Source organism: Mus caroli, unplaced genomic scaffold (genome assembly GCF_978045245.1).
Source record: "Mus caroli unplaced genomic scaffold, Mus_caroli_1 scaffold_7, whole genome shotgun sequence".
NCBI classification, from domain to species: domain Eukaryota; kingdom Metazoa; phylum Chordata; class Mammalia; order Rodentia; family Muridae; genus Mus; species Mus caroli.
Genome location: NW_028227262.1, coordinates 15,333,547 through 15,405,014, shown reverse-complemented (window position 1 = coordinate 15,405,014; position 71,468 = coordinate 15,333,547). Strand labels below are relative to the sequence as shown.

Here is a 71,468-nt window from a genome sequence, read left to right as displayed (position 1 = left end):
AAAATACTAAAGTGACAGTGATTGACATCAACCAGTTCGTGCTGGCTTTATGGTAGGTGGATCCATCTTCAAGAGCATCACCTAGGATGGCAATAAGGAAACTCCAGGCAAAATACACCGGTGCTGTAGACTGAAATGCTGCTAGATATTATATAACGTAACAGCAATCACTCTCCACATCCTGAAAACACCCTCACGGCTGTGATTTTTTATCAGTTCGGGGTGTCCAAATGAACAAAAGCTCTCAAAACTGCTGCCAGCTACTGACACCCCAAAAGGGAATCCCAGAAGCTCACAGCCTTTGTTGGAGACCCAGCCTCACCTTTGCATGGCTCTAGGCTGTTGTGGAGACAGTGAGGGGTACTTATGTGAACGGGTGGCTGTTACCAGGGAAGGGGGTTGCTGTGGGGCTTGGGGTGGTGAGTTCTAAGACAAAAACAACAGTGACATGTCATGATGTGAACTGATATGTTCTCAGTTGTGCTGTGTGTGGCAGGAGGAGTTCTCACAGTGAGTGAAAGGCCAAGACGAAATGGCCCAAGAACAAAAGAGGAGGCAGAAAAGGCCCATTCTGGAATACATGGTGTCAGTTCAGGGAGGTGGCTTAGTGTACCTGGCCACTGTCTGACTGTTTAATTCACACTAACTTAGGTGAATGGAAAGCAAGTCTAATCTACTGATAAAAAGAGTGCTTCTTTTATATACAAACTAAGTTTGTTCACCTCCGTCAAGCATTCCTTCATATTTTTATCCAAGACTAGCTCAAAAGACAATTATCTCTCCATCCAGAACTGGATGGTGTTCAGGCACTCACACAGAAAAAGCTGAGACATACTACATGTCTGCTGGAATGAAAACCATCATCACAATGTATTTTAAAGTTACTTCTTGCATGTCCATGAAACGTTTTTCGTTGTTCAGTGATTTGTCTTCTTCCTTCTTCTTCGGGAATGTCGAATCAAGGCAGGCTCTTGGGAAGTCAAGGAAAGGGTTTGTAAATTAGTATAAGCCTAGCACATGGGAAGCTGAGGCTGGCGTATCATCATGTACTCGAGGCCAGTCTGGGCTACATAGTTTCAGATCAGCAAAAAGAAAAATTAGGGTCAGGAGAGATGGCTCGGTGGTTAAGAAGCACTGCCTGCTTTTCAAACGAGCCAGGATCCATTCCTCAGAGTCTACGTGGCAGCTAACAACGGTCTCTAACCCCAGTCCCAGGAGATCCGACTCCCTCCAAGGGTACATAGTACAGAGACATACAAGTAGGCAACATACCCATACCCATTAACTTAAAATAAACAAAGGTTTTGATGTAAGCCCAATCACAGAGCTTTAGCCCCTGAATCATCTAGCCTCAGAATGTAAGCAGACTTCAACTAGAGGTAAAACACATCTTTAAACAATGGTCCTTGGGCTAGGGTTGTAGCTAGCTCACATGCTCTCCTGGAGAACTTGGACCCATGGCCTAGGGCAATGTGAGGAGTTAAACTGTCATCAGAGATGGAACAAGCTTGTGAAGAGACTGTCGTTGTCCACTAGGAAGTGTTGTCTTCACTGTTCATCTGCATGTGCCAGTTCCGTAAGCAATTACACACAGAGCCCTGAGCTCGTTGGAACCTGGTTTCTAGTTTATTTCCTTCTGATCAATGTCCTTTACTAACATTAATGCCCCTTGATGCTGGAGAGTGGCCATGCAGAATAGTGACATAAACTCCATCTCAGGTCAGAGCACCTGAACCCAAACTCCACATGTCCTCTCAGTTGCTATATGGCCTTAAGGAATTGACCTGATGCCCCTGCCTCAGTTTGCCCCAAATGTAACTAAGGATGCGTGTAATGAAAGTGCCTGTCTGGGAAGGCTGGCTGTGGTTAATGACTCGTTACAAAGGAAGTCTTGGCACATCATATTCTGTGGCTGAAATGCTTCACTACAACACCAAAGATGCTCCTACAAAGATGAGTTTCTATTATTTGCTGTCTTGTTTTCCTTCGAGCATCCTGATACCATGGTAACCACCTCCTGTTTCAGACCAGAAGTGAGAGGAGCAGGCAGCTAAGGGGCCTGCCTTGAGTTCCTCATACTCCAGGTTGTCTGAGCCTGACCAGCCAATGTCCATTGCACTTCCTGCTGTGGGCTCAAGTTCTTAACATTAAGGAGTTCCACAGCCCTCAGAGCTGTTAGTTTGTGGCAATGGTCTTGGCCCAAGGAAAATATTGGCTCGATTCAGGTTCACTGAGAATATTTTGATTGTTTCATTCCAGTTCAACAGCTGTAGGAAATGTGTAGGTTTTGAGTTATTTAAAATTACTTTGTGGCTCTTTGATTTTTGTTTTATCTTTTTTTAAAGGCTGCCTTGGCTCCCCTCTTATATACAAAAAGCCTGTTATTTGGGTCCAATGTTAGGACCAGGAAATGAGAATTACTGCTGAGAAAAGCCCTGAGCAAAAGAGAGTCGTGTGAGAAAGCACTGGAAGAATGGTCATTTGGGAAGCTAGAAGGTCAGGCTGTGAGACCCCACTGATTTGCCTTTCTAAAGGGAAAAGGTGCAGGAGCATTCCCTTCCAGTCTGGGGTGAGGATCCCCAAGGGACAGCCTGAGGAACAGCAGCCACCCTGGTTCGGTAAAACCATACCACTTTCTCAGAGCTTGCTCACTAGCGCTCTCTCTCTCTCTCTCTCTCTCTCTCTCTCTCTCTCTCTCTCTCTCTCTGTGTGTGTGTGTGTGTGTGTGTGTGTGTGTGTGTGTGTGTGTGTGTGTGTGGTAATGTGGTGTGTGTGTACATATGATGATGTGGGGGGGGGTCATGTATATGTACATACATGAGACACAGCACAGTCATGTGAAGGCCAGAGGTCAACTTCCAGTATCGCTCTTGAAGATAACACCAAGACACTCACTCTCTCTCTCTCTCTCTCTCTCTCTCTTTCTCTCTCTCTCTCTCTCTCTCTCCTGAGACTTTCTGATTAGGCTAGGTTAATAAATTAGGCCAATAAATTCCAGGAACCTCTGTCTTCCCGGCACTGGGTTTACAACCACATGCTCCCAGGTTCTATGTGGTTCTGAGGATTGAACTCAGCCTTCATGCTTGCATGGCAAGCATTCTGTTGACTGAGCTGTCTACCCAGAACTGAGCTAGGATTTCATGTAGAATTAGCTTCCTCAAAGCACACTGAAAGGATTCAGTGAAGAAAATGTGTTGCACTAGCTCTTCGCTGCCTGCTTGTCCCTCTCAATCATCCACGCCGTCCTTTTGGTACCAAATCTCTGCTGTTCTAATGCTATCAACTCAGGCCTGAGCACATCATTCAGTGCTGTTGCTGAGATAGCTTGGACCTTTGGTTTCTAAGCAACTACGTGGCTATTTTAGTACCTTGAGACACATCTGACCGTTGGAACCATTTCCAAAGTAAGGTAGGTGATACTCCAACATCACCTGGGAAGTCAGAATACCCTTTCTGAAGGAGACTCACCCCCACAAGCAGAAAGTCACAAGTTCTCCCCCCAGCTTCTTCCTCCTAGTGAAAATCTGGGCCTGCCATTTGCATTCCTGCAGAGCCAGGGAGTCAAACCAGCATGCAAATCCACCAAAGAATTGGAAATCTGCTTTGAACAATTCAGCTCGGAGCTCCTCCTAGTCAGTTCCCTGACAGCCTCAAATTCTGGTTCCCTGTCTGAAGGCAACCTAAGTGAACACAGGACACTCCAGAGATGCTGTATCCTCTGGCCAAAGATTTTCTGATTTTCTCCCTTCTTTCCTTCCTTCCTTCCTTCCTTCCTTCCTTCCTTCCTTCCTTCCTTCCTTCCTTCCTTCCTCCCTCCCTCCCTCCCTCTCTTTCCTCCTCCTCCTCCCCCTCTTCCTCCTCCACCTCCTCCTCCTCCTATTCCTCCTCCTCCTATTCCTCCTCCTCCTCCTCCTCCTCCTCCTCCTCCTCCTCCTCCTTCTTCTTCTTCTTCTTCTTCTTTTTGAAAATGTATTTCGGAATAGAGACTGAAAGAATGACCATCCAGAAACTGCCCCTTCTGGGGACCATCCCATAAACAATCACCAAACCCAGACACTATTGCAGATGCCACCAAGAGCCTACTGACAGGAGCCTGATATAGCTGTCCTCTGAGAGGCTCTGCCAGTGCCTGACTAATACAGAAGTGGATGCTTACAGTCATCCATTAGATGGAGCACAGGGTCCCCAATGAAGGAGCTAGAGAAAGTACCCAAGGAGATGAAGTGGTTTGAAGCCCCCTAGGAAGAACAAGAATATGAACTAACCAGTAACCCCAGAGCTCCCTAGGACTAAACCACCAATCAAATAAAACACACGGAGGGACTCATGGCTCTAGCTGCCTATGTAGTCAGTCATCAATGGGAGGAGAGGCCATTGGTCCTGTGAAGGTTCTATGCCCCAGTGTAGGGGAATGCCTGGGCCAGGATGCAGGAGTGGGTGGGGTGGAGAGGATAGGGGATTTTCAGAGGGGAAACTAGGAAAGATTTGAAATGTAAATAAAGAAACTAGGAAACATTTGAAATGTAAATAAAGAAAATATCTAATTTTAAAAAAAGGAAAAGAAAAGAAAATGCATTTGTATTGGGGAGGGGTGCACACACGTGTGCCACGCATGTGTGTCAGAGGTCAGAGGGCAACCCTCACCTTCCCCGTGATCTGCAGGTAGTTTTCTGTTTGTGACTGTGTGCTTCAGGCTGGCTCCAGCATCAGCAGAGTCACCTGCTTCTGCTTTCCATTTCACCATAGAAGCAATGGAGCGGCACTTTCCATGGGATTGGGGCACAGACACTCACATTTGCAAGGCCAGTCACTTAGGCGCTAAGTCTTCTATCCAGACCAAGATTTTCCATTTTAATGGAAAATTTAAGTTGACACGTAATGAATTTTAAACAATTGAATAAATCTCCCTTGTTAGTAGATATTTCTCACTCTGTTCTCCCGGTTGACCACTCCAGTCATCTTTAAATATTGCCTTGGTGCCAGCAGTGACATGGCACCTGGCCATGCACAAAAGAAATCTGTCATCAGTGATCACAGAGCCTTTCCTATGGAGGGGGAGGAACTCAGACTGAAACTCCACAGAACTGGCAGAGGAGGTGACTACTGAGACTTTTGAGGGGAGCATCCTGGCTGAGACAATTAACTGTTTGCCATGAAAAATGCCTTCTTTGGTTCTACACTTGCCTACAAAGTTTTCTTCCACTTTGGAGACGCAGAGCAGCTTTATCCAGCAATTTAGCCGGAATTTCACCCATATAAAATAATTATAGAGAGTCATGTGGCAGCTGCTCCTCAAGTCCCTTCCACACTTTATAATTTAGGGTGCCAGCCTTGGGATAGGCTCAGGCTTGCCAAAGCCCTTCCCCGTTTCTACTTCATATCCCATGGATGACCTGGTTCTAGGGCGACTTCTTAGACAATAGCTCAGTTTGACTACTACCTGCAAAAGTCTCAGGCCAGTCTACTCCAATGATTTTGTAGCATGGCTGTCCTTTGTTTCCTGAAGGAGATCTAGATGTCCCTGGTAGTGCCTAACTCCTGAGATGGAACAGTAAAGCTTTGCAAGAAATCAGGATTGGGATCATGCAGTAGCTTACACTGTCAACTCGACAGGACCTTGGAGATAAGTCTCTGGGGATACGTGTGAGAGATTTTCTGCATTCGGTTACTTGAGATTGGGAAGACCCACCTTCAGTATGGACAGTGCCATTCTGTGGGCTTGTGTCCAAACAGGAGAAGTGATCTGAGCTCAGGCAGTCATCCATCTCTGCCTCCTAACTGTGATTTCAGTAGATGTGGCTCCCCCCAAGCAGCTGCTGCTGCTGCTCTCTTCACCATGATGGACCACATCTGGGCCAAAATGAACCCTCCCTTCCTTTCAGGTGCTTCTTATCAAAGAAACAGAAGTGACTCGCACAGATCGTCTGGAGAAGACACTGGTTTCAGAACCTCAGGGAATCATAGCTGAAGATAGCCAATGGCTCCTCCACTTCCAAGCATATGCCTTGGTAGAATCACTGACATTCTGTGTGGCAATGCCTTCTCACAGTTTGGGTTGCTTTGCAAAGAAGAAGGGCTCTATATAAAGCCCCTGGCACCCAGAAGGCACACAAAGGATAGGCCTTTGTTACCTGTCTGGGTGGGTCATTTCGTTCTCCTAGAAATGGGTGGATATCTGGATAAATGGTTATGTGCCTCAAACTCTCATTTTCCACTCAATGAATCTTGCACAGCTTCTCTGGTTGTCTTCCCTCCTCACTGCCCAAGAAAAAGTAAGCAAATAAACAATACCCGCATGGTGACTCTTCTATCTTTTGCCAAATAGCTGACCTCTTTCCCAGGTGATAATGTACGTGATGAAGCTATACATTTTTAAATCACCAGTTTAAAAAAAAAATAAAAATTTTAACCAACCCCTACAGAATGCTTTCTCACACTGTACCTGTAAATCCTAACAATCCTATGGAAATATGTTCTTTCTCACTTTACAAATGACGGGAAAAAAAGAAAAAAAAACACTAGAAACTCAACGGAGGGTAAATGACCCACTCAGGGTCATGCATGAAGAGTGCAGGAGCTCAGAAACCAAGCTCTTCCAACTCTCTCTCTTCGTGTTCTGTCTTAATAATTGGGAAAGAACATTCTTCAGACTACTGACAGCCTTTGCTATGATGCCTCTCTCTCTAGGAGGGGTTGGGGCTCTTGAGCAGTGAATTCAAGGCAAGTCTGCATAGCGGCCAAGCCTCTGGATTCTGAGTAACAAGTAGAAGTGTAGAGTGTCTCCTAAAAAGGGACAGGGAGCCAGGACAGTGCAGAATGTCATGGAATATAAATATCAAAGAAAGGAGACACATCTGGTGAGCATAAGTTTACCAATAGGAAAGGAGCCTATTGGGTCATCTCTGCTGATCTTACGTCTCTTTTTTTACTACATAGACTTCGTAAAGAACACTGTAACTCAGTTAAGATCTTGCCCACAAACAAGAGGACCAGAGCTCAGATTCCTAGAGCCCACATAAAGGCCAGGTGAGTGTGACTGCCTGCCTGTAATTCCATCCCCAGAAGGTAAAGATAGGGGCTCCCCAGCCTAAAATGACTACTGAGAGTAGTCATATCAGTCATCCTTCCCTTCGACAGAGAAACTCTTGCCTCAAAGAGTACAGTGGGAAAATGATTAAGAAAGTTTTCTGATATCAAGCTTGGGCCTCCACACACATTTATACACGTGTGCTGACACACCTATGAACAGAAACACAACTCTGAAGTTTCCGTCTCTCTGAGAGTAACTGAGACAGGCATCAGACCATTCAAGTCTAGAAACCACGGGTATTTGTGTGAAGGACAGAGGAGGTGCAGCCAGATGTGGGTCAAGAATATGTTTGGATGTGTGGAAATAGAAAACAAGTGAGTAGAATCAAAACCAGAGTGTCAGAGGATTACAAAAGGGATGGTGGTGGTGGTGGTGGTGGTGATGATGATGATGTGTGTGTGTGTGTGTGCGCGCGCACGCACGCACGCGCGCACGCGCGCGCGTACTCACATGTGTTTGAGTACATGCATACATCCAAAGGTACAATAATTACAGAATACAGAATGATATAATCAGAACAACTCAGTTTGTTTCATGTAAAACAGAGCTCTTAGGCATTGAGTAACTAATCTAAAGTCACATACTATTCAGTGGCATTGTGTTGTGGAGAGCCCTGGTGTTGCTTGTATTTTGATGCTAATTCCGATGTACCCAATGCTCATTGGCTTTGCTAAAAGAGACAAGAAAGTGTCAAGGAATCAGAAGGAAAGAATTTAAAAAAAAAATCCAAAGCCATAATCAGCCATGTAAATAAATATACACTTTAAATAAATATACTTTATACAGGGTAATATATATATATATATATATATATATATATATATGTATAGATATTTAAAGAGAGGTTGGCTGAGTGTGCTGGTGTATTATCCCAGCAAGTAGGAGGTGAAGGCAAGGGAAATCAAGAGTTCAAGGTCTTCTTTGGCTATATAGTATAACAAGTTCAAGACCAGCCTAGGCTATATATGACCTTACGGTGGGGGGGGGAGGGGGGGTGGAGGAGGAAGAGGAGGAGGAGGGGGAGAAATTATCCTGGAAGCACAAATTCAAACATGAAAATTATGGCACATAAGAAACAAGTTGGTGATAAGGAAAACGGGTGGTGAAAGTGGAATGTTTGCCAAACAAAAAGATTGTTTCTATGGACTGCTTAATTCAAGAGAGTTATAATGAAGTACATGGCACAGATATTTGATAGCATTTGAAGAAATACAGAGAAGCAGTTTGTACAGGATGGCAAAGATTTTGGATGCTCACTGAAATTTAAATTAATCCAGGGGATAAGAAACGCATCTTCTTAAGAAAGAGCTCACTAAGTGCCCTCCTACAGACTGCTGGCGATTTATACACACTCACGCTTCTGCGACTAAAGGGGTTACACATCAGGCCTATATACCAGCAAGATTGTGTTGACAGGACCCTGATATAGCTGTCTCTTGTGAGGCTATGCCAGTGCCTGGCAAATACAGAAGTGGATGTTCACAGTCAGCTATTGGATGAAACACAGGGCCCCCAATGGAGGAGCTAGAGAAAGTACCCAAGGAGCTGAAGGCATCTGCAACCCTATAGGAGGAAAAACAATATGAACTAACCAGTACCCCTAGAGCCCATGTCTCTAGCTGCATATGTAGCAGAAGATTGCCTAGTCAGCCATCATTGGGAAGAACGGCCCTGTGGTCTTGCAAACTTTATATGCCCCAGTACAGGGGAACACCAAGGCCAAGAAGCAGGAGTAGGTAGGCTGGGGAGCAGGGCAGGGGGATGGTATAGGGGACTTTCAGGATAGCATTTGAAATGTAAATCAAGAAAATATCTAATAAAAAATTGTTTAAAGAAGAGACAACCAACTATTGATTTAACAAATATTTGTAAAGTTCTAAGCATGTGCCAAATGTTGTGTGAATAATGGAAACATAGCCTTTGACCTCACACTGATAAATATGTCAAGTCACTACCCTAGTTATAAACAGTGATACAAGCATATCCAACATTTTGACATTGGGGCACGAGAATATTATCTATCAAGCTTACGTTTGTGATCTACTCAATTGAGTTTCTCAAAAACATTTAACTAAGTTTACAATTTCACATGATCATATTCATAGTTATCTTTAGCTGGCTGCAGCTTCTGGGCCTCGGGTTGAATTTGCCTGAGAGTGCATAAGTCAATTTTTATTGCTATGATAAGTCCCTAAGATAATCAATTTATAAAGAGAGAAGGTTCCCAGGCTCCGAGGCTATCATGTGCTATATAGGAAATCTTCCCCCCCCCCCTCTCTCTCTCAATCTCTCTCTCACACACACACACATACACACACATACATGAGCACACACATACACTATAACACACACTGTCAACGTCTGAAGATATAAAGCAGTGTTGGGGTGTTTGCCAGCATGTGCAAGACACTGACTTCAATACCCTGAACTGCATAGAGAGAAGGTGGTATTTGCCTTACAGTTTGGGAGTTTTCAGACCATGACTGATTAGCCCTATAGGTTCTGGACCAGTGGTGGCAATACCTCCTACCCAAGCAATGAGCTCTCACTGTATCTCTTGCAGGCACATTCCCAATAACCTATTACCTCCCACTAAGTCGTATCTCTTGAAGGTTCTACCATATCCCAATAGCACCAGGGGTTGAGGGCCAAACTTTTATCCCTTTTAGGGCCACATCCACTTATAGCCATTATGATGTTAAGACAGAGAACGAGTGAGAGAAGCATCTTGACTGTCAGAAGATGGTCAGAGCAGCCTTCTAAAGCAGGGGTCCTTAAGAAGAGCTTGTTAATAGAAGAGATTCAGGACGTCACAGACTCTAAACACAAAGACATTTTATGGAGAAAAGGCTTGGGACTGTCTAAAACCTGGCCCAGAGAGAGGGAAACAAGGATTCAATCTTCAGAGAACATAAAATCTAATCTTATATAAAATTGTCCAGAAAATAGAAAATGAAATAACTTTTCTAACACATTTACAAGGTTAATATGACCTCAATAACAAAACCACAGGAGGGAGACTTCCAAGATGGGAATGTGGGAAGAGATCTCATTCATTAAACATATACAACTCTTCCCTACAAATAAGTAAGTAAGAATATTTATGTAGGCTCTGAGAGACGGGGTATATCCCAAAGCATCTTTGAGTACCAGGCAAACAATTCATTGTTTGTATTTGAAGGAGATGCAGACAAGCTTACAGTCATGGAAGAGACAGGTTCAGATTTGAAGCTTCAGGAGAGAACTGGTGGTATGCAAATTCATAACTAGGTCAGTTTTGCTTTGAAACTCCATCTGCTCATTACCCTGCCCCAGCAGTTCATCATCTCACCCTGATGCTCCCTACAATTCTTCCCTTGGAGAAAAAGATCTGATTATCTATTAGCTGTGAGCCTTCTATACAAACAAGTGATGCTTCCTAACTCCTTTAGCCCCTAAGGTGGAAAAAAATGCATAGTAGATGTCTATTAAAGAAGGCATTGGAGGTTAACCAAGATCTCGGCCCTTTTTTTATCTGTTTATAGAATAACAAGTTTTGCTTAGGTTCCAGGTCTTTCAGAAGTATGGAGCCAGAGGTGGGAAATTGTGCTCCCATTGTAAAATCTCAATGAGTCAAATAGCATATCATAAACCAACAAGATTTGGTTGTACTTTGAAAGGCAAGTATCAATCAAAGATTTGGTTTAATTTATTCTGAAATAAAGTTGGAATGTCCTTTGATCAGTCTTTTTAGTGCCCTGTAAATAATTTCTTCCTTTTACAAATTTTACACCATAGCCAACGAAGCCAAAATATCTCATTAAGTCTTGGACCTGCTCTTAATGACTCAATAAATATTTATTAGACTGAATGAACCAATATAAACAGATTTCTCTTGAGATCATCTCTTTAAGGTCATTCCCTGGCCTACATAGGTGAAATATCATTAAGTCTTTCTATGTAATCCACATCTGGCCTTTGCCACAGTTAGAGTACTGTTCACTCCCTCCAAAGCCCACATGGAGGCTAAATTCCTTCATGAGGTAGTGTTAGGAGGTGGAGCCTTGGGCTATGTTTGGATCACAGAGGTAGAGAGAGCCCTTAAGTCTAGATTAATCCTCTCCTGTGGCTATAAGTTCTCATTCTTGGGTGACTTGATTTGTTGACTCTAGTAGGCCATCCTAAATCAAAGCCATCCCTGGTGCCCGTCTGCTGTGTGTACGCTCTGGACTTCTGCTCCTTCCCTGCTGTCTTTGAATACAACACAAAGCCCTTGAAAGATGTTGCCACTAACTCTTGACTTTTTCAGCCTCCAAAACCATAAACTAAACAAACCTCATTTCTTTATGAAGTACCCAGCCTTGGGTTTTCTGTTATAGCAACAGAAAATGCATTAAGAGAACACCTAACATTTGAAAAGTTGGTGTTTAAAAATTCAGAGTTGAATGGGTGAAATTCAAAATTAGAACCACATGTTTCCACTCAAAAAGTTCAGTTTTCTGTGTATGGATGGCGATGCTTATAATCTCAGCACTCAGGAGGCTGAGGCAGGAAAACCGTGAGTTTGATGCTAGCCTGCGTTACGTTGCAAGATTCTGTTTTTGTTTTTGTTTTTTTTAAGTTGTGCTTATCTATTTCAGTTTTTAAAAGTGTACTGACACTTTGAAAGCTCTCCACACCTGCTCCTCTATTCTTAGTGCCATGATGGGATAATGACTAGGGACTGGAGTGGGGTATGCTGTGTGGGTGAGGCATTGTACCTGGAAGTCCTTTGCCAAAATGTGTATGTACCACTTCTGCAGGAAGCAGCCAGGACTTTCCTACAGTGCTTCCTGGTGTCCTGGACACTCCATGGAAATGCATTGTCTTAGGGCTGGTTGTCTTAAGACAGCCTGACCAAAGCAACTCTTAGAAAAGAAAACATTTAACTGGGGCTGCCTTACAGTTCCAGAGGTTTAATCCATTATCATCATAGCAGGAAGCATTGCAGCCTTCAGACAGACATGGTGCTGGAGAACCTGAGAGGTCTACATCGTGATCCGAAGGCAGCAAAGAGGAAACTGCCTTCCTCAGACAACTAAGAGGAGGCTCTCATTTCACACTGGGTGGAGCCTGAGCATACGAACCCTCAAAGCCCACCCTGACAGTGGCACACTTCCTCCAACAAGACCACACCTCCTCCAAGAAGGCCACATATCCAAAAAGCAACACTCCCTGTGGGCCAAGCATTCAAACACACGAGTCTATGGGGGCCAAACCTATTCAAACTACTACAACAGAAGACATTTTTTAATCTCACATACAGAAACTACATTTCCAACTATATTTAGTCCCCAAATTGTTGCCGATAAAGATTAACTCAATGGCTACTTACTTTGAGGACTATCTTGTCTCCCTAGGGTGATTAACTGGGTTCTGACCAGTTGCTTTCCATTCTCCTCATTTTCTTAAGTCTGCAAAGGCTGCACTGTGGATGATTTGATGTCATTTTGCTTGACTGCTCTGAGAGCTGAGAAATGCCCTCAAAGAAGAGGGATCATGAGCACACCATTCACTAGGGAAGGGAGATGGCTTGGTGGATTAAGCAAGTTTGCTGCAGAAGTGTAAGAACCTTGTGCAGCCCACCAGTGCCATTTTAAACCCAGGCATGGCTGAACACCCCTGTAATCCCAGTGCTAAAGAGGCAGAGATAAGTAGATTCAAGGAGCTTGCTGAGAGACTCTATCTCAGAACTCAGGTAGACAAAAAAAGAGGACACACACACACCAGTAAACACACCTGTGTACACACGTCTACACCTCTACCACCACCACCACCAACAACAACAACAGAATTATGTATTTACAATGGCCAGCATGTGGAATTTATTAATCTGTCTGTCACAAGGTGGTAAATATAAAGAGTTTATGATACATGTACATAATGGAATAGGAAAGAACATTTTCATTTGATTAAAACTTGAGAGAGAAGGTTTACTAGTGTTATAGTTGCTTCACTTCATAATATGAAAGGAGAATGAAATTCCAGTATCGGGGAATGGGCTGCAGGACATAATACTAAGAAAAGAAAGATAGACTTGGAGCGTTAGGTGCTGCATGTACACTGATTTCAGAGTAGAGGGTAGACCAGGAGGAGTGCTGGGGAGGGATGATGGAGAGAGGTTAGCAGCAGGTACCAAAGGACAGTGAGATACAATGAATACATTTGAATATTCTATGGTACACTAGGATGGATATAGTGTATAGTAGGTAGTGATTTATTTTGCTATTTTATTTGAAACTAAAAGCATTTGAAAGTTCCTTCCAAAATGCTAAGAGACAATGTTAATTACCCTGATTTAATCAATACACATTATAAACTTAGATCAAATTACCACACCATATCCTATCAATAGGTAATATTTTTACATTCATTAAAACATGTAAACATCTATATTTATTTTTGTATTATGTGTGTATGTATGTATGCATGTATGCATGTATATCATGTGTGTTCAGTGCCTGAGGAGGTCAGAAGAGGGTATTAGATGCTCCCTGCAACTGCAGTACACATGGCTACAGACTGCCAGGTGCATGCTGGGAATCAAACCCTGTCCTTGCCCTCTGCAAGAACAGCCAACCCTCTTACTCTCTGAGCCATCTCTCCAGCTCCAATTGAAGATTTTAAAAACTAAAAAAACAAAGACAGTTCATGGGTTCCAGGTTGCTGATTTTTTTTTTAAATCTCCAAAATTGCCATTCTTATACTGTCTTAGGAATATGTTTTATAATTCAAAGTTGTGCTCAATGAAGAAATAACTCATTTTTGTGTATATCAGTGATAGCTTGGGTTTATAAAATTTTGGAAAGCTAAAGTACTGTACTGTCCTGGGGAACTTGGAAGAGGGAGGTTAGTGATCTTATTTGTGGAATAGTTTTAGTTTCGCATGCAAAACCTAATGAAAGATGCTAAGATTTCCTATATTGACACTCACCTCCCAGATATCTCTAGTACGAATAGCCCCATTGTCAGTGTCTTCTGCCCCAGAGGCTCATGGGTAAACCTGCATTAACACAACACTACTTCCAACGTCCACAGTTTAGAGTCCATATTGACAATGCACAGTGTCACATATTCACCAATACCACAGGAGGGTTTCGCTGCCCTAAAATTCTTTTTTTTCTCTTTTTTTTTATTACGTATTTTCCTCAATTACATTTCCAATGCTATCCCAAAAGTCCCCCATACCTTCCCCCCCACTTCCCTACCCACCCATTCCCATTTTTTTGGCCCTGGCGTTCCCCTGTACTGGGGCATATAAAATTTGCGTGTCCAATGGGCCTCTCTTTCCAGTGATGGCCGACTAGGCCATCTTTTGATATGTAAGCAGCTAGAGTCAAGAGCTCCGGGGTACTGATTAGTTCATAATGTTGTTGCACCTACTCACTGCCCTAAAATTCTTTAAATTTCACCTGCTCACCCTTCTCTTCCGCCATCCCTGGTGGCCACTGATCTTATCGTCACCACAGTTTGCCTTTTCCAGAGTGTCAGAGTTAGAATCACAGCACCCAGCCTTTTTGCGCTGATACTCACTAGCATCTGGTGAGGTTTCTTCTTACGTCTTTTCCTGGCTTAACACCTTGTTTCTCTTTAGACCATGTAGCATGTTGGTATCCAGACATCCCACGGTTTGCTCAACTGCAGGCTATCTTGGTTGCCCCCAAGTTTCTGTGAGTCTACACAAAGCTGCTGTGCACTTCTGTGAGCAAGCTTTTGTATTGCTGTTTTCCTTTCTTTGGGGTAAATACTAAGGAGTTATAACTAAGGGTCACATGCTTAGGGCATGTTTAGATATTTTGTGGGAGCAGCACGCCATTTTCCAAAATGACTGTACCACTTAGTAGTTGTACAAGCCAAGAAGGAACAAGCCTCTGGCTCCCAATGTCACCAACTTTGGATGCTTCATTTCTGACTTGGTTCTGATACTGTTTTGATGTGCATTTCTCTTGATAGCATGTGGCATTGCGCACCATTGTGCCTGTTAATTGTCTGTCTTCTCTGATGAAATGTCCAAGCCACTGCTTGTTTATGGTCACGTTTTTGTTTCCTTACTGTCGAGTTTTATAAGCTCCTGAATGTCTTGGATAACAGTTCTTTTTTTTTTTTTGTTTTTTGTTTTTGTTTTTGTTTTTTCGAGACAGGGTTTCTCTGTGTAGCCCTGGCTGTCCTGGAACTCACTTTGTAGACCAGGCTGGCCTCGAACTCAGAAATCCGCCTGCCTCTGCCTCCCAAGTGCTGGGATTAAAGGCGCGCGCCACCACGCCCGGCTCGGATAACAGTTCTTATCTGCTGCATCCTTTGCAAACACTTTCTGCCATCGGAGATTTTGTCTTACTATTTTTATAATGCCATTTATAGAATGGAAGGATTTTATTTTAGTGAGGTCCAGGTCACCCATTCTTCCTCCATGGCTTGTAGCTTTGGTTTAAACTCCCAGGTCATCTGGACTCCCCCTTGTCTTACGAGTGTGTCATAGTGTAAGTCTATCGTTCAATTGGCTTAATTTTTGTTAATGGTGAAAGTCTGTGATGACGCATTTTTTGTTTGGGTTTGGATTTGCATGTGAACATCCCAGTTGCTCCAGAGTTAATGTGTGTGTGTGTGTGTGTGTGTGTGTGTGTGTGTGTGTGTGTGTGTGTGTGTCTTTGTATACTGACCCAAGAGCTGCCACCTGTGAGAGGCAGGGCCAGTTCTCCTGCTCTCATGACCCCAGAGCCAGGTCTCCTGCTACAGGCGGGGATGGGGGAGGGGGAGTATCTTTTCCTCATCTATGCCACTACACAGACAACAGATGATAGGGCCAGCTCTCCCATGCACGTATCCTGGAGCTCATCAGAAACTCCCACAATGTTCAGCCTGCTTTCTTGAAGCTGTCAAGGGACTGGGTACAGCTCTCCTGCTCCAATGCCTCTAGGGCCAGCTCTTCCATGATGCTCAGATGAGGGATGGAGTCAGCATGTCCAGGCTAGCAGGCCAGGCCAGAAAATAGACCCCCCACTGCTGCACTGTCAAGGCCCCCAGTTGGCAGCACAAACCAGAACCCCACCATGGTCTTAGGTGGCATCACCAGCTGCTCACTTCAGGCTGCTCTTCACTCCTCTAAGTCTCCAGCTCTGCCCCTCTTCATTGTGCCCACATTCATTCTCTCTCTCTCCCTCTCTCCCTCTCTCTCTCCCTCTCTCTCCCTCTCTCTTTCTCTCTCTTCCCCCCACTTCTCCACCACTTACTTGTCCTCTTGGTGATCAGAGATTCTGAGTGTGTGGGCTCATCTCAGGGGTGGTCTCAGGAGTGCTATGCCACACTTGTGCATTATGGTGCTAGGCAGGGGTCATTTGGATCATAGGCTGCCTCCATAAGCAACAGTCTGTGGCAACAGACTAGTGGTCATCTCAGGCTAGTCCCTGTCCAGGCCCTATGGCACTGTTCTAGTGATTGTTACAGGCTTGCTCCTCACCCAGCCTACCCAAAGCCCCTTTTAAGGGTCCTCTGACTCGAGCTCACTCCCAGGGCCTGAAGTCCCAGGCAGAGTTCTAGTCTCTGGTTTGCTCCCCATCCTAGGAGCCCATCCGGGTCTGCCTGGCATCGGACTGGTGGTCATCTCGGGTTTACTTTTTTCAGGAAGTGTTAGGCTACTAATCATTCAGACATTCATAAGTCGGAATACTGAACACAGACATAGCCTCCTCCTCCCCCCTCCTCCTCTTCCTCCTCCTCCTCTTCCTCCCTCCTCTTCTTCCTCTTCCTCTTTCTCCTCCTCCTTCTCTCTGCCTTCTACCGATGCATGCATGACACAGCAGCCACACCTGGAACACTTCTAGGGCAGGTATATTTTGATTTTTTGATGACTTAAACTTTGTCCCCACTGAAGATAACTCCAGGTTACCCATCCTTTGGCGATTGATTCTATCCTACAACCTCGTCTCTCCCTCACGCATCTTCAGCCCCTTCACACCCTTCTCCTTCACAGATACCACCATTAATAAAACGAGAAGCAACTGAGGTCTCCAAAGGAGCCTTCTACAATCAGTTTTAAGGCCCATGATTATAGGGGTTCCTGGATGGTGAGAGAATTCAGTATCTCCCCTGTATTTCTCAGGCGTAGAGACGCAGGACTCACACTTGTGGCCTATGCACCACAGAAGCTCTGATCCTTTCACCAGGAAGTGAGGAACTCTCCTGAGGTAACTGAACAGCAACCACAGTAACAACCCAGCAAAACCACCCGTGTTGCTCACTGCCTGTCGTCCATTTCTGGGGAGTTTTCCTCTTCCTTTCTGCCTCTCTCTCTCTCTTTGCCATCACAACAGAAGCAGCTGGAACTCTTTTTTTTTGGGGGGGGGGGGGAGGTTCAAGACAGGGTTTCCCTGTATAGCCCTGGCTGTCCTGGAACTCACTTTGTAGACCAGGCTGGCCTCGAACTCAGAAATCTGCCTGCCTCTGCCTCCCGAGTGCTGAGATTAAAGGCGTGCGCCACCATGCCCGGCCAGCTGGAACTCTTAAGGCTATCTAACAGTGGTGGTAGTTCATGTCTTTAGTACCAGCACTCAGGAGACAGAGGCAGGCAGATCTCTGTGAGTTCTACAGAGCAAGTTCCAGGACAGTCAAAGCTACACAGAGAAACTCTGTCTTGAAAAACAAACAAACAAACAAACAAAAACAAAAACAACAAATAAGATAACAGATGTCACTACCAACACCCTCAAAGATAGAAATATATCACTGATACCTTCTCAAGCCTCAAAGTTACCTCAGTCACCCAAAGTTCACTTTTTCAATACGTGCCAGCATCTAAGGACATGGGAAGGACAGTAGCTTGGGAAAATTACACAGTTCGGGGATTGAATTGATCTAACGAAAGTTGATAAGACTTGTTTGCTTTGGGGTCATTGGTCTTCAGCCAAGCCTAGATCTGTGGGTCTGGTTTCTGGCTTTATCACTTTTCACCCTTCCCTAGGAATGAGCACTGGAGCGACAGCTGAATCCACAAAGCAGGTATTGTCAAGTGTGGCATAAAAGAGTGTGGGGTTCACTTACTCTCACACAGGGGGGAAATCCAAGCTGACTCAAGTGAAAAGGCAAGAGGAATCCTAGCCAATGTCACCTCACCAGGAGAGAGGGAGTTCAGAGAAGATCCAAATTTGTCCATCATGTGGTGTCTGGGGAATGTTAGAACAGGTCTCTCGTTGTTCCAACTGCTGCATTGAACAGCTTCAGCCCTGAGCTTTCTTTGGACTGACAGCAACAGTCCAGAGCCGCTGGGAGAGGTAATTAGACCACACTGTAGCATCCTTCAAACTCCATGGAGAGTGGCGCTACTGGAGGCTGGAGGATCCTTACTGTACTCCTTATCCCTAAACCCTCTGGGGATCCCTCCCTGACATCTGTGTCAGCTGTGCATGGACATTCAATTATTTCTCATTTCCCAACAAGTCCAGTGTAAGCTCCCTTCAGGAAGTAGAAATTGGCATTAAAAAATATTTTTTAAAAGAAAAAGCATGCCATCTTCCCAAGTCCTAGAGCACAGTCTGGAGTAGGGGCAGGTCAATCCAGATTCAGGCGCTTTGTTACTAAGGTATCGACAGCACACAGCTGACCAACTGTGCAGACCTGAAGCCATCTGCTGACCTTGGGCTTCAGTGCCTGCATTAATCTTTCCCAAAGCACTATTCACCTTCTGCCTCCCATCATCTATGTTCTTTTCCTTTGTGAACTTAGACCAGGAGGTTTGTTTTGGTTTGCTTTGGTTGTCCCCTATGAGTGCCCCAACGCCCAGTCTAAAATGAAGTTCTGCAGAGGTCTCCATGAATTGGACCTTGAAGTTGTCAACAAAAACAAGTGAATGAAAGTGCAACTCATGACACCAATTCTCTTCCAGGAAGATGTGTGCAGAACTGGCACCTGGATAACGATGGGGTCATTTCAGAAAACACCAGCTACATCTAAACAAAAAACTAATTCCCAGCTAGGCAGTGGTGGCTCATGCCTTTAATCCCAGCACTCAGGAGGCATAGGCAGATGGATTTCTGAGTTGGAAGCCAGCCTAGTCTACAAAGCAAATTTCAGGACAGCCAGGGCTACACAGAGAAAGCCTGTCTCAGAGTCGAGTGGAAGGGGAGAGAGCTAACACCAACTGATAATACTCAAGAGAGTGCTCAGAGTTGAGTGTTTTCTGTGAGATGCCCACCCACTGCCACCCAGCAAGGTGAGTGCCATTACGATGAGTAACTATGTAGTGGAGAGATGGGAGAGAAAGAGAAGCAGCCTGATGTGAATAGCCTGTGCTGCCACCTGAGGTCATGGTGATACTCTGTCCTATGCTGCCACAGACAGCCATGTTTGGGTCCATACTCCTGCAGCAGTAGGGGTCCGTGTCAATGCCCATGGCCCATGTTACCACCAAAGGCTGTGGTATGAGCTGTTGCCTGGGGTCGTATTGATGTCTGAGGGCACTGTAGATCTGAGCCCACCCCCTCAAGGGCTATAGCACTCAGGAGAGCTGGCACCAGTCCTCTCCTAGGCATTCATTGTGGAAGAGCTGGCCCTCTGGCTGAGAGCAGGAGAGCAGAGCTGGTCCCTCAGGGCTATAGCACTCAGGAGAGCTGGCCCCACTCCTCTCCTAGGCATTCATTGTGGAAGAGCTGGCCCTCAGGCTGAGAGCAGGAGAGCTGGTCCCTCCCCTCACCACCTGCAGCACTTGGGAGAGAAGGCCCTGCCCCTCACATGGGCAGGGCTAGAGAGCTGATCCTGGTGGCATGGGGGAGGGAGAACACGCCCTGTCTTTTGTGGGCTGCTGAAGACACCCTGGCCCCTTCTGGGAAAGTGGAAAAGCTAGCCCTGGTGGTGTGGGCACAGGAGAGCTGGCAGGCTGACCAACTCTGCTGCCACGCAGGCCCAGATCCAGAGCTTTAAGTTGGCCCACCCAATATCTACATCATCTGTAAATTGTTTGAGCATGTGCAAGGGCCAGTCCTGCAGAACCAAAGCTGCAGGAAATCCCCATGGCATAGAACAACAACCGGATATCCAGGAGGTATCTCTCTGGGGCTACAGGATGGGTAGTGTAGCAGAAGGCAGAGGCCTCTAACCAGACCACTGCAATGAACATTTGCAAGTAAAGATATGTGGACAAAAGGGTCCACCATGATTCACCAGCAACTTCTGTGTGGAGAATTGGTCGGATTTTTTTCTAGAGAGGGTAAGGGCATTGCCAGGGTAAAGAGCAGATAGAGGGAGACAGCGAGATGAGTGGGACTGGGGTGCATGATGGGAAATTCACATGTGCATGTGCACACACACACACACACACACACACACACACACACAGTAGAAGAAATTTTTTAAAGATGTTTGCTGTTCTTCCAGAGGACCTGAGTATGAGTCTTAGAGCTCACATGGGGGGAGGGGGGTTGTCCACTGTCACCTGTCATGCTAAAAAATACCCTCTTCTGGATTCTGGGGCACCTGAACTTAACACATGCACAGATACATTCATGTGCACACAATTAAAAATAAAACTTAAAGAAATTAACATTCAAAAGTAAAGGCCTTTGCATAGAAACAATATCTGCTTAGACTTTCTAATGGCTGGAAGGATCACACTTAGATAGTAACAAAGAGAAAATACACGTGAGGAAAAAGGACATCAAAATTCTGAAACACTGCGGAAGGACAATCCTCCTTCCCCCAAAATAAATCTTAAACAGATGAAAATGGCACGTGTTCCCAAAACGGAAGATTTCACATCACTAGATGTTATAGCTCCTAAACTGATCTAGCATATCATTATCATACGTATAAACAGAAGTTTCTTAATTCAATCAGATAATTTGCAAGTTGGATGGAAAAATAAAGACAAAAGTAATGCAAGAGAGCCAGGCAGTGTCCTGCACACAGGAGGCTAAGAAAGGTCATGGGTTTGAAGCCAGGCTAAGCTACACGGGCATTCTGATGAAAAAATAATAATGAAAATGGTCTATTTTTATGAAATTAACCAGCTCTAGTTTGCTATTTCATAAATAGGTCAAAAGAATAGACTAGAAAATCAAAAAATGCATTCAAATCTGAATTTTATACAAGATAGAAGGGGAATTTAAAATCAGTAAGAAAAGGCTGGATTGCTTAGTAGATGCTGTTAAACTGCATTTTTATCATAGGAAAGAGCCGGCTTGATACTCTGACAATAAAATAAAAATATAAAATGGAGCCAGTGAAATCGTTCCATAGGTGAAGGCACGTGCCACCAAGCCTTATAGCCTAAGTTTGATCCCAGGACCCACAAGGTGGGGGAGAACTGACTCCTGAAGGTTGTCTTCTGACCTTCACACATGCACGCACACACATGCACATACACTCACATACTCACATGCATGCACACACATGCACATACACTCACATACTCACATGCATGCACACACATGCACATACACTCACATACTCACATGCGTACACACAAAATAAATAACATTTAGTAAAAATTTTAAAATAAAATATTTTGGTCAAAGATTTAAATATGGAAGTATAACCCATAGAAACACTAGAGGAAAAGATGGGGAAAGTTGTGGGATCCATAAAGGAGACACCCCGTTCTCGTCTGTCAGGCTGTGGGCGCACAGCCTCTTTTGTGTTACCCATTATACTGATCTTTCTACTTAATGAAATTCTCTTCAGGGTAGCAAGAAGCCTAATCCCAGAAGATGGGTCATGGTGGCAATCTTGGTCATTTTCCCACCATCCTTTGCAGCCAGGCTGTCTATGTCTTTGGTTTGGACCACTAAAACATTAGTGGATATCTGTTGGATCTTTTCCCTCCCTTTTCTTTCCCCATAAAAATGAGCGCTCACACACACACACACACACACACACATACACACGCGCACAAGCGAGCGAGCAAGCATCACCTCTCACATCCCTTGAAAGGCTAGAAATCATCCCAGGATGAGAAGAAAAAGTCAAAGAACTGAATTAAGCCCTGAATCAGCTCTGAAATGTCAGAACAAAGGAACCAGAGCTAGTGCCTCCATCCCTGTCTTCTCAATATGACACGGAAAGCAAATCCTGCTAACCCTAAGCTGCAGTGTTTAAACTTCGGGTTTTCTCACAGTTGTGTGACATTTGCAATTATACCTGGCATTCAAAGTATCACGAACTTAGAAAACTTAAAGAAAGAGAACAAAAATTGAACAGCACCAAATTTAAATTACGTTTATTTTAATTAATTTATTTATTTGAGAAGAAAGAAAGAGGAATGAACGAAGGAAGGGAGGAAGGAAGAAAAAAGAAAGACTAAGATGTTTTTATTTCATGTAAAAGCTAAGGTTTATTATCTTCACTCCAGGAATAAATAAATAGATAAATAAATAAGCAAGCAAGTCACAGTAGGAAAATTGTCAAAGAACAGAAAGTATTTATCAAAGAAGTAATGGCAAGGACTTGATCAGGGCAAGGACTCTAGCATCATAAACCCACCCTCAAGCACCAAGCCATACACTTCTCCAGCCCCCGAGCTCTTGATCTCACTTATTACAAAGGAACAGGTAAAACCTCAGTGATATACAATCAGTGTCAATTTGTTTGAGTTTTAAAGCAATGTTTGACTAGCATTAGGCATTGCTATCAGGAGGAAAAACCTAAAATAACTTCCATGGAGAGCAACTTGCCAATGTCACCAAAATTACAAATGCCGCGAGAGCAGCCACAACACGCTTACAAAATTAAAGAACTGAAAATCAGATGAACGTCCATGAATGAAGAGCTAGGGTTTTTTCCTGTAATAAAATCAATCCTCTGCAGTTATCAAAAGAATAAATATATTGCAAGTGCACAGCTGTAGGATGATCTTCAAGTTACATGTTCTCATTTTTAGAATAGCGTGCCAATATATTGAATGTCGTGAGTCTTCGACCTATAAGGCACCCTCCAATGGAGACTGCAGGGCTGTCTGCTGAGGAACACTGTCCTCTGTTTTCTATGAGCAACTTATTCTGGGTAAGGATACATTGTTGAATGAACAAAAACTAAAAACACAGCAATCTGCTCCCTATGAAACCAAGTGTATCAAATATGTATCATTAAATATGTGACTGTGTGTTCACCAGTAATCCTTGATAGAATTCACAAGGAGTAACAGTGCTTGTCTCTGAGAAAGGGGGCTCCAGCTACCTATAACTACATAAAGGACCACTCCAAATAGGGGCTGAGACTGTGGCTCCATGGTTAAGGGCTCTTGCTGTTCTTGTTGAAGATCAGAGTTCTTTTCTCATTATCCAGTGAAGCACGGCTGTCAGTTCTCCAGCTCCAGTGGAGCAAACGCCCTCTCCTGGTTGCCACAGACACCTGCATGCATGTGCACATGACCACTCACAGACACTCACATTTTTTAATCTAAAAAAGAAAAACAAAACAAAATAAAACCAAAGCTTAGTGGTGTGATAGCCACATCCATCCATTTCTTATGCACACAGGTTCTGTAGGTCAGGGTTTTGAAGATGCAACAGTCCTGGCTTCTTCCTGGATGTTAGTGTCTGGAGCCCCAGCAATGAGGAGGTGAGGGGCAGTGTGTGACTCAGCTGTCTGGAGCCTGGAAAAATGGAAAGGTTTCTTCATTCTAGTGTCTGCCCCTGGGCCTTGATGATTCAGCTGGCATTTGGTGTGCGTTGGAGTGACCCCTGGGCTTCTCAGAGCATGGTGGGTTCAGATTATCAGACCACTTATGTGGCAACTCGGAACCCCAAGAAGGCAGTGTTCCAACGAGGCAAGGCCTTCTTCTGTGTGTAGCTGCAGAAATCACACTCCACTTCTGCTCTTCCATTCTAGTAGTCCCAAGCCTGCCTAGACTCGGAGAGCAGGCAAACAAAACTATGTGTCATCTATTCAATGCCAGGGCTTAACTCCAGGGAGTAGAATTTTCCTCTTTTTATTTATCTTTACTTCCTAATGTACCCAAATAAGCCAAGTGCTCCCTGATACAAAAAGTGTTTTCCACAAATCGTGGGTATCTCTTGGGATTCTCTTCTATACATTACAGTAAAACCATGTTTCTCATGCGACCTTGTAAATTTGCAGCAGTTCGAATTTACAAATACATCTGTACATATCTCATGTTCCCTCCCCATCTGTAATAACACATACTCAAGGAGCATGATGAGTCTACATGTCTGCACAAATGAAGGTACACCCCTATACATTTAAAGCTATTCACATCAAAGTCGGGTTCTGCAGACACAGAGAATTGTTGCTTCGGTTTGCTGTCTGGATGTTTTCCAGCTGTGTGGCATAGCACTGTGGGACCAACATCTGGGCCATTGTCTTCTGTTTAAAAGCAAGCCTAAGACAGACAGCAGCTGGCCTGCCTTTGTCCTAATGTCTGGCTGCCATACCTTTAGTGGAAGTTTCTATTCTCTCTCCCTCTCCCTCTCCTCCTCTGCTTCCTCCTCCTTCTCTTCTTCCTCTTCTTCATCCTCCTCCTCCTCCCACTCCCCAATCAACAATGGGTATCTTCTGCCACTCTCTGCTTTTATCTTTTGAAGACAAGGTCTCTCACTGAACACAGAGCACACCATATTGGTTATAATGGCTGGCCAGGAAGCCCTTGGGATCTGCCTGTCTCTCTGGGGTTGCAGACACACTGCCACATCTTATTTTTATATAATTGCTGAGATCCAAATTCAGGTCTTCCTGCTTGTGCAGCAGGTAAGTCACACTGAGCTATTTCCCCAGAGCCCACTCCTTCAATCTCTTCCATTCCTTGCTCTCTCGCCATGTCACACTCACCCTGATTTAAAGTGTGTGTGTGTGGGGGGGGGCAGAAGCAGTGTGGGGGATGGGCAAAGCTGGGGAGGGCATATGGGAAGGCCAGACTAGCAAAACAAGTTGGCAGGGCTCTTCTGCCTTTCCCTAGACACCATCTTTCTATTGTGTAAAAACCTGCATAAGGTGAAACTGGCCATCTCAGACACTTCACTGCTCCCGACCCTGTGACTTTAAGGTCACTCCCATTGTTGTAGAACCACTGACACCATCCATGTATAGAACGCTCCTCATTTTCTCAAATCAAAACTCTGTGCCCATTGAACACCAATCTTCTGCCATTCCAACCTGGTCCTTCTGGCCCATGACCAATACGGTTCCAGTTTCAGATCTCAAGGCTGGTATGGTTGGGTATTTCATACAATGGAATCGCCTAGTGTCTGTCCTTTTGTGAACGAGCTTTCACATTGTTCGATATCTTCAAGGCCATGTGCCAAGATTCTCATCCACAGGAAGGATAAATATCCTATTTTATGTCCAGGACACATTGTCTTAATGTTCTTTTCCATTAATGCATGCTCGGATCTCAGCTACTAGATTTTTCCTAAGTGGAGCAAGTCTTTTCCTTCTCTTCATCTCAAACAAAAGGCCATAACCCTTCCCTGAACCAGACAAGAGACTTAGGGGTTGATCTTCAGCAAAATAGGAACTTCTAGCCTCAGCTCTGAGAACCAGGCATAGTGAGGGGGTAAGAACAGGATTTAAAATTGAAAATGGGGCAATTCATAGAAAATCTGTACACATTGCAGTAGAAAGCTCCATTCCCTTGCTGCACACATTTCCATGTTCAACTTTTTACATGGGTTCTAGGAATTGAATTTGGGTCCTCTTGCGCACATAGCAGCATTTTAGCAACTGAGACATCACCCCAGTGCCCCAGCTCAATTCATCTATCCTCGCCACTATCTCTGCCACCAACCCCAAACCTGCCACTGCCATCTCTTCCTGAATATGCACAAATTCCTGTTGTCCTCCATCCCTACCTGTTCCTCCAATTCATTCTCCTCAATGGAAAGAAGGGTGATCTTCTTAAAACCCCCCCCATAATTCTTTTCATTCTCCTCAGACTGAAACACAGACTACCCGATCTGACCCCATCCATCCTCACCAGATCTGACCCTCGCTCCCTCCTTGTCCTAGTTTGGTTTCTGTGACAAACACCACAGCCAAAAGTGGCTGGGGGAGGGAAGTGCTTATTTCATCTGCATTTGCTAATCACAGCCAATCTCCGCAGGAGGTCAGAGCAGAAACTCAATCTGGAGAAGAAGCAGGAACCAAGGAGGAATGCTGCTTAATGAATTGCTCCCCATGTTTTGCTCAACTGGAATTTTCACACCACCCAGGGTAGCACTGCCCCTGGCAGGCTGGCCCCTCCCACATCATTACTCAAATGATTGTCCACAGGCCAGTCTGATGGAGGCGTTTTCTCAATTGAGGTTCCCTCATTCCAGATACGTCTAAGTTTGTGTTGTAGTCCCCAAAACTAACCAGCACACTCCTCCTCCAGACCTGGCCCCTGCCTTCTCCTGGGCCAGTTCTTGCCTGTTTCGCTCTCCTCCTTCTTCATGAAGCCCCAGCCTCATTACTTTTCTTTTTTTCTATTCCAAAATAAAAAGACAAACTCTCCGTTGCTTTAGACTCTACCCGTGATTATCCACACACATGGAAAGGTTTCTATCCTGCTTTCAATCCAACTGGCCTCTCCCTGCCTCCAGGTCTCAGCACAGATACCACCTCCCCAGGAATACTTTCTGCCAACCCAGCAGAACCAAGCCCCTCTTGTCCTTTAAATCATGGTTCCCTTATGAGGTTGGCCATTGTATACATTGCTTGATCTTGTTGCTTTTATTTTGCCACAAACACAAGAAACTAACACCACTGTTGCTCCAATCTGGCTCCATACCTGTTTGAGTGAATTCCATCCTAAAGGGAATATGAAAATATTGTCTGCATCTTTCTGGGCCGTTTTCCAGCTTGTTCTCTGGAGTGAGCACAACAGAGTTGGTTGAGGATTAGAGATGTATGGCAACAGTGGCTCCCTAATGTGGGACATGGCAGCACTGTGGGATGCTGAGACCTCTCCCTGATGGGCAGATACAACAGCTCCATAGGCTCATATTGCAGGGAGGAGAGAATAGAAACACACACACACACACACACACACTGATTCTGGGGGGGAGGGTATTGCTCAAAACTTATGGCCCCAAATATTCCTCAGGTAATAAGTAGAAGTCCTATCTTGATGGGCTCTGCCAAGTAGAATTCAAGTGACATTCATTTGAATCAAATTATTTTATGTGTACTTACCTAATTTTAAATTATGTTTATATGTATGTGGTGGGCACATAGGCACGAAGAATTGGGCATTAGCTGTCCTAGAGCTAGAGTTACAAGGTTCTGGGGACTGAACTCAAGTCCTCTGTCTGCTACAGCAGTAAGTGCTCTTAACTCCAAGCCATCTCACCAGCCCCTGAATCAAATTATTAATAGTGTGGTTGTTGTTTCATAGTTATGGTAACCAGAAAAACCATAGTAATGCAAGGGGCAGGAAGTCAGATGGTAAGAAGTAGCTGCTGGTATCCTCCCTGTCTCAGTTTGGGTTTTACTGCTGTGAGCAGACACCATGACCAAGGCAACTAGTATAAGGACAACATTTAATTGGGGCTGGCTTACAGGTTCAAAGGTTCAGTCCATTATCATCAAGGCAGGAGGAGCGTGGCAGCATCCAGGCAGGCATGGTGCAGGCAGAGTTGAGAGTTCTACATCTTCATCTGAAGACTGCTAGCAGAATACTGGCTTCCAGGTAGCTAGGATGAGGGTCTTAAAGCCCACACCCACAATGACACACCTACGCCAACAGGGACACACCTTCTAACCTTGCCACTCCCTGGGCCAAGCATATACAAACCATCGCACTCACTGTATTCCCTCATACACTGTAGTCATACCTGCTCTACAGTCCTCAGCACGAGTGTCTGTGGTCAGTTAGATGAATCTGGTAATGAAGCAAGTCATCTACATTCTCACCTTAAAGTCTGCCATCTTCGTTTCCCATCCTGCCCAGTGTCAGGGTGCCTTATCGCCAGCACTATTGGATTCATCTTTGAGAAGAGTGGTTCTCACTAAAGAGATGACGAGGTCTGAAACCTCACTCTCAGGGCAGAGTAGGAGCTTAGATCCTGTTTGAGAAGCGGTGACCAATGATCCCTCTGAGATTCAAGACATAGATGACCTGCCTCTTGCCACGGGATGCGTGGCCCAAGATGAGTGGATACTGGTCAGCCGTGAAACTCTAATTAACCTGGTCTCACCCACTAGGCTACTAAATCTGTACACTATCATATTTGAAGAATAAAGCCCAGAAGAAAGAGAAAACACTATGTTGTATATGAGTGAAAACCAAGAAGGGTGAAGGGTAATCTCAGTTGTCATCCATTTGTTTGTTCAGCAGATTTCACTTATCACCCACCATGCTTACAATGCTTCAAGTGGGGGGATGAATTTGTACAATAAGCCCTGGATTCAAAGAGGAATGAAAACAGCTTTTAAGATAAGTACAGCACAGCTGGTGACTACTGCTGTCGGGGACAGAGATGCAAAATTGTATAGGAACCTAGAGGAGTGGCTTGTTCTATGGGGGCAGCTGAAATGGCGGCGTTGTGAAGGAGCTGATGTTAGAACTAAATTCTGGAGTATAAGTAGCAGTTTTCTGGTAGAGAAGGGTAAGGCAATTCTAAGACGCAGAATGGCCTTCTTTCTGATGGCTTAAGGGCACATTTTGGAGAGAATCGAACAGGAAGTTTAGTTACTCTTCTATTGCTGTGAGGAGACACCAAGACCAATGCAGCTTACGAAGAAAAACATTTGGCTGGGGGTTTGCTTCTAGATTCAGAGGATTAGTTCACGATCATTATGTTGAGAAGCAGATAGACATGGTGCTGGACTACTGGCTGAGAATTCTACACCCTGATCCTCAGGCAGGGAGAGAGAGGGAAGGGAAGGGAAGGGGAGGGGAGGGGAGGGGAGGGGAGGGGAGGGGAGGGGAGGGGAGGGGAGGGGAGGGGAGGGGAGGGGAGGGGAGGGGAGGGGAGGGGAGGGGAGGGAAAAATAATAGAGAAGGGGAGGTGAGAAGGAGAGGGAGGAGGAAAGGAGAAGAGGGGAGGGGAGATGACAGGAGGGGAGATGAGGGGAGGAGAGGAGAGGGGAAAGGAGAGGGGAGGAGAGGAGAGAGAATGGGCCTGGCTTCCGCTTGAAGCCCATCCACAATGACACAGTCCTCCAACAAGGCTGCACTCACTCTGCATTCCAACAAGCTCACACTGCTAATTCTTCTCCAATAGTCCACTCTCTGGTGACAGCATTCAAATATGTGAGCCTATGGCAGGTACCCTCATTCAAAGCTCCACAACCTCACAGAGATGAGAAACTGGACTCAAGGCAGACAGGAAATTGATGACCATGCATATTGTACTTTGTGCTATAACACCAGACTTCTTCATACTGCAATGCCTGGCCTGGATGACTTTGGCCAATTGGGCTTCAAAGTCAGGTTGCTTCTATTAGGAAGAATTTCCTGGTGTAATTTTGGAATACTAAAAAACAATAAGGTCAGGCAAGCCAATGAGGAGGCACAGTCCTCTAGACAAGAAACCAAGTGTGCCTTATAACATGGACATCTGCTCAATATTACTAAATCAGAGGAACTCAGACTAAATCCATAAGTGCCATTTCTCACCTATCATGGTGGAAAATTTTTATTCCTAAGAACACTGTTACTTGACGAGGGTGTGGGGAAATAGACCTGTTTTATTGGCTGGAGTATGGAGTGGTACATGCATACAGAGAACATGACTATGTCCAATAACATACATACCTTTCTTTCATGCTTTGACTAACAAGTACATGTTCAGGAATTTACCATGAAGATATGTGTCTACAATGCAAAGCAAGATGCTAGTGCAGGGTAGCCATTCAGCTGCAAACCTTTTGTAGTTCTAATACCGGAAACTCTTTACATACTTACTCAAAGGGGTCTGTCCGAATTGAGAATATAAACAGAGTATTACGCAGCTGTGGAAAGGATTCGAACGTTCTCTATAAATTGATGCTTATGTAATTTATAGGGTGGGTTGCTACATGGATAGAGCAATCGCAAAGGAGTCAGAAGAGTGTGTCAGTTTTCACTAAAGAATGGTGTGGAAATGTGATATGAGCATTCACCTTTGCTTCTTTCTGCAAACGAGATGTAGAAAGTACAAATCAAAAATAATAAAAATTATTACCAAGAAAGGGTGAGTAACAACCAGAAGAGATGATAAAAATCAACAGACAGAGTATGTTTTTTTTTTCAAGTAATGCCTCAAGTTCACCTTACTTAGGAATGAGACAAGGGTGTCCCTCTTTCTTCTGCCTCCAACACCATACTAGGAGTCTCTTTTTCTTTTAGTTTGTTTTGAGACACGGTTTCTCAGCATAGTTCTGGCTGTCCTGGAGCTTGCTACATAGACCAGGCTGGCCTCAAACTCACAAAAATCTGACTACCTCTGCCTTGAAAGTGCTGGGATTAAAGGTGTGGGCCACTATACCTGGCTCACAGTGGGAGTCTTAATTCGTGAGATAAAGTCCTAGCTGACCCACTGGGGCCTTTGGGAAGGAGAAAGATTTATTACTAAATTTTTCCTTGCTGTTTGCCTTTGAGAATCAATGCCTCAAGAAGTTCTCCGTGGTGATAAGGAATGGCTTAGCAAAGGCACAGGATGTAGAGTTGGATGGAATGACCCTCACAACGTGGCCAGGTCCCCAGCATCTGCTCACAGATCCAAAGTCCTGGACAGAACAACATTCTCTATCTTTCCCGTGTGCCCTGCTCAGGCCTGGGTGGAGGGTCCCAGCACTGTGTAAGCTGGGGCCACTCAACTGGAGCTTTGGCCGTTTCCTGCTATTAAAAGTTTGGTTCACAGAAGGGAAAAAAAAGGAAATAATGAAACTCTTTGTTCCCAGGTATATTTTACTCCAATCAAGGTGACACCTGAGATTAACAGGCCTTTGTAGCTCCCAGAAAGCTTGAAAGGTCAAAGATTCTGTGTCCTGGGAATGAGAGAATGGGAGAATCAAGTCAGTGTTACAGCTTAAAATCCAGGAGTCTAACCTCTAGTTGGGGAGTAGAACATCTGCAGGGAAAGAAAACCACGGTGACATGAAGAACTAGAAACTGGGGAAGCCATGGGATGCTAGAGATAGAATCAGGGCAAGAATGCTAGATCCAAAGTCTATGAGGGAGCTACAGGAGGCAGTAGACAGGGAGGAGGTGGAGCTAGGTAGCCAGAACCTCAACTCAGGACTGCATTGTGGAAAATCCATGGCAAATGCAAATCTGAACTTCCTACCTGAGCCCTTGGCTATGGACAGTAATATATTCATTTATGTAAATGGTAAGTCACCCTGTTTAGGGAGCTCAGGCTGCTATGGTTTAGTAAGAGAAGTTTTTTCACAGGTCTGGAGACTAGAAGTCTGAAATTAGGGGTGCGGCTGTGTCTGGGTCCTAGGAAGGGCTTTCTGTGGCTTGCAGGAAACCATCTTCTCATTGCGTCCTGCCAAGGTATCGAAAGAGAGAAAGTGCGCTGGCCTCCCTTAGAGGGACATGGATCCCATTATGAGAGCTCTGTCTTGTGACTTCATCATCCATAGCTACCCAGTGAAGGTCCCATCTTTAAGTTCCATTAAATGGTACTTAAAGCTTTAATGTATGAGTCAGGAAGAGTCTCTCTGGCCATAGCAACAAGAATGTGCCCAGTTTCATCTGACTTCTGGGGCACTATTCCATTCACAGTACTTCAGTAGTTGTGAGTGTGCTGGGGGAGGGGGGTCTCTATTCTCATGTGTTATATGTTCCCATGGAAAGAATGAGATAAAAATATACAAAATGTTGACGGGGAGAGTTGCTATGAAAACAGACTGGAGTATTAGGGTGAGTGAGAGACTGGACATTATAGCGTGTGGAATAGCTTTGACAATAATGGAAGCAAGACACCAAATGTCTACTTAGGGCCGGTGAAAGTAGCCTGGGGGTGGGCCCAGGTTTACTATGAGAGGAGTAAAGAGAGAAGGAAGGAGGTGACAGTATGTGGACAAGAGAGTCATCATGAAGGGGTCGTGTAGACACTTGGGATTTTGTTCTGAATGATGCAGATGACGAAAGCAGTGGTGTGAGGGCAGTGGCGGCAGCGGCAACGACTGTGACAAAGATGGCAAGGACATGACAACAAGGATGGCGGCCTGGCAGTAGGCCAATGGAGAACATACAGCAGAGAATGCTGCCTGAGTATAAGCCACAGTTTTACCTGAGGAGGAAGGGTAGGCAGTAGGGAGGACCAGAGGTAAAGGAAGAGAACCTGATCTGACTGGGCACAGAGGGAAGGGCTGGGCAGCCACATGGGATGAGATGGGTGGGGTCAAGAGGCAACCAAGATTAATGAAGGACAAACAGGAACACAACAAAAGAGAAGACAGAGGTGACAATCATGGTCTTGGGGACCCTGGTTAGAGAGAGGAAGGGAGCAGAAAGTAGATGTTTTGAGGGAGTACAATTAGAAGTCTGGGGTCTACAGAAAAGGAAGGAGTAGGTCTCCCTCTGGAGATTCGAACTGCACAAGGCCTGGGGCAAAATAAACGTGCTCAGGATCAAGTTTTGAAAGGCTTCAAGATTATGGGGCAACACGGGGCAGTTGGACCCCTCTTAGAGTGTACAGAGAGTCAGCTGTTAAGAGGAAGGATGTGGGGAACCTTCCTACTAAAAGCAGCCAGTTGTAAATCTTAGGAGGAAAAAAAACTGAAGAGAGAAGGCTAGAAATCTACTCATCCCAGAAAAAGCCCTGTGCTCACAGGGTCCAGTAAGCACAGAGCCACACGGCCATAGCAGTGAGCAGGAGGAATATTTGCTCCTGTAAGCACAGAGCCTCTGCAGTGAGCAGGGGAGGAGGCTTGCTCAGTACTGGGTAGAGAAAGGTGAAGGGACCAGGAAGGACAATGGGGCCTATACAGTTTTCTCCCAGGCATTGTCCTCATGAGGGTTTACAGAACTCAGTGCACAGAGACCTCACTGGTTGGGAAGGAGACTTAGCCACAAGTACAATCAAGACTCACTCGCTGTGTCCTCATTGACAAGTCTGTTGTTCCTTTGGCCAAAAGCCCAGTGTAGCCGTTAGCCCAGAAAGCCTCTGCCAGGTGACCCAGAGTCCCTGCAAGGTGCACACAGCAGCAGATGTGGGTCTCATTGCAGGCACACCACGTCCCTTCAACTCCAGATTTCCAGACTCCAGATTTGGAGTTAGACTTGGAGGAAGGGGACAAGTAAGAGTCAGAGGGCAGAGGTTGACTTTCCTCCCCTGCTTCCCTGGCCCCGTCCTAGTGGAAAGCAAGACACAAAGACTTTTCACCACCACCCGTCCTCCTACCAGCTCTGGAAGGCCTGCTTGTCCCTGATCCAAAGCAGGAGCTTATTCAGATATGACTGAATAGTAACAGGGCATTTGTCTAACAGCAACTGTGCTAACTGTGCTGATGAATAATTGAGGTGTTTTTTTTTTTTATTACAGTTGAGGCAATAAGCACTCCACCCACTTGGGTGGATATTGAGTTGTTCCCCCCTCCCCCCAAAAATGGTACTAAACAGCAGCTTCCAATTAAAAAAAAAATGTAATCAAATGTCTGGAAAAAAGTTGGGAAAATTGTAAGTGAAGTTGACACTTGAGCAATATCTTTTTCAGGAGAAGATAAGGTAAATAAGCTTGGGCCAGCCTTGGCTGTACAATGGCTTCAAACAGGAAGTGAAAGCCAAGAAACAAAGGAATAAGTAATAACCTGGCTCCACAGATATCCGAGGCTACAGTATAGCCCACAGACCACCCGCCTGGCATGTCAAAAGTCCTGGGTTTGATTCCCAGCAAAAGAAAATAATGGAGACAGGGACATCCATTGGTACAGTGCCTACCTGGGTAGGATCCATGGTACCTCAGAAACAGAGCTGGCTGGTGCCCATAATCCCAGCATTTGGGAGGTGGAGGCATGAGGATCGGGAGTTCACAGTCATCCTGAATCTACATGGGGTGGGGGTGGTCGGGTGAGGCCAGCCCGGCGTACAAGGAGCTTTGTCTCAAAACCAAACTGCTTGGCCTAGTATCACATGACTTTAACCTCCACAGTTGAGAGATAGAGGCAGGTAGATTTCGGAGTTGAAGGCCAGCATGGTATATGTCACCAGTTTCAGACCAGTCGGAGCCACACAGTGAGACCCTCTCTAAAAACAAACACAAAACAAGACAAAACAAGATAAGAAAAAGAACAGATGTTCAGATGTCATAGATGAAGAAGGAGGAGGAGGAGGAGGAGAAGGAGAAGAAGAAGAGAAGAAGAAAAGAGGAAGAAGAAGAAGAAGAAGAAGAAGAAGAAGAAGAAGAAGAAGAAGAAGAAGAAGAAGAAGAAGAAGAAGAAGAAGAAGAAGAAGAAGAAGAAGAAAGTGACAGCGGCTTTGATGACAGAAAGCCAGTTGGGAAACAATAGGCAAGGTGCTGAACACGGGAGTCAGGGTTCTCTAGCTCAGTGGTTCCACTACTTTCTGACCATAACCTGGTAAGCCCGTCTTTGATTTCCTTTGCTACCTCTGTAAATGGAGATGGTGCTTCTTACTCATTGTGCTGTGTGGAGGACTAAAAGCAAGCGTTAAAGATACAGGACAAAGGCAAGAACTTGTAACACCAGAGAATTAAAGAGACATTAATCCAAACCCTACAAGTAAATCATGGCATAGGAAAAAAAAAAAAGGGAAAATTGTGGACTGGGGTCAACCCGTATAAAATGAGCAACACACAGTCAACCATCGGACTGAGCAGACAGAGAGCGGGGTTCCCAGCAGAGGAGTTAGACAAAGGACTGAAGGAGCTGAAAGGGGTTTGCAACCTCATATGAAGAACAATATCCACTAACCAGACCCCCTAGAGCGCCCAGGAGCTAAACCACCAACCAAAGAGCACACATGGAGGGACCCATAGACCCAGCTGTATATGTAGCAGAGGATGGCCTTGTTGGACATAAGTGGGAGGAGAGGCCCTTGGTCCTGTGAAGGCTTGATGTCCCAGTGTAGGGGAATGCCAGGGCAGGGAGGTGGGAGTGGGTGGGTGGGTGGGGGAACACCCTCATAGAAGCAGGGGGAGGGGGAGGGGGTTGGGGGTTTCTGGGAAGTGGGATGAGAATCTGGGAAAGGGGATACATTTGAATCCAGGAAGGGGATTTACATTTGAAATGTAAATAAAGAAAATAGCCAATAAAAGAAAAGAAAAAAAATAAACTGAGCAACAGAGTTTTATGCCCACTGTTCCAGGTTAACAAATGTCCTTAAGTTATTAAATACCTATTATATTTCTCTGGTTTGTCAACAGGAAAGAAACTGGAAAGGGAACACTAACTAGATTGCTTTTATTTAGTGCCTTTGGGATTCTCATGTCAGTAGTAAATATTTACAGCAATCATGGATATGTCTGGTTTGAGTACATGTCACGTGTTCTAGAACCTGGAGAGTACCCAAGAGATAACTATCAAGCAAGTCCTGACCCCTCCCTCAATCCTGGGGTAAGGAAAATGGCTTGCTCTTTTAGTATGAAGAAACCAGCCCCTGAAACCCTGGTTTTTTAATTGTTTGTTGGGAGTGGATGGGAGCAGGGTGGGGGCAGGGCTCATATAACCCAGGTGACCTTGAGTGTACTGTGTAGCTAAGTGTGATGGTTTGAATGAGAATGGTCCCCATAGGCGCATACATTCAATTATTCTGTCCCCAGCTGGTGAAACAGTTTGAGAAGGATCAGGAGCTGTGGCCTTGTCACAATGGGGTGGGCTTTGAGGTTTCAAACTCTTATTGCATTCCCAATGGCTTTCTCTCTCTCTGCCTGCTACTTGTGGATGAGTTGTGAACTCTCCTCCTGCTCTGGCACCATGCTCTCTTCCATGATGGCCATTAACTCACCCTCTAGAGTTCAAAATTAAACACTTTATTTGTAAGTTGCCTTGGTCACAGTGCAGACAACCTTGGATTTGTGAGCCTTGTACCTACTCCTAGGTGTGCCCAACCATGTCAGGATACAAGAAGCAAGCCTACCATCCAGGTGCTTCTAGTCTGTGGAGGGAGACAGGTTTTTTTTTTTTGTTGTTATTGGTTTTTTTTTTTATGATCTGAATTTTTTTCCTTTCTTTTTTTTAATTAGGTATTTTCTTCATTTACATTTCCAATGCTATCCCAAAACTCCCCCAATCCCCCCGCTCCCCCCCCCCCAACTCCCACTTCTTGGCCCTGGCATTCCCCTGTACTTAGGCATATAAAGTTTGCAGGACCAATGGGCCTCTCTTTACACTGATGGCTGACTAGGCCATCTTCTGATATATATGCAGCTAGAGACACGAGCTCCAGGGGGTACTGGTTAGTTCATATTGTTGTTCCACCTATAGGGTTGCAGATCCCTTTAGCTCCTTGGGTACTTTCTCTAGCTGGAGGGAGACAGTTTTAACTTGAGCATCTCAAGACATCTTTGAACCCACATTACACTGCTGTGGTTTGGGTCCTAACAGAATGGAACTGAGGCTTAGAGGTAGCAAAACAACTAGCCGGAAGACTCAAGGCTACCCGTGTGTGTGGAGGAAGGTGTCGGGCATACTCATCTCTTCATAAAAGCCATTAAGACGTCCACAGTGGTATCCCTCTTCATGGTTCATCTGAGGGGAGCAAAGCTGACCACAGCTCCTCTTATCTTTTATAGTCTACTTACAGAAGTGAGCCTGTGACAAATATATTCAGTCATATTTGTTAGCTGTGTTTAAGGTGTTAGCAAGCACGGATATGGAAGGGAGTGTAGCCCTGCTCTTGGCAGCAACTGTGACTTGAGCACCTTGTGCATAGTTGACTTAAGCTCCAGGTCCAAAACCCCCTTCTGTCATTTCCACACCACCCGACCTTGAGGTTCTGAATACTCAGCTCTAACAGGGACCGCTTGAGTGGCAGTGACATGGGTTGCATGGCGTCAGGAGAGCAGGCTCACCACTAAGAGCTATCAAGTAGCCTTTAGGGTTTTAGGCCTGGAGCCTAAGTCTAGATCTAGCTCCACCACCTATGAGCCTGGGGTCCTCTGTCAGCCCTTTCATATCTGAGTTAATATAAATATTTGAAAATTTTTAGGAAAGAGGCTCCAGTAAGGGATTTCCCGAAAGAGCTGGAAATAGTGACAAATATTCAATATTGTTTGCTTGGTTTTATTTCCTTGTGGGTTCCTGCTGATCAAACTCTGGTTTATATTGTCAGCAATCCGTAAAGGACCATAAAGTACTGCTATATGTGACTTCCCCAAGCCTCTTCTCTACAGGAAGAATTGATTTTTACACATCCTTTTTCTTTGTTTTTCATGTTTTTATTAGATATTTTCTTCATCTACATTTCAAATGTTATCCCAAAAGTCCCATATACCCTCCCCCCAAGCTGCTCCCCAGCCCACCCACTTCCGCTTCCTGGCCCGGGCATTCCTCTGTACTGGGACATATGATCTTCACAAGACCAAGGGCCTCTCCTCCCATTGATGGCCAGCTAGGCCATCCTCTGCTACATATGCAGCTAGAGACACAGTTCTGTGGGGTACTGATTAGTTCACATTGTTGATCCTCCTATAGGGATGCCAACCCCTTTAGCTCCTTGGTTACTTTCTCCAGTTCCTTCTTTAGGGGCCCTATGTTCCATCCAATAGATAACTGTGAGCATCCACTTCTGTATTTGCCAGGCACTGGCATAACCTCACAAGAGACAGCTATGTCAGGGTCCTGTCAGCAAAATCTTGCTGGCATATGCAATAAGGTCTGGGTTTGGTGGTTGTATATGGGATGGATCCCCAAGAGGGGAAGTCTTTGGATGGTCCTTTCATCTGTCTCAGCTCCGAACTTTGTCTCTGTAACTCCTTTCATGGGTATTTTGTTCCCCATTCTAAGAAGGAACGAAGTATCCACATTTTGGTCTTCCTTCTTCTTGAGTTTCATGTGTTTTGCAAATTGTATCTTGGGTAGTCTAAGTTTCTGGGCTAATATCCTCTGATCATATCATGTGTGTTCTTTTGTGACTGGGTTACACACATCCTTTTTCTTAGGTGGGAAGCCACAGATAAAAGTGTCAGGCATCGTTCCTAGCCATCTCTTCTTCATCTTTTTGGGGGCCTAGATAGAAGCAGTACACTGATCACATGTGTCATTTCAATGAACACAGAGTCGAGAAAATAAGGTAAAGGGACTGGAGAGATGGCTCCTCTTCCAGAGGACCTGGGTTCAATTCCTAGCATGGACATGGCAACCCACGCCTGCCTGGAGCTGTAATTTCAGAGGATCTAATGCTTTCTTCTGGCCTCCTTGGTCATTGCACACATACGACACACATACATAATGCAAAAAAAAAAAATACCCACAAACATAAAATAAAAATGTAAAAGTCTTCTAAATAAAATAAAGAAAGAAAGTTCTAGAACGTCCACTGCTGAGTCTAAAACATTTGATTTCTCTGGATCTGGATCTGTACATGAGAGCTGCCCTCCCCACAATGGTTCTGACGATCTTCATCAGTGGTTCTCAAAGGGTAGCACATCAGATATCCTGCATCTTAGGAATTTACATTACAATTCATAACAGTAGCAAATGTACAGTTATGAAGTAGCAACAAAATGATTTTATGGTGGCGGTCAACACAACTTGAGGAACTGTGTTAAAGGGTGACAGCATTAGGAATGTGAAGAGCCACTAGTCTATAGGCTGCGTACTGGGTCAAAAGGCTGTGCCCAGACTTCTGAGCTCCAATACTCTGCCACAGGCTCCTAATCACAGGAGACTAAAGCAGCAGCTGTGTAACCAACTGAGCATGCCTGGACATCTGGCTGGTGACCTTCCGAAGGGCTCTAGCCTAAGCAATCCCCAGGTGAACACTCTGACTTCCCTCTGGCTCTGGGCCAGGACTGGCAGCCAGCTGTTGAGCTGCAGATGACACGGGTCATGAAGAGCAAGCTGGGCTACCATCTCAGTTCTTTCAAAGGCCAGATCACAAATGATGGGTCAGATTTATTTGCCCGCTCCAAATCCTTGCTGAGAAAGACACAGGAGAGCCCAAAAGGTCAACTTGAGGATGTGGCTTAAACACCATCTTCGCTGTGACTTCTGCCTTCCTTCTTGGTCACCTGCGGTTGTTTAAAGGAAGCTGCAGGCTATCTGTGCACAGATGTACAGGGGGCAGGTTTCCAGTAACATCTCAGAGACACTGCTGCCTTCCCCGAGAGTTCAAGAACAGTTCACTTACATCTGTACAGTGGCCTCATATTGTCACAGTGGGGACCCCCAGAGGATTCATGCTATCCCTCCCCACTGTTTCTGTTGGAGGATGGGAAACCAGAGGAGGGTCCTGACCCTTGGCAATGCATTCAAGCCACTGGGGGAAAAAAATGAAAGGCTGCCTTTGTATTAGTCTGACACTAGATTCACAGGCCTTTCTTCCACTAGCCCATTAGATACGGTACCTTGGCTTCTTGACTTCAGAAGATTACGGGAGCACAAATAAGAGAAGCTTCTGTGTCCACACTGCCCCATCTAAAGTCTTCCGCTGATAGATCAAAACGCAATCTATTTGAACTCATGATATATTTTCTTTAGCAAATTCTCTTGTGTGTGCATGTTCCTGCATCTGCAGTGTTACACATGAGTGTGAGTAGGTGTGTGTGTGTGTGTGTGTGTGTCTGTGTGTGTGTGTGTGTGTGTGTGAGAGAGAGAGAGAGAGAGAGAGAGAGAGAGAGAGAGAGAGAAGGAGAGAGGTCAGAGGGCAACCTCAGCTCCCATTCCTCAGGCACTGTCTGTCTTGTACTTTCTTGAGTCAGGGTCTCTCTCATTGGTCCAGATCATGAGGTAAGCTAGGCTTGGCTGGCTGATGAGGTCAGCCTGTCTCTGCCTCCTTAGCTCTGGCATTTCAAGCATGATTGGGGGTGCAGAGGGCAGCAGGGTGGGTACTGGAGGTTGAACTTGAGACCTAAAGCTGGCAAGGCAAACACTTCAAAAATCCACCTTGATAAGTCCTTAGAGGCTTTCTACAGCGTACCTCGTTCCCTCAACCCCTCGTCTACATGCCCCGGTCTACCCTCCACAGTCTACCCCTCCTCACACCACCCCACCCCTGGTCCATCCCTGCAGCATGCACTGCCCTGGGAGCACCAGAACAGTGGTGCTTCTCGCTATTTGTTAGGAAGAGTAAGTAAAGCCCACAACGACCTTCCCAGTGGTGGGTTCACACAGCTCCACTTAGGTCTTGTCTGGAGCCTTAACTTCCCACTTGAGTATTTGGGCAAATATCAACAGTACCCTATACTCCATGTAGACCCACATTTTAAGTCTTCCCTGGCAGAGGATTCCTTTCTGGTTGTTTCTGTTGACAGACATTTTTGTGCTTGCCTACTTTTATTTTGTAATGTAAGTGTTTGGGAGTATAAGTACAGAAATGTAAGCATTTTAAGGTTTGCATATTCACATCTGAATATGTTAAACTGTTAATATTTTATTCTGTCAGTTTTGGGGTTTTGTAGTTGCTTTTTTGTTGTTTTTTGGTACGTTTTGGTGGTGGTGGTTTTGCTAAAAAATAAATAAATAAAACATTTGACTGCATGGATGCTTCCTGGTCCCACTCACTTCCCTCTGCTCTGGTGGGTAACTACTAGCCTCGGGCCCACAGAATCAGTCTCATGAGACCCTTTTTAAAATGTTTCCTATGTGCCAGGAGTAGTGGTACACACCTACAGTCTTAGAACTCAGGGAGATATGGCCAAATGATAGATTCCCGATTGTGGAGGTATTGTGATGCTGCAGATCCAGAGACAAAGTATCTTTGGCTATCTTTTGTCCCCTTAGCAGCCAGCCATTTTCTACCTCATGTCTGACCTACCATCCTTTTAGGTAACAGGTAAAACTTAAAAATGGATTCTTAACAGACTTCTAACTTCCACCAATGCAAAATCTAAGAATGGCATCTGAAATCCATATTGGTTCCTCAAGCAACCCTCTTACTTGGTGCATCCTCCAATGTATTTGGCAAAGGCCTCGACTTTGTTTTGTAGCCCAAAGAAGTTCATGTAACTGCTTCCGTGTTGTAGTATCCCATTTGGGGCAGCTTGAATTCATGCTCCTGGACCATAGCCACTCATGTGTGGCTCAGAATAAACTATGATGCTCCCTTTGAGGTGACAGAGGGCCGTGTCTTGCATGCATAGATAGGTCCATGAATGGAGGTTCAGATCCCCGCTAGGGAGAGGCTCAGCTTGTAAAGGAGCCAATGTGCTGCTCTTGAAAACCTTCAGAGTGAAGGGATGAGTCCTGGTAGAATTTTGCAGTGTCCCCTCAGGCTGACCTTGAAGGTTATGGCTGCCACTGGTCCCTGACTAGCTCTCTGTTCTTCAGTTCCCACAGTAATGAGAATGGAATCAGTCCCATGGCTGTGCCTTCCCTGACCTGGGAAACTGAAATCCCTCTGAACCCGTGAGCTGGAATAAGCCCACCTTCCTTAGGGTTCTATCTGGTCACAGTGATGCAAAAATAACCAATGCAAAGATACCTTTTATGTGTCCCTCTGTGTTTGTGGTATGCATGCATATGTGTACTCATGTTCACATGTGTGTGTTTGAATGTGTGAACATATCAGCGTACATGGAGGACCAAAGCCAGTGTTTGGGAATCTTCTTCAGTAAACTCTCCACCTTATTCTTTGAGGCAGAGTCTCTCAATTGTGCCCAGAGTCCAGCAGTAAGACTAGTTTAGCTAGCCAACTTGCTCCAGAGATGCTGTCTCTGCCTTCTAAGCATGCTGGACAATCACAAACATCCAGTATTTACATGGGTTCGGGTTATCCAAACTTCTGTTCTCACAATTGCCACAACAAGCAGTTCACCCACTGAGCCATCTCACCAGCCCCCAGGGATGCTTTTATTATCCAGCCATTGGTTAACCACACATTCTGTTGCCTCCCTCCTCATACACTGAAAAGGAGAATTGCAATATTGATTAATTCTATAAAGACTTGTGGCATGATAAGGCATTCCCATCTATGATTCTGTCTGTTCTAGTCAAGGACTTTGGGTTAGGTAGATACTGGAGTATCAGTGAACATGCATGAGCCTGAAAAGCCCCAGAGTCCTGTTCAGGAAATGGAGCCGAGCAAAACAGACCCCCCACAAACCTCTGTGAAGATGTTTTCTCAACCCCTGTGCCAGGAACGGTTTAACTTCAGGGAAGAAACTGCAAATCGCTACTGCTTCCCCTGTCGATGCATTTCATAGGCTAATTTTTATTTTGCATTGTGCTTTCCATACAACTGCCTCCTGAAAAGACCTCCACCAATAACTACGCAAACGTAGCAAGGGCTGTTGACACAGGTAAATAATCAAAGTTGTCATCAAGGAGAACATTTCTCATGAAACTCTTTGGAAAGAACAAGATTTAACATGGATGTTTCGTCGTTAACTGATCGGAAAACTAAGACAAGTACATTGGCTTTCATCTAGCCTCATGCTGGTGCCTTGACTCAGTTCTTCTTGGTAAAAGATCACCAAGTTTTTTGAACCTTAGCTCTCTCAGTAGCATCTGTATAACTTTGAACCATTTGTGTTTCTTTTATCTCCGTAAACTAGTCCCCAGTCTCAGTTTGTAAAATAAAAATAGTTATATGCCCGTCTTACTGGATGATTCTGGGTACTGAGTGTTAAATCTAGCATCTAGCACATCCCTAGATACACAGAACGACTTCGGCAATGTTAATACTGTTAATTTATGCATGAATTTCTCAGCCCTTGTTTCTTTCTCTCTTTCTTTCTTTCTCTCTTTCTTTCTTTCTTTCTTTCTTTCTTTCTTTCTTTCTTTCTTTCTTTCTTTTTTTTTTACTATTTGTGAGTTTCACATCATGCACCCCAGTCCTGTTCATCTCCTGATCCACGGTGACTCCATATTAATGAACACCCCTATCCCATGCCCACTGCCTTATGATTCCTGTGAGGCATATAGGGGTCACCATGGCACAAATTTCTTGGGAGACCATGAAGTATATTCACTATCCATAAGTGACTCACAGTTGAAACCAGTCTCACATCAATATATCACATCATGTGGCTATTCAGATTAGAAAGCTAATGGCCAACAGTCACAATCTGTCCCTGTAATAGAAAGCTGTAAGTGGGCAGTGAGTAAGAGAGTCAGTCAAATTCTAAGGTTAGTGCTGGGAGCCATGAAAAGCACCCCTTCATAGACATTTCATAATCTGGTGGAAAACAAACTCCCTAATCTAATGGAAGAAAAGTTCCCTACATGGTCCAGATGCAAAGCTTCTGTACAACCGTATATGGGCCATGAAATTACAAATGGAAGAGAAGTTCTAGAGGCTTTCTTGCTTTGGGGAGCTTTCATGGTTATTTATTTTGCTCTGCTTTGTTTGACCACAGCTCAGTCCCACTGGCAACAGAGTGGGTCGCTGTAGCATGGCATGATTCTCTTTGGTCTGAGTTTAAAACATGCAGAAAAGAATGGTCTCCGTGTCACACTCAGAAACGTTGACTCACCAAGTAGGAAAACAAACCTCAAACGAAAGAAGGCAGGTGGCTCACCAAAACTTACCAGTCAATGGGGCAGCAGCCAGTGGGTCTAACCTTACCACCAAGGCAGTTCTCTCCATCTCGACAGGTCTCCTTCCAGGTTTGATCAAGGGACCAAGATGGCACTGTGTGGTGGGGGAGTCACAGAAAGCAAGAAGCGCATCAAAAGGATAGTTTAGAATTGTTCTGGTCTCCATTCAAAACCCAGGTCTGCTCTTGACAGCTTTGAGATATTAGTCCATTTAGCTAAAGTGTCTCTGATTATTTATCTGGAAAATGGGATTGAAGATGATATGGTACCTAAAAACTGGGTGGGCATACACCCAGGACCAGGATGTCCATTAATACTCTGATAAATTTCCTTGCAAATCACTGAGTCCTCTTCAAGTGTGGAGAACATGGCTTTAGTTTGTTCCTTTAATCATGGCCATGGATTTGCTCTGACAACAGAATCCCCAGAGCAGAATACTCAGCTGCCATCCCCAGACCTGTGTGACCCATCTCTTCCTGGAATATGGTCAGTAGTAGCACTTTCTTCCACTCAAGAGAGCCTGACCACTTCTGACAACTGGGCTCTTATTCAGGCCCTTCCGGCATGGGAGTGACTCCTGGTCCACCTTCTGCCATTGGACTTAGCACTAGATTTTTTTAACCTTTCATTGCAGGGTCTCATTTTCATGGCGATATACTAGGGATCTTTTAACCTGTAAAATAGGTATGCAATGATTTTCTGATAAATTAAATTAAAACAAAGACTTATTAGGTGGGTGGAATTTAAATGCTATATTGTATTTTAGTGTTTAAAAAACACTTTCTAGAGGCTGAAAAAAATGGCTTAGTGGTTAAGTGCATTGACCGCTCTTTCAGAGATCTGGGTTCAATTCCTAGGAGCCACAGGCAGCTCACATCTGTAGCTCCAGCTCCTGGGATCCAACACCCTCTTCTGACCTCTGAGAGTGCTGTATACACATGTGCACAGACATAGATGCAGAAAATATAACACAAAAGGGAATAAATCTCAAAAATAGAAAACCTTTCTAATTTAAAATATTTTTATTAAAACAAAGAAGCATGTTTGAATGTGTGATAAAAAGTTCAAATGCTTTCTGTGTCAGACTGCACCACAAGTTTTGCTTCAGGCAGCCACTGCCAGCTTGCCCTCGGAACTCCCAGGTCTCTGCCCGTTTGCCCTTGAAATGATGGAAGAAGTCTGAGAAGTGCTCCTCTACTAAACACCTTTCCCACAGGACAGCCTGTCAAGTATCATGAGAATCTTAATGTTGGAAAGAGATGCTGAAGTTTGTCTAAATCGATCTCACTCCTGCAGCTCTTCCAACAGATGGCCACCCAGCCTCTGCTGGATCCGGCTCAGAATGGAGAAGAGAGCACATGGCCGTCGTTGCCGTTCTGTCCCCGGCCAAGTCTAATTGTAAGAATGTTCTTTTCTTAAGCCTGGCAGTGTGAACGTGGGCCGGGGAGTGAGGCAGACTTCAGCTGGACTCTTGGATTTATCATGAAACCTTGCTCCGGGGGGTTGGTTGGTTGGATGCTTGCTTCTGTTTGGTTCCATAATAACTCAGCTCTCTTGGTAGCATGGAGAGACTCCACCGTGGGACAACTGGACCTCAGTGACTTCACTGTAAAATGAGCCCAGTAGTGTTTACAGGTGTCACAGGAATTATGGGAAGACAGAGTGAAAAGCCCCCAGCATTCCACTCCACATGATCCAGCAAACCTTCACCACTGCCATCTTTGTCTCCTTACATAGCTTCAGTGAACTAAAGTTCTAGAATGTGTGAAGCCGCTGCTCCATGCAGACACCAGGTGGTTCATCAGCCCTCCTCCACTGCATCCGAAAGTCGTTTCTTCTGATTTAAATAACTCATTCCTTCCTCAACCAAGTAACATTCAGACTCAACATAGTATCGCCCCCTCCCCAAAAGCACTGCTGAAGGATTCTTACAGTCAGGTGCAGCAACAAGTACTTGTGATCCCAGCACTCAGAAGGTGCAGGCAAGAAGATGGTGGTATCAGAGCCAGGCTGGGATGCACAGCTAGATCCTAAGTAAAACGAAAATAAGTAAATGATTAAGGGTGAATTTGAGAAATGTTAGAAGATAGAAAGTGTGTTAAAGAAAATAATATGAGCAGGGTAGGGGGATAGAAGGTACGACAACTGGTTCGTAGGGTGCAAACTAAAACACAAGAATCAAGGGGAATGAGACGAGTTAGAACTATAGATGGTGTGTGTGTGTGTGTGTGTGTGTGTGTGTGTGTGTGTGTGAGAGAGAGAGAGAGAGAGAGAGAGAGAGAGAGACAGAGACAGAGAGACAGAGAGAGAGAGAGACAGAGACAGAGAGACACACAGAGAGAGAGAGAGACAGAGAGAGAGAGAGAATGCCATAATGAAACCCATTAGTTGAGAACTCAAAAGTAGTCTTGTGAGAAGGAATTAGAGATGTTCTCTGTAGCTCTGTTCAGCAGAGTAGCATTTTTCAGGTTTTTCCATCTCCAGTATGTATACTGACTTTAAAATATATATATATATATTTTTTTTTTAATTAGAGTACAAGAGTTGAGTAGCTCACATTCAGGGGAACTGGGCTTGGGGTTGGGGAGATGTCTCAGTCATTAAAGTGCTCAGACCCATGTAGCAAACCAAGTACCTCACAACCCATGTGACAGCACCCACCTACACTCTCCACCCTGGGAAGCAAGCACAGGAGAATTCCTTGGGCTTTCCAACCAGTCTGTCTAGAGGAATCTGTCCAGGTTCAGAGAGAAACCCTGTCTCAAAACATTACAAAGACAGAAACTGATGAAAACAGCCACTGTTAACCCCTGACCTTCTGCACACTGCACACGTATCTGATGATGGTGGAGAATGTGTGCTGGATCCTACAACATGTTCCTCATGTACTTTCACAAGCATGCATATGAACACACACACACACACACACACACACACACACACACCGGGGTGGGAGAGGGGTGTACACAGAGAGACAGATACAGAACTGGGCTTTCTAATAACATTTTACTGGACAACATGATTTGATCAAAATGAGGACATTCTCACCTCCTTAGAGTGCTGACAGACAGGCAGATTTATAGTGCAGCACTGTCCACAAGGCAGCCACAGAACTGGAAGGATGGACTGATGGGAGATCTAGCCACAGTAGCCCAAGTTGACTCACTTTCTTTCTCTGAGGTCTGGCAGAAAACAATGTCAGTCCATGGAACTTCACCGACTAGAGATCAGGGGTCACAAAGAAAATCCCAAGGACTCCCATGTTTTCATCATGCTTCCCTCCCCCAAAACACAGCCCGTTGAATGTATTAGGTTCTCACTCACCCAGCTAACTCTCCCCTCTCCTCCTCCTCCTCCCCCTCCTCATCCCCCTCTTCCTCCTCCTCCTCTTCCTCCTCCTCTTCTTCCTCCTCCTCCTCTTCTTTCTCCTCTTATTATAAAGAGGACCAACCAAGGAACTTGGAATTGAACTGTCTCCATGCACTGATATGCTGAAGTTCCAAAACCGAACCATGTTTGGAGACAATGCTTTTGTGGAGACAATTAACAGCAAATGAGGTCACAATGGTGGAACCTAAATTGCTAAGATCAGCTCCTTATATGAGGAAGAAGAGACAAGATGCCTCAAAGGAAAGGCCATCGACCCTGACCTTGGTTTTCAGGCAGCCCTCTGTAAAACAAGGCAGGATCCCTCACCAGGACGAGTCCATTGACAACTTGATGTAGTCTTCAGAGCTGTGAGAAATAAAACCTCCAAACTGTAAGCAACCCAGTGTGATGTCATTGTGTTAGTTCATGAGAGTCGCTCTTCTCAACACTATGATAAAAATCCATGACAGGAACAACCTGAAGGAGAAAGGAGTCATTTGGGCCCTTGGTGTCAGAAATGTCAGTCTGTAATAGTGGAGAGAGTGTGGCAGAGCACAGCGTTCACAACATGAAGGGTACAAAGCAGATGGTGGGCGGGGGAGGACGGACAGGAAAGAGCCAGGGACAAGATTCTTTCAAATACCCAATTCTTCTGGCTAGGCCACCTCCTAACATTTGCACAACCTCCCAAAATAGTGCCATCAAGGGGAACCAAGCACGCAAGCCACAAGCCCATGAGAGGCATTTTACAATCAAAGTATGATATCTCACTGCTCATCCCGTGGCCATCTCATCCCAAATGCATTTAGCTAAGCTCTGAGAGTCCTCACATCTTAGTAATGCCAACGCTGTTCAAAGTCTAACTCTGAGGTCTCTTTTGAGACTGAAGGCAATTCCTAACTGTGAGACACTTGTAAAATCAAAAGGAAAGCCACACCCTTTCAACAGCTACCGGTACAGTATGAGCAACTCTATTACAAAAGATAAGATCGGGATCATAAAAAAGATGGATGTAACCAAAGAGAGACCCAAACCAGGCATGGTGAACACACGTCCCATAGCTCCCTCTGCAGCATCCGGAGTATGCGCTGGCATAATATGAACACCAAAGAGTTTTGGCAGCCCCCTCTAGTGCTGACTGGAGCCCATATGGTCTCTCTCCTAATCTGGCAAGTTTTGTTGTCTGAAGTTTCCAGAAATTGCATGTTCTGGTGTCATTAATGTCCTTGTGTTTCTACTGTAGCTAAGGCTTCACCCTCACAGCTTCAAGCATTGCCCTCTGGTGGGCTGACCCAAGAGAACCTGACCTGGCCTCACAGATCTTCCTTTGAAGGCTAGGTAGAAGCCTCCATGGCTCTGCAGTATATGTTTTTCAAGTCTTTCAGATCTACTTTTGATTCCTGTAAATCTTGCTAAACATGTCCACAAAACCAAGCCATATTCTAGTTGCTACAATGTCGTGAAATTTTCTCCAGAAAGCTAGTCTGTTAGTTCACCACCTATGAAGCGTCATAGCACAGACAAAATGTAGCCAAATTCCTTGCCAAGATATGACACAACTGGCCAGTCATCTAGTTCTCAGTGGGATCCTAATTCACACCTGAAACCTAGGAGCTGGGCCTTCCCTGTTTGGTGCTAGTCTGGTCTTCTTCAATTGTCATCCAGTAAGTTCTACTTTAAGCTTTTTGTACCTGGCTTCACCAAAGTCTTCCCACCAAACAGTTCCAAGGGCTTAAGAACCAGATGTAGAATGAGCAACAGCCTCATTGCTTTGATACCAATTTCCTATTTCATTACTTTTCTCATCATTGTGACCAAAAAAAAAAAAAAAATCATCATACAAGATGTGCTGGCTAGTTTATGTCAATTTGGCACAAGCTAGAGTCACCAAAGAGAAGGGAGTCTTAGTTAAGAAAATCCTTCCATAAAATATGGCTATAGGCAGACCTGGATGGCATTTTTTAAATTAATGATTATGGGGGAGGGCCCTTTGAGGATGGTGCTCTTCCTAGGCTGTGATTTGGGGTTCTATTAGAACAAAGGCTGAGCAAGCCAGTAAGCAGCACCCCTCCATGACCTCTGCCTCAGTTTCTGCCTCCAAGTTCCTGCCCTGTTTGAGTTCCTTCCCCCAACTTCCTTCAGTGATGATTAAAATTTTGAAGTGTAAGCCAAATAAACCCTTCCCTCTCCAAGTTGCTATGGTTGTGGTGTTTCATGATAGCAACAGTAGCTAAGACAAAGGAGAAAGCCTGTCAGAGCACAGCAATTCTCAGGCCCTTGAAGCAGAGACAAGGGAATTCCAGCACCATCAGGTTTCTCCTCTTTAATCTCTTTTCTCTATGTGAGCTCCCATCAAATGGAACATGTTCAGGGTGTGTCTTCCTGCGTCAATTATCTCTCTGGAAATGCCTTCCTAGATACCTCAGAAGTGTCATCTGGGTGATTCTAAACCCAATCACATTAACAATAAGCTGGACCCTTGCAAACCAGCACTGTGTTCAAGATTGAGAATGAATTGTCAGAAAACTTCTCTGAACCCAAACCCACAGAGCCAGACAGACCTGGGATATGCCAATTATGGAGCTGTATCCAAGGAAACTGTGTGGTCAGAGTTCCTGGTGCTAGGGAACAACCTGCTCTCACTGGTGCCACTTAGACCAAGAGGGGCTGAAGCTTGGAGATGTCAGCACTTGGGAGTCTCACCCAACCACAGGATTTTACAAACAATGGGAAAAGGGAAATACTCTGGGTGATACTTGATGTTCACCCAACACAGGAACATTTATACACTCTCTCCATTACTTCATGTTGACATTTTTAGTTTTAAAGAAGACAGGCCACTTCCTCTGAGAGCAGGTGATAGGTGTTGTCTTAAGTTAGGGTTTTACTTTGGTGAACAGACACCATGACCAAGGCAACTCTTATGAGGACAACATCTAATTGGGGCTGGCTTACAGGTTCAGAGGTTCAGTCCATTGTCATCAAAGCAGGAACATGGTAACATCTGGGCAGGCATGATGCAGGAGGAGCTGAGAGTTCTACATCTTCATCTGAAGGCTGCTGGCAGAATACTGATTTCCAGACAGCTAGGATGAGGGTCTTAAACCCCACACCCACAGTGACACACCTACTCCAACAAGGCCACACCTCCTGGGTCGAGCATACACAAACCATCACAGATGGGGAATCCGTAGGATGTCTAAATCCTTTCCCTTGAACCCCATCTGACTGTCCTCCATTCTGCTAGCCTGGCACTCAGTGGTGAGATCCTCTACCTGTGCATTCCAATTTCACAGGCCACCCTCAGCCTTCTCTCGGAGAATAACTCCTCCAGCAGTAAGAGTGCTGCTGTCTCTGTAGTTGGCCCTTCACACGCAAGAAATGAAGCATGCTTGCTGGGCAATGGTGCACATTTGTAAAGCCTAACACTTGGCTGTTGGAAGCAGGAAGACTACTAGTTCAAGGCTAACCAAGTCTGCATGGTGAATTCAAAGGCATCCTTGGTGAGATGAAACCATGTCTCAGAAGAAGAAAGGGGAGGAGAAAAGGGAGGGAGAGGAGGAAAAGAGAAAGAGATCCACTTTCTTTTGTTCTTTCTCCCTCCCTTCCTCCCTCCCTCTCCCTCCCTCTCCCTCCCTCCCTCCCTCCCTCCCTCCCACTCTCTCTCCCTCCCTCCCTTCCCTTGTTATTTCTCTCAGGCTTCTCCTCTTTCCTCCCTGCATGGCCTCTTCCCTCCCTCTGTGGTTTAACAAAGGTGGGAACACCCCACCACGCTGTGTAACATTCAGGGGGTTCTCCATCTCTTTAGAACAGCGGTGAGTAGAGGGAGAGTTGTAAATCGGAGGGAGTGTGCGGTAAAAAGCCAGAAGTCTTGATGCCTGCTAGAAATCAGATGGGAGCAAGTCCTACAGTGTGATGTTTGGGTTGTGGAAAATTCTAATTTCTCCTCCAATGTCCCTGAAGATACAGCAAGCACAGGAGGTGAGATCTGGGGCTGAGACAGGCAGCCTGGGCACAAGTCTGAGATCTGAATACAAACGTTTGTTAACCTTTGTTAAGCCGTTCCTCTCTTACAAATGACAAGGGCATATAAGAAGGTAAATTCTAGGCCATGCTTTTATGGAGTTCACAACCAGAAAGAAAAACCAGAGCTGAGTTCAAAATTGAACCAGGCTATGAGAAAACCAGGCTTCACGAAAACAAATAAACCTTCAAGTGTGCTTACAGGCTCCCCTGATGGTGCTGGAGTGGAATATTATAAGCAGAGGCGACTGTGTTGGTGGCAGTATAGCAGCCCCATCCCTGCGCTGGGACCTCTGTGCAGGAAGAAGCTGAACCTCAGGAGTGGGTTCCTCTCTGTATGGAGCCGTCCTCACACTCGCCATTACAAGATGGCGCTGATAGCACTGACACCCGTGTTCTAAGTAGTAAACAAGCAAGCTGCGCATGTGCCGGGGTAGCTTTCCACGCCATGTGCTCTGCCTTTCCCGTGACGACAACTCCGGCTGATGGGCTGCAGCCAATCAGGGAGTGACACGTCCGAGGCGGAGGACAGTCCTCGATAAAAGGGAGAGGGCTCCGCCATCTCTCTCTCTCTCTCTCTCTCTGGCTCTCTCTCTGGCTCTCTTCGCCACTGGCTCCTGATGGGGTAAGCAATAAAGCTTGTGCTGCAGAAGATTCCGGTTGCCCTGAGCGTGTTCTTACCAGGGGGAACAAAAGCTCGCAATAAATGGCGCCGAAACCCGCGAGCTACTGCATCACGGGGAAGGAGCGGTTAATGAAGTGTTCCCGGAAAACAGACTGTTGAGAAGGATCCGGTGTGGATTCAGAACTCTTCAGCTGGGGAACTGTGGTAATGAAGTGTTCCCGCAAAACAGACTGTTGAGAAGGATCCGGCATGGGTTCAGAACTCTTCAGCTGGGGAACGGAGCGGAACCAGAACTGTGGGGATGGGACGCGTGTTACAGCTTTACAAGGTATGTCTGGAACTTTCTCTAGTGTTAAAAGCCCTTTTATTTCTTTTCACATGTCAACAAGCGGTTAAGGTGGGGTGGAGAATTCAAGACAATGAAATTCAAGACAGTCTATCAGAAGTAAAGCGGGGAGAGAGAGCAGGAAAAAAGAGAAAGCATGGCGCGCCAAATAAGTATACAGGCCTTTCCACGGGTCTTGAACCCAAGGAAAAGTTAATGTCAGGGAAGAATACCTGGGGAGAGATTAGAAGGAAAGAGGAGAAAAAAGATGAGTTTAAAGAGCCAGTTCTTAGTAGCTGTGAATCAGATAAAGAAATTAGCCCTTCTGAGGAAACAGACTTGGAGGAGGGAGCAGCTCGTTATGAGAGAGAAATGCGAGCTTATAGGTCAAGAAAAAAGCCAAAAGCGGCTGGCAAAGGCCAGCTTGCTGCTCGGCTTCAAGGTCATAGTGCACCTCTGCCCTATGCGGAGCCCCCGCCCTGCGTAGTACATCAGCCCTGCACAGAGAGGCAGTGCACAGACTCGTTCATTCCAAGAGAGGAACAAAAGAAGATGCAACAGGCATTTCCGGTCTTTGAAGGAGCCGAGGGTGGGCATGTTCATGCTCCGGTAGAGTACAGGCTTGCCGGCATGGCACTAACTCCTGCCGACTGGCAAATGATTGCAAAAGCCGCTCTCCCCAATATGGGCAAATATACGGAATGGAGAGTTCTATGGCAAGAGGCTGCACAAACGCAGGCCCAAGCAAACGCTGCTGCTTTGACTCCAGAGCAGAGAGATTGGACTTTTGACAGGTTCAAACCTTGGCAGCCACATCTAATGATTGGGCAATTTTAGTTACCTCCTTTTCAGGACAAATAGATAACCATTATCCAAAACATCCAATTTTACAGTTTGCCCAAAATCAATCTGTTGTGTTTCCACAAATAACAGTAAGAAACCCACTTAAAAATGGGGTTGTGGTATATACTGATGGATCAAAAACTGGCATAGGTGCCTATGTGGCTAATGGTAAAGTAGTATCCAAACAATATAATGAAAATTCACCTCAAGTGGTAGAATGTTTAGTGGTTTTAGAAGTTTTAAAAACCTTTTTAGAACCCCTCAATTTTTTAGAAGTGGCTGGAGTGATTAAGCCTTCCAGTAAAGTTGCCAATATTTTTCAGTAGATACAATTAGTTTTGTTTGCCTCTCCTTTAACTGGAGAAAAGGCCTCACATGTGATTCAACATTGCCTTAAGGCATGGAGTGCTTGGGGAAAACCCAAACTACTTAAGACTGATAATGGACCAGCTTATACATCTCAAAAATTCCAACAGTTCTGCCGTCAGATGGACGTGACCCACCTGACTGGACTTCCATCTAATAAAACAGAAAGGGGGAGTCGAGGAGGCTCTACCCCGAGTACCAAGAGTGTCTGTGTCTACAGCACTTTTTACACTCAATTTTTTAAATCTTGATTCTCATGGCCATACCGCGGCTGAACGACATTGTTCAGAGCCAGATAGGCCCAAAGAGATGGTTAAATGGAAAGATGTTTTAAATAACAAATGGAAAGGCCCGGATCCTATTTTGATAAGATCCAGGGGAGCTGTTTGTGTTTTTCCACAGAATGAAGACAACCCATTTTGGATACCAGAAAGACTCACCCGAAAAATCCAGACTGACCAAGGGAATACTGATGTCCCTCGTCTTGGTGATGTCCAGTGCGATAACAACAAAGGGAGAGCAGCGTTGGGAGATACAGAATTGGACGGCTAAATTTGAACAGACCCTTTGAAAATTGAGACTTGCCCCACGCACTTGGACCTGTCCCTGACCTAAGGACTATCTTTTCAACATTTTCCTTCTTTAAAGAATGGGTGGGGGTGGAATTATTTGGAGCTGTTCTTTGCTGTGGATTAGTGTTGCTTCTCTGATTGGTCTGTAAGCTTAAGGCCCAAACTAGGAGAGACAAAGTGGTTACTTCCCAGGCGCTTGCAGCACTAGAACATGGTGCTTCCCCTGATATATGGTTATCTATGCTTAAGCAATAGGTCGCTGGCCACTCAGCTCTTGCACCCCACGAGGCTAGTCTCATTGCACGGGATAGAGTGAGTGTGCTTCAGCAGCCCGAGAGAGTTGCACGGCTAAGCACTGCAGTAGAAGGGCTCTGTGGCATTTATGAGCCTATTCTAGGGAGACATGTCATCTTTCAAGAAGGTTGAGTGTCCAAGTGTCCTTCCCCCAGGAAAAACGACACGGGAGCGGACCAAGACCCCTTTGGGTGATGAGCCTGGGAGGAGGTTTTGTGTAAAGCCCCTATTTTACACACTGGGGATTTGACCTCTATCTCCACTCTCATTAATATGGGTGGCCTATTGCTCTTAAATAAAAGAAAAGGGGGAGATGTAAGGAGCCGTCCTCACACTCGCCATTACAAGATGGCGCTGATAGCACTGACACCCGTGTTCTAAGTAGTAAACAAGCAAGCTGCGCATGTGCCGGGGTAGCTTTCCACGCCATGTGCTCTGCCTTTCCCGTGACGACAACTCCGGCTGATGGGCTGCAGCCAATCAGGGAGTGACACGTCCGAGGCGGAGGACAGTCCTCGATAAAAGGGAGAGGGCTCCGCCATCTCTCTCTCTCTCTCTCTCTGGCTCTCTCTCTGGCTCTCTTCGCCACTGGCTCCTGATGGGGTAAGCAATAAAGCTTGTGCTGCAGAAGATTCCGGTTGCCCTGAGCGTGTTCTTACCAGGGGGAACAAAAGCTCGCAATACCTCTCTGTCACAGAAATACTCTGACATGGGATTTTTAATTTTATTTTATTTTATTTTATTTTATTTTGCCTTGAATTACTAAGCTAAAAAAAAAATAAGCCAGAAAACCCTATTTGTCTAAAAATAACTGAGTCCTTCCTTATATCAGGTTCTCCCAAACTCAGTTGGATGTCTCTGCCCACACAGATTCCTGTCCTTCTCACACTCGTGATGTGACTTCAGTAAGGAGGGCCCAGACAGGACCCTGATTAATTACAGTTTCCCAGGAGACTTGCATCCCCACTCTAGCTAAGTCCCAGTATCCATCCATTAATGCTCACTGTTATTGTTTTGAAGGCTAGGCTTTCTTTCTTCCCTCCCTCCCTCCCTCCTTCCTCCCTCCCTCCTTTCTCCCTTCCTTCCTTCCTTCCTTCCTTCCTTCCTCCCTTCCTTCCTTTCTTCATTTGACCTGTTGTTGTTGTTGGAGGAGGAGGAGGAGGAGGAGGAGGACAGGGTCTCATGTAGCTCAGGATGGTCTTGAACTTCTCATTCTCCTGCCTCCACTTCCTGAGTGCAGGGATTGCACCACGTGCTATCCCTGATGTGTCTAACTTATTCCAGACTGGCTTTGGATTCTATGAACCTGGCGATAGCTTTGAAACTCTAATCCTTCTGCTCATACCTTCTGGGGGTTCAAATGACAGATGTGTGTCACCACACCCAGGTTACGCAGTGGTGGTGCTCCACCTTAGGGCTGTGCTCCTGTGTGATTCCTGGACCACCAACTTCAGTACCTCTTGGACTCCTTCAGAGAGCCACTGAATCAGCAACTCAGAGAAGGGAAGTCCAACAAGATGTGTTCCGGCAAACTCTGGATGTGACTTGGTACTTGTTAAAGACTGAGACCCACTTAAAGTGTAAGCGCTTCAACTTGGCACTATGTCATCTGCCTATAGTCACAGCTCAGAGAAATACTTTAGTCCAGAGGGTTGAGACAAATCTGGCCAGCAGAGGATGGCCTCTCTCAGAGGACTGCATTCTTCTCTGTGCTGTACCTGCATCTCTTGTTCTCCAAATGCAAAACAAACAAACAAACAACCAAACAAACAACACACCATGGAGAGTAATCCAGAAAAATGGATGGTTTTTCAATTCTCCCCAAAGACATCTCCACGGAATTAAAGGTGACTGTTCAGTTTCTAAACTTAGCATCCATCAAGGCTCCTTATCATAGCAGCCAGTATCTTGTTAAGATCTCTGTTCTCTCACCCTGTGAGGCTGTCTGGGCACTGGTCTGTGAAGGGGGAACTCATAGCATAACTGTTGGATCCAGCTTGATAAGAAATTCTCTGTTAGCCCAATCCTGTCCTCTTCTAGGCTAACAGCTCGTTCAAAGCGTACCCTGGAACTGTCATGTGACAAAGGTCACTAGTCACTGATGTACTGTCTATATCAGAACATCTTATAGACACAGGAGACCCAGTGTTTCAACAATCCAAACAATCCATGGGAGAAAAAGTATCTGCTCAGGACCTCCAAGACCAAGCTCTCAGCACAAAGGAGATTAATTTGCCCCCAGGAGGACAGAAGGCAAGGTATATGAAACAAGGACAGGAGATAGAGGATGAGGGAGAAGGGGAAGGGAACACGGGAGATTTGTCAATGATATTTTTCCCGAAGGTCAATAGAACAAAGCACTGTCTCTGGATAGAGAGGAGGCAGATGTGGGCCATAGGCAAATGGCAGTTTATAAAGATAAAGGAGAAAACCTTGTGTTTGGATGAGGTCTTTAATCTTAATTGGGCATGTTTAATTAATTAATTAATTAATTAATTAGTTTTTTTGAGATAGGGTTTCTTTGTATAGCCCTGGCTGTCCTCGAACTCACTCTGTAGACCAGTCTAGCCTCGAACTCAGAAATCTGCCTGCTCTGCCTCCCAAGGGCTGGGATTAAAGGCATGTGCCACCACAGCCCGGCTAAGGGGAGCTTTTGATTGCTGTACTTCAGCACTTTGACAGCTGGACCTTGATAGTCAACATCAGGGGTTGGAAGTGGCCAAATAAGGCACTAGACCTTGGTGGCTAGCTTTAGGAATGGAATCTAACAGGTTTTGGCAAGGCAGGTTTTTCCAGAGTCATGTCTGCCATGGTTTAACTGGCTAGAGTCCCTTCAGTCCATATTATTTATTATTCATTTCAAAAATGAAGAAACTCAAGTGTGGCGTGTGGCCCACACCTCTAATCCTCACACTCAGGAGACAGAGGCAAGCCAATCTCTATGAGTTTGAGGCTAACCTGATCTACATAGCCAGATTCATTCCAGGGCTACAAAATGAGATTCTGTCTCAAAAAACCAAACCAGTACACAGATTATGCAATTTGCCCAACAACATGGCAAATAAATTTTAAGCTGAGGCTCCAACTCTGTTTCACTCCGTGTGCATGTTCTACTCACTGGGCTTCACTGCCCAGCTCAGGCCTGTCTTGAGCAAGCCTTCCTATTTATAGTGTGTTAAAAAAAAAAAGTCTAACTCCATGCTCCAACTCGTGAGACTTCTTTACAGCCAAGCAAACCCAGGCCCTGGCTCTGCCATCTTCTCCTCTCTATTTGGTCATCATACCCAACAGGGTGAGGCTTCCTGCTACCCTGCTTCTCATTTCTATCTGCACTTTGCTTTTTCAGGCCAGCATCCTCTCCTTTATATGTCATCATGGACTAAACACATTGTCTGCCAATTCCCACTTTCTAAGTCAGGTTATTTTATGCTTTCCTTCTTTATGATCTTACCATCTCTGTTTTGAGCAGATACTTGGTAGGAGTTCAAACACTGCCGCCTGCCCGTGGTGTGGCCACCGCCTAACAGGGAGCTCTTGGCCCACTTCAGAGCCAGCCTCCTTGAAGCCACCCTCACATTTAGCACCCTATCTATAGACTATGTCTACCATGGAGCAGGGGCTACCGAGAATGTAGATGTGAGTCAGGAAGGATTCTCTTTCTTTGCTTGTGAATTCTATCCTGATGGTGGCACCAATACTAAGTCTGGTGTTGTAAACTGAAAAATGCAAAGATGGGAATTTAGGATGAGAGCAAACTTAGCGTCTCAGCCTTGGCTCTATGATGTTCACCATAAGATGTCTGTAACGATGTGGAGGGGAGCTCCCTGCAGGGATGTGTCCTCTCAGGACTACTGAAGGCCAGGCCAAGGCAGCCTGCAAGAGAAACAGGAAGGTCTACCAACAAACAAAAGGGAGAAGGAAACGTCCAGGCTCCAGCTCCGAGCATCCTACTGAGATGCCCTTTATCTTTGGGGGAATCTCTGCTGAAGGAAGTGTGAGCTGAATGAAATAAAAAGAGAGACAGGCAAGAGGGTAGGTTGGGTCATCTTGACAAGGATCTAATCTCTGGGTCACGTGAATTGCTAGGAGTTCTGACACCAGCACTAGTCACTAGTTTCGTGGCCCAGCATCTGGGAAGCGAGATCATCAAAGCATCTTGTCGACGCTTACCTTTTAATCCCCACTGTATTTTTCAGTGCACTGGAGTCTTCCTAAGCTCTTTGAGCGGATGTGTTAGTCCAGTTTCTAGTGTGGCATAATAGCACAAGCAAAAGCAACTTGGAGAGGAGTTTATTGCAGCTTACAACTTGGAGGTCTCGCTCCAACACTGAGGGAGGTCAGGGCAGGAACTCAAGGCAGGAACCTGAAGGCAGGAACTGAAGCAGAGGCTATAGAGGAGTGCAGCTTACTGACTTTCTCCCCACTGCTTTGGCAGCCTTGTTTCTTGTACAACCCAGGACCACTTGCCTAGGTGTCTTAGTTAGGGCTACTTTTGTTCTGATAAAACATCATGACGAAAAATAGGTTGGGGAAGAAAGGGTTTATTTGGCTTACACTTCCACAACACTGTGTTTCATTGGAGGAAGTCAGAACAGGAACTCAAACAGGCTAAGAACCTGCAGGCAGCAGCTGATGGAGCGATCATGGAGGAATGTTGTTAGCTAGCTTGCTCCTTGTGGCCTGTTCAGCCTGCTTTCTTATAGAAACTAGGACCACTAACCAAAGGACGGCGCCATCCACAATGGGATGAGCCCTCCCTCATCAATCACTAATTTTAAAAAGGCCCTACAGGCCTGCCTACCACCCAACCTTATGGAGGCATTTTCTTAATTTAGGTTCCCTCCTCTCAGATGACTTTAGCTTGTGTCAAGTTGACAAAAAAAATAAATAAATAAATAAACCAGCACATTACATTGACTAATTTATAACTTGTAAAAATTTATAACCCAGTAAAAGAGCTACCATCATTATCACAGGCCTTTGTAGGACACAGAAAAGCTGACTGCCTTGCTGAAGGTCACAGTTCACAAGGCTCAGACACAGGAGCTGAACACCACACTTTTGGTCCCAAACTTCCTAGTCTTGACCCCACACTGACTACAAAGCAATTCATAAAAAGAGTAGCATTCATCTTCACTAATTTTATCAATTACTTAAATATAAATAAAGCACAACAGAAAGCAACTTGAATTGGAATCCTTATGTTACTCATGAAGTTTAGGACCTTGGACATTGACCCTAAGAGTGGATGTTGGGAGTGGTACTGTGTGGTACTGGCACACAGTAGGTACTCAGTGACTTTTTCAATAAGCTCACATTCATTGATGTTTACCAGGCTTTAGGTCAGTGCTAAGCCACAGACAGACATACATCCTCAGAATTATCCAATGGACTCCATAATTTCTGCTCCCCCCACTGCGGAGAGGGAACCAGATCCATCCAGATGGCCTCCAGCAGTTCTCCTGGATGTCTCTTTACAGGTGATGTCACATCTGAAAACCTGAAACACATCTACTTCACTCAGACACTGGGGGAAATGTGTGTGAAATTTTTATATGGGCTCTGGACATGTAAGCGGAAGGCCCACTTTGAGACTCCCCTCTCTTGGGATACCTAGTAACAGGCACCCTATTATACTAGCATCTGCCTATCTGGTTCTGGCTCTTGGCCAGTCCAAAGAGAAGAAAGAGACAGGAGGGATGGTTTCTTCTCCCTGTCTCTGAGCAACAGTAGCATCCTTGGAACCTGAAGGGTATAGAGAGAGGCACACTGCCACACAGACACCTTGCTGTCTCACCTTTTTTTTCCTTAGGGATGCTTTTTCTGGGTCATTCCGAGCGATGGGCTGCATTGATAACTTTGCCTGGCTCAACTCTCACCTCTGCACCCTGCTGCATGCACAACCGAAGCTCTGTGGAGGACCATCCACAGAGACAAAGGAAGGCTCTTTGGAAGAGTCACACCTTTTCCCACAAGCCCTGCTTTCCTAGGAGGCTTTGTTTTTTCCCCCTGCAGCAAGGTAGAGCAAGTTGAACTTACTGCTCTTAAATCAATGAAGCCATTGTGCGAGCTTCCTAGAGCAAAGGGGTTTTTGTTGTTGCCTCCCCGCCCCTTCCCTCTCTCTTTCAGCGCTGGTGTGGAGCAGAAATTAAACCTGGCCATGGGCTATGAGGAGAAGAACCTTCATAGAGAAACCTTTCTTTCTTGATTGAGGCTTAGATTTCTGTGCAGATCCGTAGATTTATAGCTGGAATTGTTATGAACAAGCATTTACTTCTACTCATGTGCTTTCACAAGCTCTTCTCCCCCTTCCCACCTGACACTGGTGCCAGGCTGAACCCAGGACAATAGGACTCCCTTCCCCTAGGGCTCACCCGTTGTGTGCCTGGCACTCCTCCATTAATCCTGCCAGTAGAAATAAAGGTGAACGTATTGAGGTACTACCGCTGCTTGCAAAGAATGGGTGAATCAACACTCCACGCCCAGTACGGGCAAAGCTACGCTCAAACTTCTAGAATGTTCTGGTCTGCTGATTAAACTGGGGAGGAGAGTAGTGGTATTTATTTCACTGTTACTCCTCTGTTCACAGATGAGTTGGACAGAGTCTATTCTCAGTTCTGAGCTAGTTTTTAACAGTGATGAGAGCCAAGACATTTCAATGGGTAAGAATAGTACTTTGAGCAAGCGATGCTAGGACAGGCAACATAGAAATGTTGCTGGTACATGTGATCTTACAAAGGAAGGGAGCTGGACTCTGTTGGTTGGCTTGGACGGCTCCAACCAAACAACATAGAGTTGTGGGCTTAAACAATTGACATTTATTTCCTTGCAGTTCAGGAGGCTGAGAGTCTCAAGTCAGGAAGGTGGATTCTGATGAGGGTCCTCTTCCTGTGTTCTCACGTGGAAGAGCGTAGGAAGAAAGAAAGCCCCGTCTCTCATCTCATCTGATAGGGCCTCACCCTAATGACTCCCCATCTCCAGACACAGCCACTCCAGGGTAGACTACAGGTTCAACATACAAAGTTTGGGAGCAAGGTACAACTCCCTTAGTAGCAACTTTATCCTCACACAGTTTAGTGCACACAAACTAACTCTATAGACCAGAAGCCGAATGAACGAACACAGTCTATAAAACCTTTAGAGGAAAATGATGAAGTAAACCTCTCCTGCCCTGGCTTAACCAACGCCCAAGAAGCTTTCATTAATGGCACCAACTAGAGCCTGGGGAGACAGCTCACTGCATAAGACCACTTACTTGAGGACTGATTTCAAATCCCCAGAACCCACATAAAAAGCCATTCATGGCCAGGAGTACAATGTAAGCCAGTACTGTAGCGGGCAGAGACAGGGAGATTATCGCTGAGGCTTCCTACTGCTAGCCTAGCTCCAAGTTCAATGAGAGATCCTATCTCAAGGAAATACGGAGGAGAGTAGTGAGGCCGGATACCAAGTGTTCTCCTCTGGCCTCTCTGTATGTACACACTCACCCACATACACCATAGGCACATTCAATAAAGAAATTAAAGAAATTATCCACAGGCGAAAACATGACAAAAAGAAAAATAAAGACAACTTCATCCACATAAAATTTGAAACTTTATTTTTAAAACTTTTATGAGCATAGAATAGTTTTATATAATGATGAGTTTCATTATCACATCCTCACACATGTATATATTCACCATATTCCCCCCATTGACCCCTATGTTCCCCCTCCTACTCCTCCTGACCCCCTCCTCTTCCCAACTAGCTACCTTCCTCCCCCCTTCCCTATGCATGAGTGTGTGTGTGTGTGTGTGTGTGTGTGTGTGTGTATGTGTGTATGTGTGTGTGTGTGTGTGTGTGTGATGACTTCTGTTAAGGTTTCTCACATGAGCACGGGTGAGGAGCTAATTAAAGGATCATGGACAACTTACCAGTGTCTACAACACTGAAGGCAACTTCATTTTCCTCCCCCAGAAACCACTGTCTCTAGATCCTCAGGGAGCAATAGGGCCTCACTTGTTCCTCCTCTCTCCATGATGGAAAGTTGATGGCCCAATCTAAAACTAAAAATGTTTGTGCTTCCATGGATACCATATCAAGAAATAGATAACTCACAGAGCAGGAGAAAGCTGCAAATTGTATGCCATAAGGGATTTAAATCTTGAATACCTAAGGAATTCTTACAATTCAACAATAAGGCAATAACCCAATTAAAATATAGGCAAAATTTTTTTTGAAAAACTGTCTCCAGAGAAGACTTTTAAAATGGCCACTAAACTCGTGCAAAAGTGTTCCTTATCATTGCTCATCAGATAATTGTAAATTAAAAGCACAATTGATGTCATTTTATATTCATTAGAAGAAGATGATCAGAAAGATAGACTATAACCATGACAAGTGCTGGGGGATGTGGAGAAATCAGAATCTTCACACATGGCTAATAGGATGGAAATGGTTATGGCCAGTGTGGAAAACAGTCCACCAATCCCTTAAGAGGCTAAGCCTACATTTAGAATATGAACCAAGAAATTCTGAAAACATGTGCCCACAAATAAAACTCTATGCACAATGCTGATAGAAGAATTAGTGGCAATTGATACCCAACGGGAGCACCTCAAGTGTCCATCAAACGATGAAAATTCGATCAGCAGTGCTGCTAAATCTATAGGATAGAATATCTTTTGGCATTAAAATGGATTAAATACTGACACAAAATCAAGGAGGCTGATCTTTAAAGTTATTGTGTTAATTTAGAAAAGACAGACACAAAAATAAAATAAAAAATCATTCCATTTGTATGAAGTCCAGAATAAGTAAATTATAGAGACAGAAAACAGCATGGTAGGCTACTCTGTGTAGAGTGGAGAAGCAGGGAATGACTGCAAATGGGCTCAGGGACATTTTGAGGGATTGAGAACACATCCCAGAAATGGTTGTTGTGATGGGCCCCAACAGGGTGACACACATAACCACTGGAGTCCACATTTTTATGTTATTGGTTTGATTTTGCAAAACTGGAGGTTCAGCGTGGTGGGCAAGCATCCTGCCACTAAGGATGCCACTAAGCATCTCGCCAGTCAGACACCTGCAGATTTTAAATGCATGGTGTGGGTGACATGTGATTTCCATCCCACCAACCCAGATCTGTGTAAGATGTGTGAATACAACTTTAAAAAAAAAAGCATAATACCTGGTATCAGAGAGACAAATAAAGAGGAAGCTTGGAAAGGTAGAACTCATTCGTTCTGAACAAACTTCAGAATGTTTGAAAACTAGAAAGATAGAACAGAGGTAAATATGCTCAAAAATCAAGCTGGAGGTTAACTACATGAAAGTGAGCAAAGCAATCAGGTATCAGTAGTGATCTGAAGGAGTCAGGACATGGGAGCAGGGCCGTGCTACCCTCTGAATGTTTGCTGCGGGAAGAAACAGAGCCTGCACCACACAGACCAGCCTTGTTTCCCTTCCCCGGAAGTGACCACAGATCTGATAAGTCAGGGTAAATACAGCTTTTTCCTCGGTTATAAAAAAAAAAAAAAAAAAAAAACAACAGATTGGAGTGATATTAAACACAGGGAGAAGGGGGAAATGTCCTATCATCATCGTCATGTCGTGGCAAGTGCTGATGTCGGTAGAGCTTTCCTGAGCACACTCTCTATGTACTTAGGGTCACATTATACATTCAGTGTTCTGTTCGTGTATAGTGCTTTGTAACTACATTCAGTGTTTTCCACTATTTAAAATTCTCTTAAGCATTACGTCGAGGAACAAACTATACGTAGCTTACTTAGGCGTTTCTCAGTACAGGTGACTGTTTTTTAAGGACTACATCTCGGTGTAGTGGCACAAGTCTATAACGCAGCACTGGAGAGGGAGGCAAAGGGATCACAAATTTGAGAGTGACCTAAGCTACGTGGTGAGTTCCAGGCAAGCCTGGGAGACTCAGTGACATGCTGTCTGAAAAAAAATACAAAGAAAAACTTAAGCAAAGATTTCTTTTCTGACATATTCAAATTTTTCATAAACATAATTTATAGCGTGAAACTATTTAATAATCTTCACAGTCCTGATCAAAAATATTATATTAACTTATATGTTGATAGAAATATATGATAGTCCCATCTGTCAACACAATATGAAGGCTCTTAAAAATAACTCCAATTCCTTTTCTAAGAGTTAACTCTTGGGAAAGATTTTCATCGCAGCATTATTTACGACAGGAAAACTTGAAGTGCTCAGCAAAAGTGGAAAAGCTAAATACCTCATGGTGGTAATTTTTCAGTCATCTGAGGAGTTTCAAAGAATATGAAACAAAAAGAAGAGTGGTTAGTGATTTTTGTTTGTTTGTCTTTAGACAGGTTCTCATGTAACCCAGGCTGGCCTTGAAATCTCTATGTTGCCGAGGATAACCCTGAACCTCTCTCTGCTTCCAGCTGCTGAGTTCTGATGTGGTTGTGCCCACCACACCTGGTTTGTGTGATGCTGAAGACTGAACCCGAACTTGGTATGTGCTGGGCCAGTGCTCTGAGCTGCACTCTTGCCTCATCCTCACTAATACTTAAGTGAAATGCCCCGTATGTTTAACACCAAATTCTTTGTGAGGTCACGTAATACAGAAATGCTGAAAAACCTCATTGTGGGATCACACGTGGACTTATTCTCTAATCTAAGTATTTTCCATATTTTCCAAAGCACTATATGATTTTTCAATTATTTACTTATTTATTTTGGCTTTTCGAGACAGGGTTTCTCTGTGTAGCCTTAGCTGTCCTGGAACCCACTCTGTAGATGAGGCCAGCCTTGAGCTCAGAGATCCATCCTCTGCCTCTGCCTCTGCCTCTGCCTCTGCCTCTGCCTCTGCCTCTGCCTCTGCCTCTGCCTCTGCCTCTGCCTCTGCCTCTGCCTCTGCCTCTGCCTCTGCCTCTGCCTCTGCCTCTGCCTCTGCCTCTGCCTCTGCCTCTGCCTCTGCCTCTGCCTCTGCCTCTGCCTCTGCCTCTGCCTCTGCCTCTGCCTCCTGAGTGCTGGGATTAAAGGCATGTGCCACAATCACCTGGCTGATACTGTGATTTTTTTTAAAGTTCACAGACTTAAATAATTAGCCCCAAAGTAAATCCACAGCTAGTGAGTGCTCTGTGGAAAAGACCAGAAAGGAGGATCCCTGTGGGTACAGCTGAGATTTGCCGCAGAGTATGCAGGTCCTAGGCTCCAGCTTCAGCCCCGATGCTGTCTTTCTAAGTTTGCTTTGTGATGAGGCTCTCCCTGTGCTTTACTCACTCATTGTCACAGGGAAGGTCCCATGTGACCTTCGTGCACTGTGTATGGTTTTTTCCAAGAGTTACCCACTCAGGGTCCTGGGCTATAGTGATACTGAAAGCACCAACAATGGATGCACAGGCAGCCAATGTCTAAATAAAGATATAATTCACTGCCAAGCACTGAACGAGGTGAACCTGGAGAAAGCTTATAAAAGGGAACCCCAGCTTCAAGACTCTCTGCAGATAGCAAATTCTTCAAACAGAAAGCAAAATGTATCCAATATCCTTAATACTACCTCGGGATCTCCAACTGCCATTCTCCCCATGACTTCTGACTATATAAAAAATAAGTGGCAGTGGCTCCCGAGGATGGGACGTCAAGTTGGTTAATCAAATGCTTTACCTTCCAGGGTTATTAACATGTCTGTTAGTCTTCTCATCCCCAGTGGCCAGGAACCCCATCCTAGCCAGTGAGAGCCCTTTGCAGTTTTGCTTAGCAGACTTAGTCCAGGGGTGTTTATGCTCAATAATGCTGCATAATAAAACAGCTTTAAAAGTCAGATGCAGATATTTGCACCCAATCAATGGACAGAAGCAGCTGACCTCTGTTTTTGAATTAGGGAAGGCTGAAAGAAGCTGAGGAGAAGGGCAACCCTGTAGGAGGACCAGCAATCTCAATTAATCTGGTCCCCTGAGATCTCTCAAACACTGGACCACTACATAGTCAGCATATACCAGCTGACATGAGGCTCCCAACACACATTCAGTAGAGGACTGCCAGGTCTGTGTTCATTCAGAGATGATGCATCTAACCCTCAAGAGCCTGGAGACCTCAGGGAGTTTAAAGGTCAGGTGGGGTTGGGTGGGAGTGGAGACATCCACGTGGAGACAGGGGGTGGGGAGGAGGTGTGGGATGTGGAACAGTCGGAGGGTGGACAGAGATTGGGGGATAAAATATGGAGTGTAAAACATTAAATTAATTAATTTTTAAAAAAAGACTTGCTGGTTTACTAAGTATTTGGAAAGTGCTCAGGAAATGCAAAGCTACACTGAAACTCCATTTCATTCCAGACAGAAAGCCTGTTGCCAAGACAACAGATGGCAACAAATGTTGGTGAAGGCATGGGAAAGGGGCTCGTTATACCTTTTGGTAGGAGTGTAAATGGGTGAAATCAGTATGGTGGTTCCCCCAAACCTAAAAATAGACTCACCATAAATCCAGCTATGACACTCCCTGTGTCAACCCAGATGATTCTAAGTCAGCATATCACAGAGATACATCCACATCCATATTTATTATCAAGGTACAGAACCAACCAGAAGTCTACCGATAGATGAATGGTGTGGTGGTGTGCATAAGAATGGCTCCCATAGACTCACATGTTTAAATCCTTGGACCATAGGGGGTGGTACTTCTAGGAGGTGTGGCCTTGTTGGAGAAGGTGTGGCCTTCTTGGAGGAGGTGTGGGCTTGTTGGAGGAGGTGTGGGCTTGTTGGAGGAGGTGTGGGCTTGTTGGAGAAGGTATGGCCTTGTTGGAGGAATTGTGGCCTTGTTGGAGAAGGTGTGGCCTTGTTGGAGGAGGTGTGGCCTTGTTGGAGAAGGTGTGGGCTTGTTGGAGGAGGTGTGGTCTTGTTGGAGGAGGTGTGGGCTTGTTGGAGAAGGTTTGGCCTTGTTGGAGGAGGTGTGGCCTTGTTGGAGAAGGTGTGGCCTTGTTGGAGGAGGTATGGCCTTGTTGGAGGAGGTGTAGCCTTGTTGGAGGAGGTGTGGCCTTGTTGGAGGAGGTGTAGCCTTGTTGGAGGAGGTGTGGCCTTGTATAGCCTTGTTGGAGGAGGTGTGGCCTTGTTGGAGAGTTATGGTCTTGTTGGAGGAGGTGTAGCCTTGTTGGAAGAGGTGTGGCCTTGTTGGAAGAAGTGCATCTCTGTGTAGGCTGGCTTTTAGGTTTCCTATGCTCAAGCTCTTCCCAGTGTGGAATCAGAGCATCCTCCTGGCTGCCTACAGGAGACAGTCCCCCTCTGCTGCCTGGATAAAGATGTAAAACTCTTGGCTCCTCCAGCACCATGCCTGCCTGCAAGCCTCTATGCTTTCTGCCAGGATAATACAGACTAAACCTCTGAAACTGTAAACCAGACCCAACTAAATGCTTTCCTTTATAAGAATTGCCATGGTCATGATGTCTCTTTACAGCTATGGAAACCCTAACAAAGACAGTGGGGGAAGACAAAATATGTGAAATCTAAATGTGTGTGTGTGTGTGTGCGTGTGCACGCATATGCATGTGTGATGAAAGCATGAACAATATGAGAAAGGAAGCAAAGAAAGCAGAGGACAGGAGGGAACCAGTTTGCACGCCTACCAAACAATGAATAAGTAAGTCTTCCTCTTTCCCCACGTCCTCCCCAGCATTTGTTGCTTCCTTGATAATAACAAGTCTAACTTGGATAATTAGGCCCCCAAGGTCGATTCACTCTGCATTTCTCTGATGCTGAACACTTAAGATGTTTACTGACCACTTGTATTTCTTCTTTTGAGAACTCTCTGCTTATAATTCTTTTTTAATTTTTATTCTTTAATCCTTTTTTACAGTACAGACTTTATCCCCCTCCCGGTCTGCCCCCTCCCAACAGCTTCCCATCCCATACCTCTTCCCTCAACCCTGTCTCTAAGAGGATGTCCCCACCCCCCTACTTCCACCCCACCAGACCTCCCCACTCCCTGGGCCTCAAGTCTCTCAAGTTTTAGGTGCATCTTCTCTCACTGAGGCCAGACTAGGCAGTCCTCTGCTATATGTGTGTTGGAGGCCACATATCAACTGATGTACGCTGCCTGTTTGGTGGCTCGGTGTCTGAGAGATCTCGGGGGGTGGAGGGGGTGGTTCCAGGTCACTTGAGACTACTAGTCTTCCCATGGGGCTGCCCTCCTCCTCAGCATCTTCCAGCTTTTCTCCTATGCAGCCACAGGGGTCCCTGTCTTCCATCCATTAGTTGGGTGTTAGTATCTGCATCTGACTCAGCTGCTTGTTGGGCCTCTCAGAGGACAGCCATGCTAGGCTCCTGTCTGCAAACACACCACAGCATCAGTAACAGTGTCAGGGCCTGGGCCTCCCCTTGAGCTGGATTCCAATTTGGGCCTGTCACTGGACCTTCTTTTTCTCAAGCTCTTCTCCATTTTTGTCCCTACACTACCTTCAGACAGGAACAATTCTGTGTCAGAGCTTTTGATTGTGGGATGGCAACCCCATCCCTCCACTTGATGTCCTGTCCCTCCACTGGAGGTGGACTGTACAAGTTCCTCATCTTCACTGTTGGGCATTTCATCTAAGGTCCTTCCCTTTGAGTCCTGAGAGTCTCTCCCCTTCCAGGTCTCTGGGACATTCTAGAGGGTCCCCCACCTCCTACCTTCCCAGGTTGTTTGTTTCCATTCTTTCTGCTGGCCCTGGGACTTCATTCCTGTTCCTCTCACCCAATACTGATCATGTTCCCCCTTTTCCCCTCCCTGTCTCTTCTCTCACCCAGGTCCCTCCCTCCCTCTGCCCACCCCCACGACTGCTTTCTTCTCCCTCCTAAGTGGGATTGAGGCATCCTTCCTTGGGTCCGTTAGCTTATTAACTATCTTGAGTCCTATGGGTTGTGTCCTGTGTATTCTGTACTTTTTTGGCTAATATCCACTTATTAGTGAGTGCATACCATGCATGTCCTTTTGAGTCTGAGTTGCCTCACTCAGGATGATATTTTCTAGTTCCATCCACTTGCCTGCAAAACTCATGATGTCCTAGTTCTTAATAGCTGACTAGTATTCATTATGTAAATGAACCACATGTTCTGTATCCATTCTTCCATTGTGGAACATCTGGGTTGTTTGCAGCTTCTGGCTCTCACAAATGAGGCCACTATGAACATATGAACCTGTGTCATGGCAGGACATCTTTTTGGGTATATGCCCAAGCGCGGTATAGCTGGGTCTTCAGGTAGATCTATTTCCAATTTTCTGAGGAACCTCCAGATTTATTTCTAGAGTGGTTGTACCAGTTTGCAATCCCACCAGCAATGGAGGAGTGTTCCTCTTTCTCCACATCCTTGCCAGCATGTACTGTCACCTGAGTTTTTGATCTTAGCCATTCTGATTGGTACAATGTGGAATCTCAGGGTCGTCTTAAGCCTTTTTACAAATTGGGTATCCTATAGGACCCAGAGAGTCTGAGCAGGATCTGACATGAAGGTTTCCTCCCTGAGGACCAACTTTCATGCTACAAGAAGGCAGGTACTACACGGGCTTCCAAAGGAGGGAAGCAAACAATAGCCCTATCCATCTCTGACGTCTCTGAACCACAACAACCACCAGGTTTGCACAATAACACCAAGGGAACAATAGTGGCATTTGTATCTTGATGGTAACCAACAGCTCTCTAATTGGATTTATAAGGTCCTCTCAAGAGGAATAAAATCACACCTGGTCCTGGAAACCTAGCCAAGTGCTTGAAGCAAGTGAGGTCATGGACCTTAGAGGAGAGTATGCTATTGCCATTATACTAAACTGGCATAACTCCTGACTAAACTCTAAACATATATCCTCATATCCACAGATAAGTGAAACTCTCACCCCTCATAAATGAAACTTTTCTTTGCAATAAACGGACAATTACAGAGAACCACAACTGGTCAAAACACAGAGGAAAAGTGATCACCAGGGGTCTAGTCCCAACTGATACATTTACAGCACAACTCCTCTACCTAAGGCTCAGAGAACATAGCAGAAGACAGGTGTCTTAGGCTTTTCATTTCTGTTGAAGAGACACCATGACCAAGGCAACTCTCACAAAGGACAAGGGCTGCTTATAGTTTCAGAAGTTCAGTCCATTATCATCATGACAGGAAGCATGGCATCCAGGCAGACATGATGCTGGAGTAGACAAAAGTGTTATGTGAATATATTGTTATTCACAATAACAATAAGATCATCTCCTAACAGTGCTACTTTCCATGGGCCAGTCATATTCACACCACCACGATGGGCCAGAAAAGTTGTAAGAAACAGAGGACCAGGAAATCTGCTGTGAGATTGTCTCCTAGAAATTACGGGCAAGTTTTACCAATGATATCCCAACAATATGCCTAGCTAACAAGAACTGAACAAGTACAATACCAATAGATATGCTAACATGTGTCTGGGGGCGGGAGGTCTCAAAGGTCCTGTCTTAGTCAGGAATTATATTCCTGCACAAACATCATGACCAAGAAGCAAGTTGGGGAGGAAAGGGTTTATTCAGCTTACACTTCCACACTGCTGTTCATCACTGAAAGAAGTCAGGACTGGAACTCAAGCAGGTCAGGGAGCAGGAGCTGATGCAGAGGCCATGGAGGGATGTTACTTACTGGCTTGCTTTCCCTGGCTTGCTCAGCTTGCTTTCTTATATAACCCAAGACTACCAGCCCAGAGATGGTACTACCCACAAAGGGCCCTCCCCCCTTGATCATAATTGAGAAAATGCCTTACAGCTGGATCTCATGGACGCACTTTCTCAACTGAAGCTCCTTTCTCTGTGATAACTCCAACTTGTGTCACATTAACACACAAAACCAGCCAGTACAGGTCCCAACCTATAAAGAACTACAGGCAACTAGGGAATACTGAAAGCAGAAGATATATTCTTTCTCAGGGATGAACCCCCTAACTGGTTATCCAATATGAGGTATCATCTCTGAAATTATAGATGGATGGATAGATAGATAGATAGATAGATAGATCAAATGCTAAATGGGTTCAGTACGTCATATTATATATTTAGGTGAGTGAGTGTGTGTGTGTGTGTGTGTGTGTGTGTGTGTGTGTGTGTGTAACAGTAATAAAGAGGCCATCAATTTAAGAGGGAGTATAGGGTATACGAGGGAGAAAAGGGAAGGGGGACAATTATGTAATTATCTTTTAATTTCAATAAAATAAATTGGGTGTTCATAGCTCTGTACACTTATCTCCAGGCCATCTATCATGTCCCTTTGGTCCACATGTCTATTTTTGTGCCATTCAGTCTCATTTTTCTTGTGCAATTACAAAGCATTGAAAATCAAAGAGGACAAAATCAAACAAGGTTGAGCAGTAAAGCTCTGGGCCCAGACTGCTTAAATATCAGTGAGGCTTCACCACTCAACTACAAATGCTTAGTGAGTTCTTCCCTACAGACTTTGTTTTGTGGTT

General features: G+C 45.1%; 1 long non-coding RNA gene and 2 pseudogenes across 2 annotated transcripts; all 3 read right to left on the bottom strand.

Annotated features, from left to right (window-relative positions):
- Positions 1-16,728: 16,728 nt before the first annotated feature.
- Positions 16,729-16,803, bottom strand: LOC115031430 (small nucleolar RNA SNORA17; annotated as a pseudogene).
- A 50-nt stretch (positions 16,804-16,853) lies between these two features.
- On the bottom strand, positions 16,854-16,932 carry LOC115031432 (small nucleolar RNA SNORA17; annotated as a pseudogene).
- A 20,942-nt stretch (positions 16,933-37,874) lies between these two features.
- On the bottom strand, positions 37,875-59,925 carry LOC147003777 (uncharacterized). 2 transcript variants are annotated; one of them, XR_015047490.1, is made up of 6 exons: positions 59,836-59,925; positions 47,272-47,356; positions 46,670-46,803; positions 45,554-45,651; positions 43,613-43,715; positions 37,875-38,149 (listed from the first exon to the last, which is right to left on the bottom strand). It is a non-coding gene; the product is annotated as an uncharacterized LOC147003777 (long non-coding RNA). The 2 variants fall into 2 exon arrangements; XR_015047489.1 differs by lacking the exons at positions 37,875-38,149; positions 43,613-43,715 and having other exon boundaries at positions 44,685-45,651.
- Positions 59,926-71,468: the final 11,543 nt, after the last annotated feature.